Genomic DNA, 72089 nt, shown 5'->3' with positions numbered 1-72089 from the left:
TCTGCTATGAACCACTGCACTCCCCTTTCAGCTGGTGACCCTACTGCCATCATCTCACTGGTTTCAGCTGCATCTAGAAATGGACTGAGCCCTCACTTACTCTATATGGTTTCATTCGTATGGTATTCTATTTAACAGCTTTCTAGGGCCCCCCCTCAAGTACTTTCTTGAGAAGAAGAGTGTAGGGATAGCTCCATGTCCTACAGGGCACAGACAGCACTGTGACTGCTGCTGGGGATCTAGGGGAAGAAAAGCCATCAGCTGCCACAGCAATCCCTGGGAAAAGACCACTGCTCCCCTCTTCTCCACTGGCTGGGAGAGCATCTCCCTCTTGGCATCTCCCCTGTGCCCAACACTAGCCCATGGGCATCCAGGCTGCCACCTACTACCCCCAGAAGCCTGGCAGGAGCTCCCTGGCTCAGGTCAGTGACAGACCCACTGTGCTCCCAAGGGAGGTGACAGGCATAGCCTCCACTTCACACGCTGTAAGGATTTTAATCCCCTCGCTGTAACAGCAAGCAGTGACAAAAGCATGCAACAGAGGCATGAGATGAGGCATGATGAAATAAGCCTCCAGAAAGGCAAAAACCAGGAAACACCTTTTTTCTAGCCCCTGCATAGACAACTTCCTCCTTATCTCTTTATTAGTGGTTTTACAGTTTTTTATACTGCCTTGATGAGACAGAGCTGTTGCCATGTGGTATGGACAGGCTGCAAGAGCAGCTCCCTTGTTGGATTTTTTGGTAGGTATATTGCAATTGGGTCAGTTTCCATGAACAATGAATGTGTGTTCAGAAAAGGGAAAAAAATAAAATATAAGAGAAGATATTATTAGAAGGAGCAAAGCCTCAATGAGTCTCATCACTTCCCCAGCTGCTGCTGTGTCTAATCATTTTCATAGTACATCAGGAAGTGTGAAATCACCGATTAATTTCATGACAGAGGTTTTCATCACAGAAGGTGGGGATGTGAAACCACCTTCTGAATGCAATTGCAGCTGTGGGTTCATTCTCAGCTACCGAGTCTTCCCCCTGACCCCGGGTACCATTGGGGAAGGATGAGACACAGCTGTCCAAAACAGGTCACCATTTTTCTTTGATGAAAACAGGCAGACAAGTGCCAGTCTTTGCCATAGAAATGTCTCAAGGTGCTTGAGATACTGAGATGGGGATGTTTCCTTCACAGATTTCTCAACAGCACAGAGTAAATAAGACACATTCACATTTCCTCTGGCTCTTGCACCTCTCAGCAGCAGGGAGGGCAGAGCTCTGAGCCCAGGTGCTCCAGCTGTGGAGCATTAAGCACCCTGACTCAGCCACCAGGCATTGTCTGAATTGTCTGAGCATTCACTGCTCTTGACTAGGTAAAGGGTCCCCACGTCTTGTAAGACCAATTCAGGAAATGCAAACTCATGAACTTTGGACAGCCAGAGGACCTGCAGATAATCCTTCCTCACCCACATCCACAGCTGCCAATGTGAGATCTCTGTCACCCTCTGCATTCACAAGGGACAAGTGCAACAAGGTCCCAACCAGCTTGGTGCTACTGCAGTGCATGGAGGGTGGTGCAGGGAGCTTCCAGTCCCTGGAGTGGAGTACATGGGATCAAGGCAAATCCTGAACCTATGGAAATCAGCTGGAACTTTTCACTGTGAGAAGTATAGTCCACACCAGTCTATGAAAGCTGCTGAAGAGTCAGGAGAAACAGTGCAGAATGGTGAAGGGCAGAAAGGAAAGTATGCTGCATCCAACTCCTTCCAAGGGGAATTTGCAGAAGCAGAATGAAATCTGTACTCTGATCAGAATGTCATAGCCACCAGTTCCCTCATGGAGCACAACACACCTTTATAATAATAACTGCTTAGTTGATACCTGCTTGTAAAAGGCAAGATGACAGACAAAGTGGTCATTGGTTTGCTCCTGGCCTTGAACTGGGCCGGAAGTTATTACAGTCCCACTAGTACGGCCTGACCATCTCCTTAAGGAGCGGCCCACACGCACGGAGACTCACTGACACAGCCTACATCTCCCTGTATGCTGCAGGTCCTTCTCCTTCACACACCAGCCTGGCACAAGGTCACCATCCTCCCTGGCATTACCCTCTGACAGTTTGTTGTTTAATAAACCTGGAGGGGAAGGGGCACAACCCTGGGGCAGCACCAATGAGCCTGCGTCCCTGGCATGCAATGCTGTTAGCCAGCATGAGTCAAGTGACAGTCCCCCAGGGCACTTGCCTTGGGCCAGGTTAGCACACACTGGTGCAGGTACTGCTTGGTTTTCACCAGCATCCAAACCAGACTGATCAGAACACGGGGACAGAGAGAAACCCTTGAGCCAGGATACAAAACTAAATCAAAGTTTTATGGGCTAGGATGAAAGGGGAAGTATTTCAAAGTCTGCAAGACATTAATTTTCCTTTCTGCTGTGGTTTTTCCTTCCCCCTTGTTTTAATATGATGGATCACTTGATAATGACAGGAGGTCGCTCTGACTGACACGTTCACCCAGGATAAAGGGGAGCAGGAAATTGGATCTGAGGATCTGTGCTGTATTTCTGTGAGTTCCAGAGCCACCAGAAGGAGACCCTTGGTCGGGTTGCTAATGCCATCACATTCCCCAGAGCTGCAGACATGCAGTCCTGGGTTCAATTTCCTGCAATCACTCCTTGTGTCTAGTGCACAGCCAAAGAACAGGACTATAAAGTCTATCTGATTTTAAGATGTACACTCATCAGGCACAAGCTCTGGCTACAGTAGGAAATTGAACTCTTGATGAAAATGGCTTTCACCAGGGAGCCTCCTTGTCTCACACGGCCTTCCCCATTCTGTATTGTCTGGGGCTTAAGGTCACAACTATTGCCTCTTTCACCAAGAGAACTGCTCTAGCATTTGCTTTTCTAGCCTCACTTTTTCTGTCCTCTATGAGGAAAGCTCTTTCAGTGCACTGGGCCCTTTTCCCTCCTGTCCCAGCTGCTCTGGGCCACTGTGGAGGTAATACTGAGCACACCACCTTAGTCACTTTTCCTCTGCTGTCTCCTGCATCCTTCAGGAAAAGCTGGTTTACCTGCTGAAGGGAGTGGACCACAACAGTGGAGGGGAAGATCTTCTAATACAAGAAAAAAAAAAAATCTCCTTTGGATTCAGATTTGGCCTCACAGGAGATATCAGAACACTGGGAATCTGTTCCTGCTATGGGCTTTGCTGGATCCTCAAAGTTCAATCCCCTCTTTAGCTTCCTCAGTTGTTGTGCAGTCAGGAGGACACTTTTCTACAAGGACCACGAGACCTGCAGGTGCAAAGACAGCCATAACATGGCACTGGGCACTAAGTTCTGGATCCTACCCTACTGATACTTTTAAGGAGACAAAGCCTGTGAATCCCAGACTGAGGGAAGGCATTGCTACTGATGCCTGTTTCTGAACTGGATCCAAACAGCTTCATATTCTAGAGGCTTTAAAGTGCAAAGCTGCGTTCACAGCCTTCACTCATCCCTTGCTATGGACAGCTTTTTGTACTTCTAGACTGCAACCTGAACAAAGACAGCTGTAGTAAAATACTCAGGCAAGGTTTTTACTCAAGTACAGCCAGGCAGTCCTAAGCAAAACAACCCAAATATTTCATTAAAACATTGCATTTTTATTTTATGTCTATGGGCTGGGCAAGCATCTGAACACGCATGAGTTTAAATTGCTTCCCAGCTTTGGGTGATCAGCCCTACGTCCCCCAGGAAAGCTACTTTAATTGCCGCACCACCTGGAAAACTACCCAGCAACAATATTCTTTGCCTTGCTGCCCCACCAGGCTGGACTGCACAGACAAGACATTGATGCGGCAACCTGATGTAATCAAAAGCTATAAAAGGCAAAGCAGTAAATCATTTTGGATGCAACAGTCTGTCTGTGCACTTAGCCGTTTTTTATGTTTTCCAAAACATCCAATAAACAAAATTGCATTTAACCATTAACAGCCACACAGCAATATTCCTTGCAAAGCTTGTGCTCTCACAGCGGGTGGTGGTGGGGAAGGAATATGGCTTGGAAGTAGGTCAAGAAGTGTCCAGAATTAGGAATTACTTGACTTTAATTTTTTTCTTTCCAGCAGGTGAGTCATCTGAAACTTCTCACTGTTGAGCACAGCTTTTGGAAAAAGGTGGCCTAAAATGAGAGATACAGCTCTGAGAGAAGCTTGTGCAAAGCTAACTTTGCAGAAGGAAAGGGAATGAAGGGTTAGGTCTGTCTCCTAAACCACAGAACCATCAACCCTAAAGGGCAAGAGCTGCCTGGCCAGATGCAGAAATGCTGCTGCAGCTTTCCACCTTTTCTCCTAGCAGAAGCTGCCATTCCCCAGAGATGCAGGTTCAGGGAAGCTGAGGAAAAGCACACAAGGGCAGCAGCAAAAGAGCCTCTCTCTAGAGGACCAGGAGGCCAGAATCCTCTCCACAGCACAGAAGTGGGTCACAGTCCCCTTCTTGGGACTCAGTATTTCAACAAAACCATAGAAATACAAAGCCACCTGACAGATTTCAGATACTCTAAAGTGCATTTTTGTTCCAGTCCATGAGATGAGCTTTGCTTTTTCTTTGTATCTCAATACTCCAGTTTCCAAATAATGAATCAGTCAAGCTATAAAGAGAGTAAATGAGATCAATAATTCCTATCAACTTTTAAAGTGACTAAGATACAGCTGAGAACCTGGAAAGAACAATACATTAGGCAGGTCCTGAGAAGGAGGGGAAGACAAAGCCTCTTTCTTTACCTACCTGGCCTCAAAAATAAGACAAACTCTGTTGCCTCAGGAGAGGGACAATCATAGCAGCATCTCAGACTTTCCTTTTAAAATTGTGGCCCACCCGACCAGCGTCCTCCCAGCAGATTCATAGCAGAGGAGTGCTATTGAACCAGCCACACCTGCAGGTGGGTGGTTGGTGGCCAAGTGTCCCTCACAGCTGCAGAGCTAGTTTAACTTACCCCAGCTGAAATTTTCCCCATTGGCTGACATTTAACTGCCCTGTTTTTCCCAGGATTTATCAAGAAGTCAGGCACTCAAGGTGACTCATCGCCAGCTAAGCCAGAGCCAGCAAGAGCTGTCACACTGTGCAGTGCTCTGGCTGCCCAGGGGGGCTGTCACTAAAGCAGTGACCGGATCCTCTCCTCCCTTCATAACTTGGGCATCGGCGGCAGCGTGTGCCAGGGCATCACTCGGCTTGCATAAACTCCTCCTGTGCACTAGAAGTGTGGATGATGAGGAGCTTCTCCCTCTGTATTGCAATGGGGCAATGCACCAAAATTCCGTTTCGCCAGGGCACGTAGTGAGCGTTCCAACTGGCTTGCATACAGCTACACCCGGATAAATAGGAAGAAAATCCCTAACCATAATCACCCGTCAAATAGCTTGCTCCTTCCCCCACTCCCTGATTTTCGAAGGGTTTGCAGTCTGTTTAGCCTGAGGATGAAGCTGAGCGGGTGAGCTGGAGGCAGCAGTACTCACAAAGGCTGGGGCCGGAGGTGGCACGGACACCAAAGAGCTGGGCGGGAAGCGGCCCTTCCGCAGCCTGCGCCGGCAGCACAGCCCGGCCTGCCCGCACACCTGCGGCCCCACGGGCCCCTGCTGCTCCCGGGGCCGAGGGCCCGCGGGCAGCTCTCACTAGAGGGCAGCCGGATGCATTTATGGATGGATGCTGCAGAGCCAGCTGGGCCAAAAGGCACCCGGCCCTGCGAGCAACAAACGGGCAGCACACAGGCTGTGCGTGGGACGGTGCCACCGCCACAGCCCACGCGGGCCGGGGAGCAGCCGGGCCGCCGAAGCCCGGGCCCAGTGGGCAAAGGGAGGGCTTTGCATTTGGAATGATGCCGAGGGATCCAGGACAGCTCTGCCTGACATTAATATGTTTGGCACGGCATTAAAAAAGAGGAGCAAATGGAATAGGAGGCCAAAGTAGCAGCCTTGATGTAGGACATGAAAGGAGACATTTGCTATCAGATCAGAGACAAGGAGGCGCCTCTGGAAAAAAAAAAAAAAAACAAACAACAATTTGAATGGCGGCTGAACAGCTGTGTGATGGGCAGGAATTTGGAAAGAACTGTTTCTCATTCAAAGACACACACAAACTTGCCTTTCCTGGCTTATTTCACAGAGGAGTTATGGAGGAAGGAGATGTTGGGTGAAGCATCTGTTCAAACAGTGCTGCTAAAGGCTGTGGAAGACTGAACTGAGTGCATAGGATGAACAATAACAATGAAGCAACACAAAATTTGTCATTGAGATCTCTGTATTAAAAAAAAAAAAAGGTGGAAATTACTCAGTATGGGCAGGTAATCCTCTATATGAATAGTGGAAACTGCATTTTTAGGTTTACTGTGAGAACCAGATTAGTCCAACAGCACTGAACATAGCACTCATTTTGTGGGACAGGAACTTTCCTTCCAATTTAGGCTGTAGCGAGTGCCTGCTCCAAAGACATTCTCAGATACATGGTTTGGTTCTCCTTAGATACTAGACATACTGTAAATGACACCATTTTTAAATTGTTGTTCAAGCTGGTTAGCACTTGAGTACAGAGAATATAAACTGTAAACAGCTTGTTGCTGCAGAAACAAGGATATGTACCAGCCATGATGCAGTCCAAGAATCAAAGAAAAATCTTCATAAAATTACTTCACAAACCACTCAGAATCAGTCCTTTCACTGTGGAAATGATAAGGTTTGAAAGAGCAAAGCAAAGATTTCATTAGCCATAGCCATGTCACCATGGAGAAGGCAGCATCCAAATGCCACTGGGGAATACATTTCTGCAGATAAAGGGAAGTCACCAGCACTGGAGTTGCCTAGGGGAAAGCTCCTAGGGGACATGGGATTTTAAATCTGGAAGCATCTGCATAGACAAGTGACATTTGACAACAAGAACTGGATAGTCAGGTCCCAAATGCTGAGTTATGGGAGCAACCAGTCTGTGGTACAATGCATTCTGAAACACAGCTAGCTTTCAATAACTTAAAGATGTTAAAATTAGTATCTTATACTTTTAACTGATCTACACTATTTCAAGCAGAAGTTTTTGAGCCTGAGGCAGGGATTACTCAATGTGTTTAGACAGCGTGGCTTGTGTAAGAAGGCAGCCTGGAGGAGGTACAACACTTTTCCAAGGTTTTGCAACAATGCCAATATCAGAAGTGAGGACTTCTGACAACCCCTGCTATTTGTTTGCACAGCACATACACAGGAAGATATCTCTGTCAGCTCTGCTCAGGTGGTTGCACATCTTTCTGCCCCTGCAGTGTGGGCAGAAGAAGAGCTGCCCACAGGAACCATGCAATAGCCCTTGCCTAGTAACACATCCTACCTGCACTAATGCCTTGCGGAGCCCAGAGGGGAAGATGGTGGTGCAAGAGGCACCACAAAGCATCAGGTCCAGTCTGGGCAAAGAAGAAAAAAGCAGAGAACAAGCAAATAAAATTAATGGGTTTTAAAACCCAATACGAAACCAACAAACAAACAAAAACAAAGTGCAAGGCAGACCTTTTCTAAGCTGTGGCAAATTGTTCCTGGAAAAGCAGTGCAAATGCTTCGAAGATAAGGAAAAACTACCCCCCAAACTGCCTCTTGTATTTAAAAATCACATAAACACTAGATGGGTTTTCACTCCTTAATCTGCATTCTCCATCTTTACAAATACAGGTCATGCAGATAAAATGAGAAGGGTGAGAGGGGTGACAGTGAAGGACAGTGGTGGGCATCACCAAAGTACACTCCTTTCTTTAGAAGGCAATACAGCTTTCCTCTGACTGTTCTCATGCCATACCCAAAGCTTTCCAAAATCACAGAGGGACTAGGGAACCTCTCCCTCTGAAAAGTACTGCTGGGACACACTAGCATGTAGGAACTGATGGATACAGGGCTTTGCATGTGACTGTTACTGGTTCAGACCCATTCCTACACAGGAGCTCCTTGCTTGCTGCTGGGTTCCCAAGCAAAATGGTCTTCCTGGGCTCATTCTGCAGATGAATGTCTCCAGGAGGAGGCTGTGGTCACACTGCCCAGTCAGTCCTCTTTGTTCTGAGCCTTCAGTGCTGGTTTAACCACAAGGGAGATGCAGCTTGCCCTGCCCCAGTGCTGTCCCCTGGGATGCTGACAGAACTGGGAGAAACCGCTGGCAGGGGAGGTGCACAGGGGCTTGGTCTGAAAAGCTGAGTTTGCTGAACACCACGGAGTCCTTGGCCAGGTGGCAGTTCTGGGACACAACCCTGCCAGCAGCTTGGCTGAGGGCAACCATTGCCGCCAGTTCCTTCCCAACCCACCCACAGATGGAAAGATGCCTCAAATAAAGACTTTGAGTTGGAGGACAGCCAGGATTTGGCCCTGTGCAACATTTAAATAAGCTTCTTCAGCTATATTTGGACCTCTGAAATACTCCCATGGTTTGAGGTGGTTTCCCAGAACAATGAAGTGTTCCTATGGGTCTGTATCCTCTGTCTCTCCTCCTGTCTCCCTAAGACACTGATCACAGCTGGAAACTTCCCAGGCAGAAAAAGACAAGAACACAAGTAACTTGCCTGTGGTTTTAGGGAAATGGAAGCAGGACAGCAAGCCCCAACCCTAAAAATGGTTATCTTTGAGTGCCTAATTCTTAATTATATACTTGAGCAAAGCCTAGAGTAATTTAGTAAGTTAAGCATGTAATTCCACTTTAACTGATGGGTAAGTCCCTAAAGCAAATGCTTATGTGTGCACAGGGCTGCTCCCTAACTCGGCCAAGCCTCACTGGAGAGCCAGAGAGGCCTCACTTGGGTGGCACTGGGGATGCTTTAGCAAGGCACCATACTGATGTGCATACAAATGGATGACAAAGCCATGCCCCAAATTTGTACCATGAGCCCAAGTCACCAAGAGAGCAACTTTGGGTGAAAACAACCCGTTTTTACTGGAAGAAGGGAGGTGGGGGGACAGTTGCAGGCTGAGGAAGGCTATCCAGTCCCATTCATACACTGCAGTGGGCAGCCTTAAAGCCTTCCCAACAACTCCGCACCTCTCCACCTGCTAGCATCACTCCAGCAGTAGCTCCAGGGGCAGCAGAGAGATTGGGGGACCATGGTGCTGCCCAGCCCAGCTCCCTCCACTGGTGCCAGCCTCTCTCATGGCCTGGCTGCTCTCAGGGAGTCTCATATTCTTAGTATGAAGGTTCCATTTCTACCTTCAGTCAAGTCATGAAGCCGCATTTCAAGTGAAAATATACAAGAAAGAGGAGAAAGCCAGCACCGTGGCTTAGTTAATCTTATGGGTAGCTGCCATACAGCAGGAGGAAGTGTAAACATGAGACCAAAGTCCTGGCACACTGCAGAAACAACACACTTTGCTGCCAGTACAGTGGAGAAGAGATTTAATACAATACACAAGGGAAGAAGTGGAGGGAGGAAGGGAGAAGAGATAAGGATTGCCTGACAATTTTGGGCACCTGAAGGAAGCTCTGTGACAACAGGCCCTGTTTAAAGAATTACAGCATTAATTGCACATCCACATTGTTCAGTAAGGAAGGTCACCTGAGCCACAGATGACACCTTCACCAAAGCACAGAGAAGTGCAGTGAATGGATCCCATATGCCTGGGCATATGGCAGCCACGCTCCTCAAACACTTGGTGTCCCTCACACTTCCTTATCTTGCAGGGACAAATACCCAGCACTGAATAGTGTGCTCAAAGCAAGTGCCAACCACTCCTCTAATTCTCACAGCTGGTGCTCCCATTTCCCTGCCAAAGCTGAGCCAGGGGGCAGAGAGTGAACAGCTACAAGAGACCTCTAAGCAACAAGAGACCAGCTACAAGAGACCTCTTGAGCTGCCCGCTAACAGCGCCAAGGAATTTATCTACTCCTGAGGAATGTTGCTCTGGGTAGTGTGAATTGGGTTTCGTCTTCTTACCAATGTATGAGAGCTAGACAAAGATTGGGAATAAGAAGGAATTACTCCCTTTTCCTGGGTGTGTCTAATTACAAATGGAGACACTGACAGACTTTTTCTACCTCCTTAGAAAGTAAGGAACAATTTCATTCAAGAGCAACATCAGTAATTTCTCCAAGGCCAACAGTCAGTTCAAACTAGACAGCACAAATGCTCATTGGCATTTCAAAGGTGAACAGCAAGTAAACATTCATAGCTGAACAGATACCCTGCTCTCTTCTTTGTGTTAGATATGATTTTTTCATAAAAAATAGAATTTTTCATAAAAGAAAATAGAAAAAGTCATTGCTAAGTAGCTTCCATCAAGGCATGTAACATCATCTTGCCAGGGCTGCCAGCCCTCTTGGTAGGAAACTGGGTGAACATCCCAAAGCATGTTTCATGTACTGGGTTGTATTCCAGCTGGATACAGTTTGGAGGGTAGAATCACCTAGGAAGAGATGCGTGACGAGACAACCAGCAGAGATGCATGATAGAGGAACCCACATAAAACTGAGGAGCTGGAAGGGGGAGGAAGCATGCAACAGGGAGGAGATAGGTCTGTCCTGGGCAGCACAAATATCACTCACAGTCAATGTGTGACTCAATCAATCCACCCTGAGCTTGACATTTCTCTTGGTAGAAGATGTCCTCTCCCCACTTTCTCCAGTCTAATGCACTGATGCTTTCATTTCAAAAGGTGACATGATTACAAGGAATGCTAAAAATACACATGGGCTTTCATTCCACTCCCCCATCCTAGTGGAACAAAATTTCCAGCTTTCCTGTTAGCCACAAACAGTGATTTACTCTGAAAGGCATGTGGGGGAACAAGACCTCTGAATTTTTTTTCATCCTCTCCTCCTTTTATGCAACACCATCAACCAAGGCTTAGACTTAGGAGTCCAGTCTAGTTGTTTGGATGACCATTAGTCAGCACTCTCTTAGTCCAGCCAAAGGGGAGAGAACCTTTCTCCTGCCCATCCTTCAGTCTTCCAGCCCTTCAGCATGACTAAAGGGTAGTCTAGCCCAGTAGCATCCAAACTGCCTTTGCTATTGTCCACCTCTGCTACTCTCTGAGGTCCTCACAGCCCCTTCCCTCACCATAAGGCTGAGGATACAGCAGACACACAGAGCCCAGCTCCATCACACATGCAGCAGCCAAACACTCCCCCAGAACACAAGCCTCCCAGTAGCTGGGCACCACAGAAGTCCTGCCAGCTCTCTGACATCCCTAGGAAGCCCAGTCCACAGGCTGGGTAAGTTGTCCTTCCTGAGGGAACAAGGCACACGGATGCATAGATCAGGTGCTCCAAGATTCATTCCAGACCAGAGATTAATGCCCAGTCAGTCTCTCCTGCACACAGCTGAGCAATTAAAACCAAGAGCATGTAAGAAAGCAAAGAGTTAACTACACAAACATTAAACTTCCCTTGCTGCAAATGCTCAATGCACTTACAATTCTTTGGGGGGGAAAACAATTTAAAAATCAGCTTATGGATGATATCAGACTGACTTTTTGCAGAGGAAATCTTCTAAGGGATGGGAAAGAATTTAATAAAATTACAGTTTATTCATATAACATGAGATCACTATAAACTTTATCTAGCTTTAAATGCTTTTATGTTACATCTGAAACATGTAATTTTTTTTGCTGTGGTTTGAAAGACATATCAAAATACGGTAATTCCTGCTTATGCATTAGGTATTCAAAATAGAAGCCTTAATTGCAAGCTGCAAATGCTGCGAATGGCAGGCAAAAAATCTCAACAACAGAGGATCAAAAGGAAAGAATACCCAGTAACACGGTTGTTTTTATCTAAAACCAGGACACATTAGTCTGGTACAGGACCTCAGTTGCTAGAGGGAAAATTTTCCCCTCAAGTGACAGATTCTATGAAATACTTCTGTATTAAGACAATTAAGAAAATACAAACATTTCTACTCAGGATCAGTGTCAGTATCCCACAACTCAGAGACTGATATTGGCTTTTCTTTGTCTTTTCAAAAGAAAATGTCTTTATGTCTCTGATTTGTACAGACAAAAGCACAGGACTATTGAAAGATACTTGTTTAAATACACACTCCAAATTTTTCAAAATGTCATAGAAGAAAAGGGCAACTGAAAGCATTTTTGTTGTCCCCAAATTTTTGATTCTCTTAAAATCAGGCATTTACATTCTCTTACACATGAGAAAAGCTTTTTGAGGTGGACATTTTGTAGCAGCACATAAGCCTTGTATAACAACTTCATGTTGATGACTTCTTTGTGTACAAACCCAGCACGTTACTTTATGTTGCAGTTATTGATCAAAAGATCATTTAAGTAGAGAATTTGTATTAAGGGCTAAGGAATTGCTCCTTTGGGAACACACAGAAGCAAATTCTTTACTGAAGTCAGAAACAAGAATTCTCTCTACAGAAAAATTAAGCAGAGAGAAGATTACCTGCTTCAACTACAGGATATAAGAATTCATTACTTTAAGAGATTATTTTATTTAAAGAATCTCATGTGCTTGAACCAGATGAAACATTTTTTCAGCTCCTATGAAACCAAGTCAAAAGTGAACTGACTACGTAATATATGTGTGTGTGTACATACGTAAATAAAAACTAAGAGAGTTTCAAAAAGCTCCAAAGATATTCTGCGGGGCTGCTGCCACAAGGATGGCACAGCTGCATCCCCGCCCCCTGACCAGCCTGCTTGTCTGAGTGCTGCCAGGAGCAGGCACCGAGCTGCAGCATCTGTGAGACTGGCAGCGGCGCTGCCAGGCCCTTCCTGCACGGCAAATGCATTCCATTTCTACAGAAATGCAGAAATGCAGGGCTCCCCGCCACCGAGCAGCGGGCAGTGCCCTCCCAGCGCACAGGGCACTGCTCTGCCTCCGCCAGAACATGACCCCGTCCTGCCCAAGGCTCTGCACCGAGCCAGCAGTGCAAGGCACCAGTTTTCCCAGCTCAGCTCTCTTTCCTGACACGGAGACATCCCCTGGCCCCGACATCAGGCGGGCAAGCGGCCGCAGGCTAGTGTGACACTTCTCTATTCAGCTTCTAATGGGATAATGAAGTGCGATTTCAGGTAGTAACAGCTCCTACTCCACATCGCAGGCCTGAGGCCATGTACTCACAGAAAAAAGAAGCTATCCTGGGTAAACAGATTTCACTTGGACTGAAAATTTTCAGTGTTTATTCACCGATTTGTTTTGGGAAATCTGTTTCATTGGCTTCCCTGCCATTATGGATTCAAATACTTCTGCTAATTATTTGGAACACAGCTAAGATTTGCCCAGATGCTGCGGTTATTTGGGACTCACCGACTGGTAAGTGAGGTTCTTCCATCAGAGAACTCGTCGGATTACTTACACTGGAGCAAGGCTCACTGCCAAGTACAGAAATGAGGGCTTTCCTATCCCCTAAGGAGAGCCCAAATGCTCCTAGGTCTGCTCAAAGCTCTTCAAAGAGACAGAAAGAGAGACAGATACTGTCTTCAAATTAACTGTGGCTTATTGTTTCTACCTTTCCCTTTTTTAGTAACAAGCCAGTCATAATTATTAATCATGATTACTTTGAGTGAATCTAATTGCAGTGTTCCCTAAAGCATAGCAACACTCCCTCCACACCCAGCCAACCAAAATAGAAAAATCACATCCCAAAAATAGCAGCAAGAGACAGCGAACAAAACCTGGCCTCCAACAATTTGTGTCATTAGACCAGACAGATCTTTGAGACAAAAATTAGCTGAGAGACTAACACTCTGGAAGATACTGCAGCCTTCCTATAAAAGCCAGCCGGAGAGTTTTTGCAGCAGAAATCCCCTACATCCCTCTCTATGCAAAGGGCTGGCTGGCACTGACCCAGAAAGTGGCTTTGGAGGGCACATGGCCAGCCCTCCCTAGGTGAAAGGCAAATTCACAGCATCCTACATGTACCTCCTCTACAAAGGACAGCTGCAGGTGAAGTTTTTAAGTGATCTCTGCTGACACAAAGACTGGAAGATATCCTATAGTTACTGTGTTTGATATAGGAATACTGGAGTGAAATGCCTTTAATTGAGTTACACACAAAGTTCCATTGTATCATTTTATGATCTCTTCTAGAGATAATATATATTATTTCTAGTTCCACAAGTGAGTTGAGGAAAAACACAAAACATAACAAACCACCCAGATCAAGTTAATAGAACTGTGTATAAAAGCCAGGATTAGATAAGGTTTTCAGACACTAAGTCTGGCTGGCAATTACTGTGTCCCTTGTGAATATTTAGCTCTGGATTTAGGAAGTTTACAAACCTAGACAGGTACAAACATATTATCACAGTATTTTAAGGTCTTCCTATATCAGAGATGTTTTTGCCTGGCCCCAGAACCCCATTCATGCAAGGGTGAAAAGCTCTCAAAGGACTTACCTGTGGTTATCTTCCAAAAATGTTGGGGTTATATATCTTCAAAGTATTAAAGCAGTCTTTAAAAAGTAAAGACTCTTCTGTTGCAGATAAATGTTTTTAGTGGCTTTCAACAGAAGGGAATCAAGCTACACTACAATTTCTCCCACTCTAGAGAGCCAAGACCCACCTGCCTTTTGTAACAGAAGTAATTCAGGGCAATGCATTTCAGCTGTACTTGCAAGGCACGTTAAATGAAACATGACTTCTAAAAGCTGCCAGGTCTCTTAAAGAGCAGGAATGATAGCAGCTACAGATGGGTAAAAGTTAGGAGGTCACTGAGCCCAGCCTGCTGCCTGGCCAGGCAGAGCCCCCAAAGGCAGCACAAGCCAAGACTTCAACTGATACCACAACTAATCTTAGCCAAAAGGTCATGAAGTGATGATGGGGAGGGGGCTGAGGACAAAAGGGACTTAGAGCTGCCTCTATGTCCTCTGCAGAGGAGATGCAGGCAAACCTCTCTGGAATAATACTTAGAATTTATCACGTAAGGCAGATGGCATTTGACTGGCTGCTCTTAATACATAATCCTGAAAGGTCTGTTGCAGTTATCCACTGTAATAATAATGCTGTTTTGCATGTTGCCAGACACCTGAAGCAGCATCAATAAAGTAGTCTCACAGGGCCAGTTTGCTGACACACTGTTTGTGCCCTTGCTGTACACAAGGTTATCTTTAATGGCAGAAAGTATTTTTTTATTGCTCCCTGATGACTTAGAGGAGCTGTGGATCCTCTGACCTTATTCCCCACACAACATGAGCTTTGGCTGAAGGATGGTCTAAGCAAAACTTTGCTTTTGAAGTGGAAAGATGTATTTCCTTATTTCATCCAGCAGACAGGACAACATTCAGTCTATAATATAACTTACCCTTGTCCATGCCATGATTTTCCAGATTTTGTCAGAAAAGTAGCTTACATATATTGCCTGTGTACTAGGCAAAGCTGGGATTGCAATTTCTATCTAAAAACCAGTGTGACACACTAAGATATTTATTGATTATTGTAATAAGAATTTAGTGAATCTTTTTTTTTTAAGCTGTCAAGAAATGTATCCAATTTTCAAGAGAAAGAAGAAATATTAAATTTTTCAAAAATGGCAATATCAGAGCTGCCCCAATTTTCAAACTCATTCAGAGCTGGTAATCCTGTTACCAGAGAGTCAAGGGAGACAGGCCAAAAGCACTTGTAGAGGTACACAAGCCTTTGCTGTTTTTGCAAGCACTCATTCCAAAGTTTGGCCTTAACATCCATGAAAGCCAAACAAGGAGACTTCTTGGGATCCAGCTCACCCAAAACAAGACCTACAAAGGCAAAGTGATCAAAACTCATCACTCAAGTGCTTTCCAAGATCAGTGAAGTGGGGAAGCAGCAGAGCACAGATCAACACCTTGGCAGATATCTACCCTGAATGATAATGTAAATGTTTGCACAGACACTTCACTTCTATGAAGCTACTACACATCAGTGGGAAAATGAAGCCTCTTCTGTGCAACCTGGGCAGAGCCAGCTCCTGCTAAGGCAACCATCCATATTTCTCAGAGGTGATCCCTCTAAGTCCCCCACCTTAGCAGGGCATTGATGGTGAAGGGACACTATTCTCCAGAGCACCACTGTATGTGTACAGAGAGGAAAATACATTCTTTGGAGCTGCCTAAATATGTGTGTTTCTATCAACACATATATTTGATATATAATGCAGGCCCTCTAAAAAACAGCTTTATAGTCATATGAAAACCCATAAGAGATGATGGTTTTAAGGTATTATGTATTTTCCAAATCTCAGATCTTCTGTTACACCCTTTATGCAAAGAAAGCAGAGTTGTGAATCCTCCATGGGCAGAAGAAACTCCTCTAAGGACAAAAGAACAAGGCACAGAGACACCTTCATTGACTGCTGCAGCAGTTCCTAGATTACAGCATCTCAAGGCAGAGTGTACAGAACTGACACCAGTTCTCCTCATTTCTTGGCACAACCTGAACACACTGAAAGGGAGATACACAAAGACTGTATGGAGTATGTGGCTGTTAAAGTGGATAGCGCACACCCATGACAGAACTTTTAAGATCATGAGCAGTGTGTGGGAGAAAAATGGACCTGTCAGGTAACACTGCACAACCCCGTGTAGCTTCAAGGGACAAAGACTGCTCAATTTTTAATTTCTGTTGTGAATTATTCATTACAGGGCTAAGAAATCTTCTTGAATAGATGAAAGATAGGAGATAAAGGTCTTCTTCTGCTATTCATATTCCAAATCTCTGCCCAGCCAACTGGGTCTGTCCATACAAAGTACAAGCCTCCATATCCAGCTTTTTCTTGCAAAGTCAGAAACCTCAGCCCACTTAAAAATGGATATGTTCTATGCTGGTCCTAGAAGATACACCAAAATTCAAACATTCAAAGAAATACTTCAGACACTTCAATTTCTGATTATTTAAAATATAGGGGGTTTTACATTAACAAAAACATACTGTGAATATTCCCAGCAGTTTCTCTGCAATGACTTCTCTAAGCCAAGTTGCAAAACACTGTCATAACTCTCCTTTAAATCTTCCCCAAAAACCCGTATCAGGGCTAGGGTGAACTTTTAAAAATTTAATCAAACTGTATTCAAGTTCATCTTGATTTAAGGGATGATGAAAACAAGACCTACAATTTTTGCTATTATTCCAGCATAGCCAATTAAGATGTTTATACTTCTCAGGGAGCCCTCAGCCCAAAAGGCCCGTTATAGGGAATGCATAATCTCAGATTTTTGTGCTGAAAATATGTGTTTATCTTTAATCACATCCTTAATTGCATCTGAGTCAGGATGTTTGCAAGGCAAAGGAGCATCCGTGGTGGTGGGGTGGATAGCCAAATAATGGTAAGACATGAGTCCTGAACTGTATGCACTGTAGACACTTCAAATACACATGAACATGAGTAGGACTGCAGTACTTCCATCTTTGATTGCCAGTTTGTTGCTAGACAGGTAACTTAAAATTACGGAAACCCTGAAGCACGTAAGCAGCAGTGATGTCTTTTTTTACACTGGGAAAAATCCTGGGTTTCTTCTTAATGTATCATGACATATGAGCATCCTGTTTGAATATCTAAAAGTGACATAATTTACCAGAAACTGGAAAAACAAATTTAGGCTGTGGAATTAGCAAAAGCAGGGAGGAGAAAGAACTAGTTTTCAAGGAAACTTCGTCAGTTGGTGTAAAATTTACATTGACATTACCTGGCACAGCAGAATATTGAATGCAATATGGGGTAGGTATTTTCTTACGGTTCACTGAGCAGTGAAGTGCTCTGTTGAATTGCAAGAGTGCCACTTTCTGAATATAGGTGTGCATATCTGGTGAGGAGAAGGTTGGCAGGCACAGCCACGAGGGTGTGCAGTCATATCCTCATCAGTAAAGAGCACCAGCACTCACCAACTAAGAGAGAAAGTGACTGGTGAACCCTGAAAAAAGATATTTTGCAATTTTTTTTAACTCTGGTTGATTGACATTTTGCAATCTGTTCATTGAGAAAGACCTATTTTTGATAGATTTACTCTCACTGAGAACACTTTCTGTGAAAAGTTTTGAAAACTGCTGAAGCATTTTGTGCAGTCAATCTTTTAAGTCAAAACGACATTTTTAAGATCAGTGGTGGTTTTTCATTTCCAGAGTTAAGGTTCTTTTTGAAGAAGAATCAAGAATGGAAAAACATGAAAAAGAAAATAAAACATTGTACTTCATCCAAATAAAAGTATTTCTAAAACCACTGACTTGCAAAATATTATACCTGAGTTTTCATTTGGGCCTGAGTATTTTTTGAGCTCAGACATTTTTCCTGAGACAAAAATAATTTTCCTTTCTATTCTATCCAGAGGGACCAGTCAGAACAAAAATACTGTTTTCTATTACTATTTTTGTCCCTAAGCGTTTTTGCTTTCCATATTTCTTTTTTCTACTTCCCTTCCTTTCCTTTCTTAAAATGCCCTATCTACTAAAAAGCAGAAGAAAATTGAGTGTGGAACTCAAGAATCTTTGCTCTTGCTCTACTCTTTTCCTCTGTTTATTCAGAAAGAGTAAGAAAAGAGCTATATTAAGCTGAAATTTTATTCTGCTGTTTTCTGTTGAACAAAAGATAGTCCACTAAAGCCACTAAATCACAGATAACACTTCTCTGGGCAACATTATTAGGAACTGACAGCTGGAGATAGATGAAGATCTCATCTTTTAAAGAAAAAAAGTACATTTAATTTCCTTTGTACATAAAATAGAGAGCACAGCATTGTGTATCTGAAGATAAAAAGAGATCCCAGTGTATGCTGGGTGCCATCCTTACAGAGATGTAATACTGGTCTCTGTTCTGAGCTTACATTGAGCTTTAAATTCAAATTAATTTAGAAACAACTATTCTTCAATTCATGGTAGACCACGAACTTTAGAAAAAGAAGGTGACATTTTACAGCCAGTTCCACTAGAAAAGAACAGCTCACAGAATGAATTGTTACCTTTTGGGAGGAACACTGGAAGACAGGACAGAATGAGGAGGGAGAACGCATCTGTAAGGCAGAGAGATGGGCTTGCCCCTGGTCCTCAAGGGATCACCCTGGGAGCCACTAGGCCTCCTTAAGGGTGATACCATAATGGATTTGACACTGAGCACACACAATGGAGTTGGTATTGAACATCAAGGATCTCATCAACTACCTTGAAATAGACATGCTAAGAAGCTATGGTCATTTTTTTCCACCAGCTGAGGCACATCATGCCAGGCTCCAAACATGGTGAGTGAAAGGGAATGAATTTCTTCTACAGAGGCATGGCAGTGTATAGCACGCCCTTACTTCTGGGGGACTTTTTTGATGCGGTTTTTTTTTCCTTTCTCAAGGAACCTGTGACTATGACACATATACCATTCACATTTGCAACGTATAAACATATTTCATATGTCCTTTCTGCAGCACTACCCTCTGTTGCTTTGGTTGCATTTGATTTTAACATGTCCCAGGCAGCATGAAATCAGTGAGGGTGAAACTTTGTTTGCCTGTGTTAAGCAAGACAGTTACATGTGTAGTTAAACACATGCTTAACAAGAAACTGTGGTCAGTCCAATTCCAGTGGTATGAAAGACTGCTTTTGGCTCCTGGGGAAGAGTACAAATTTTAAGAAAAACATCTGTATGGAGGTTTTGTTTCTAAGTCTAGAGACTATTTGTGTGTTGGCTGAGTCTGGTTGCAAGCCTTTGTAAGAAATGAAGGCCTAACACTAAGCAATTACCTCCCTTTGATTAAAGGCTTCTACTCAGCTAGTCTAAAATAAGAGTGGAAATTTTTTTGTGAACCTTACGCCACTGAAGGATGAAAGGTGGTTTTCCACTGAAACACTGGCAATAAGCAGCTCTTCTAACCACAAAAGCTTTAAGGAAAATTCTTTGACCATCTTAACATAAAAATAGTTATTCTGCTTTCCTAAGACTTTAAATCATGCCCTTCTTTTCTTCTTCTTTTTTTTTTCAAGTGGACATAGTTTGTAGCAAAGGATAATATTAGACTTTCCCATTTCTTGCAGAAATAAGTGCCTCTGGAAAATACAGAATATAAAATGAAACTTGCCCTGGATTCAAGCTGGAAATGCAAACATAGCAAGTCAGAGCAAATGCAAGATCATCAAGGAGTACAAGGGTCTGTGTAGTTATTTCACAGGCTGAAAACTGTGTTGAGTTTCACCCATACATAGGCAAGCACAGTGAAACACAGTGTCCATGTAAAAAAAACATCCAATGAACACTGACCTTCAAATTTCTCTAAATTGCTGTTCTCAGTGAAGAAATTGATTTCTTCCTCTGGTTTTTGGGACTGGTCCCCAGCTGATGACGGGATAGACTTAAATTGCTTTTCAGAAGTTTCTGCATTCTATATTCTGATCCAAAACTCCCATCATTCATGTCTTACTACACCATGACCTATCTTTTTTGGGTACTGGACCCTTTTTCAAGATCTTGGAAGATCACTATGAGCAAGATTTCTCTCTGCATTCTGATTCTGTAAGTTTTTAACATCCAACTGCTCCTCCAGATGTATCTAGGGACTTCACAATTCAACTGCTGTGCTATTCTGTAGTTTTGAAAGCTTTTTTGCACCACAGCAGCTACAGCTTTTACTAAGGCTCTCCTTCATCTGTTACAGCTAAACTGAGATATTGAGCATTTTGGGTCACCCACACATCTGCACATTCCAAGTACAGTAGGAAAACAACTCTCAATAAGCAGGATCCACAGGGCAGATCTCACACAGAGCTGCAGACAGCTGCCACCAGGAACCATCCAGGCAGATACCCACATATCTGTGGCACTATGCTGATCTCTCCCTGACCCTGGAGAAAGGTGCCCCAGCCTTCTTCCAATTCTAGGTCCTGCTGCTTTTCTTGTTATGGAAGATCCCAAACACCAACCTTGCTACAATTTTTATGAGAGAGATAAACACCTTCTCCTTTACTGTCAGAACAGGGATTTTGAAACTGATTTTTCAGCCCACATACACACAGACACCTAGCCAGGCTTGCTTCTTTTATTTCTAATTTCAGCAACAGTAGATCTGGCTTCTTCAGTCCTCTTTTTAACCTTGGTAATACTGAACACCCCTGACTAAAGCCTTGTTTTCATTCTCCTCAGACCTGTGGATGCCAGTTATCAAAAATGCAAAAATGTCAATCAGTGTCTCAGACTGACAATTGTACTTAGTTAACTCTGACTCCCCTCCACTCACAGACATTTAGAACTATGATTCAGGAGCTGAACAAAGTTGTCTTCAGGAGCCTTAAAGAGAACTAGAAGTGCTCTAGCCGGCTTTCAAAAGGACAGTTCAAATAAGCAGCCAAACTGAGCATGAATTCTGAACTAATTGAAGTTTGCCTCTCCTGCTGCTGTTATGAACTATAATTCTCCACATTTCTGGAGTGCCTTCTACCCTAGGTTGCATGACAACTTAAGAGACTTAATTGGCTCTCAACATGCCTTTCAAAAGTATTATTCCAATTGAATGGCTAAGAAAAGCACAGCATAAAACATCAAGCCATTGTTCAAGTGCATGGCAATAACGATGAATTGCTGGAATAGCCCTTCCCATTTTATGAAAAGTACAGCTTCTGTACCAGCTATTGTTGGTTTGGCATTTTTTATAATTCATAAATGAGTCAACATTAAAAAATTATATTAATATAAGTCATCATTAAAAAACATGGTGGGTTTTTATCTTAGTGGACAACCAATAGATATAGGCTGTCTTCTAAAATGTAAGTTGGAGACAAGGGCAAGTTGCAAAGTCTTCCAACTGCATATCATTTTTTCTCAGAGATGCTAAGATAAATCCATTGCTTTCCAGAGAAGCCACTTCAAAAGTAGTTACACATATGCCCTCAGAAGCAGTTAGTGCCTAAGAAAGGCAGGGGAGACCACACAACCAGCAAACAATCAACTAAGACTCGATCCTAAGTTAGGACATAATAAATTGCTCCAAATAAGTAATTATCTACAACTACATTCCAAACCTGCTGAAAAAAGATGACCATTCCCAAAACAGTCTTTGCAGAATATCACATTACTAAAAATACACAGGATATTTCAGTGAGTGTTCTTGTTCATCAAGAAAATGGATAAGGGCTTCATGTAAGAGAAATATCTTTGCTTCTTCCCGTGGAGAAAGGGGCTGCTTCTCTTCCACATGCTGTTCTTAGAAAGCTGTGTGTTTATTTCAGGAGCAGTGCTGGTCCATATTGTGAGGCACCATGCAAGCCTGGGAGCTGAGCACGCCTCTCCATATGCAAAGCAATGGCAGCTTCCCATCTCCCTCAATCAAAACAGTGAAAAGGAAGATGTGCATCCTCTCAAAAAGGCAGTGAATATGCAGAGTCCACACCAGTGGGGAATGTAAAGATACATTTCCAATGGTCTAGCTCTCACTGTAACAGTAGTGTGATGCAGCCAGAGTCCTAACTGAGAGAACATTGACAGTGTAACCAAAGCTCTGATGTCCTTTGAATGATCAATCTTACAGTCAGTGGAACTGCACCTGAACTTCAATTTAAGCCTTGAAGTTATGCAGTATTAATTACTCCTTATTTGTCATATTTATATTTTATTTGCCTAATGACAAAACAATTCAATTTCCTCCTTGTCTAGGTCTAACACAGCTTAATACCTCTATATTCTGTTGCCATCTTATTGCAAAAGTTCCATACCTTCTTATTGATTTCTCATGGACATCTCCTCGCAGCACTGACTACTTCTTTGCAGCACAGCCAACAAACTCCAACTCTTTTAACAGCACAACCAAAAGACTCCAGCTCTCTCCTCACCCAGCTAAGCCACTCTTTTGTAGCGCTCGTCTTCTTATTGGACACAGCTGTGGCCTATTAAGGGCAGGCCTGCTCCTAATCTTGATTAGTACAGCTGCAACTCCTTAGGTGTGAGACTACCTTCTGCACTATTTTCTTACATTCTATCCCTTCACAGTATTCTAGCTTTTCACTGGTTTCCCTATAGCATTTGTTATTTCCTACTCTTGCATTGATCCTCTTATTCCTCTCCGGGTGGTTTAATTTGTTCATACTTCGATTTAGAAGCAGAGGTATCTATGGCATTGAACAGCGAAACACACAAACGCACAGCTCCAACTTTGTTCCAGATTTCATCCACCACTTTCTGATGGTTTTCACAATGCTTATCAGAAGAAAACTTGCACAAAACATGCCTAAGATATTTCATGTGATGCTTTATGAATTCCTTTATAACTCCCTAAAAATCAGTGTTAATTCTTCTTCCTGAGTGAAAGACTGGGCCTCACCACTGACAGTCTAAAGAAAATGAAGTGCTGAGAGAAGATCTACATGAGGAGGCTACCCTAAAAGTGTCCAAAAGGACATTCAGATTACATTTGACACATCCTGCAGAGGGGAGTAAGGCCACACCTTTATCAAAAGCAGTTCCAAACGGTTTACATATAGGTGTCACTGAGAGTTTTGAAACGAGATTCTGCTGTTAATGTGTGCTCTACTGCTCCATTCCTCTGATGAGGAGTTTCACAAGTCTGTTGCAACTTCTTATCAAAAGCTTCATTTCATTTGAAAACTTGACTAGATGCTTCTTCATTGAGCTTTCTTGGCAGAAGGGTCCTGAATGTTAGCACAATGTCCTCTAACAGCAAAGATTTAGCACACAAAGACAAATATAAAAAGACAAGCATTTCAGAAGAATTGATTGGAACATAAAAAATTTCTATGCACATGCACATGTAAGATGAGCTCTGCCACTATGTAGTGGTTGAAGAAGATTCTGCTGTCATATGTACTCACAGAGAAGCAGCACAGCTCTTTGCAAGGAAGAGTTCTTCCAATTTAAACTGAGAGGTTCCAGAGCAGAGGTCCAGCCTGCATGAAGGTATTGATAAACTAATCACAGAAATTTAACCACAGCTAAACAAATGTTATTTGACCAATTATCAGTTGACACTCAGTACATGCCTTTATGCAGTCCTTGGAAAAGAAACACAAGAGTATTATTTAGCCAAAATTGGACTCATTGTTCTGAACAGCTTATATGCCTGTAGAGTCCCTTCCAAGCTAAAGGGCCTGAAGTCATACAGGGACTCCGTGAAGCAGCACTTATCTGGTCACACACATCTAGATGACAGCACTGTTGTTCTCATTAGGATGACAACTTCTGGTACTGACAAGTGATTCTTGAAATGTTATTCCATGCTGAAGCAGTTTTGAATGTTAGAGACTGAAAAACAGTGGGATATTCTCAGTAGAATAATCAGCTTTTTTTAATTGAAAATTCACATATACAGCCCATGGTACTCTGCACAAATGGATGCAAACAAAGAGCTTCATATAGTACAATGCTTTTTGGACTGATCTCACAGTTACTTATATATACACCAGCTGAATTGTTCAGTGCAAATGTTCCCATGTCTGTTCCTGACACTGGATTAAAAATTAAGACAGTCCAGCCTGAGACTTTTTTTTCCCAGAGGCACCAAAGGCAGCTTTCTCAGTCACTCTGTCTTGAGACGGAGAGCCTCCCGCCGTTGTTTCTGAACCGTCCTGGAATCTTCCCACAGACTGGGTCCTCTGATGTTCTCCCAGTTATCAAAGTTGGATTTTTCCAGCTTCTGCAGACAAACAGAAAAAAAAACAAAAAAAAAAACAGGGTCACCTTGACAGATCCATGATTTAAAGTACATATGATTCCAAATTGATTTTTTTTTTTCACAAGAAACTCAATATCACCATTGGGTTGATGAACTTTAATCTAGTCTGCATGAGAAGCTCAGCAAGAAAGAAAAACCTAGTAGTTATCCATACTTCTATATAAATGACTAAGATAGGCATTACTGAATCTGCTTGTCAGCAGGTAAGTAACATTTAAGGACAGGAAGCACTGCAGCATCTGAGCAAGACTGAAGACACCTTGTATTCACTTTTTCTCCTCTCACCTTGTTTTCCAGATCTGTTCTTCAACTGCAAGTCTGCCAAACACTGAAGTAGTAGGAGTGACAAGTATTGGTATAGCTCAAACAGAAGGATTAGTAATTAGTGAGCTGAAGTATCTTGTCAGCAAATATACAAAGCATGCTGGAAAAGATTAGTTATCTAGCACAAAGAGAGACAGCAACGGTGCAAACCCCTTCAATCCGTGTGGTTTTAACTTGAGAGAGGTATGCAATGCTTTCTGATGACTAGTTTCCCATGGCACCCAGCCACCACAGACAGGCCTCTTACTAAGTCATATATGAGATATGCTACCTGACTGAACTGTCTGGTATTGAAAAACTAGATTTAATTACCTTTCTTTTTTTTGCCTACTCCTATCATCCCCCCGTAGAACTACCAATGACTTACAGGCAACGTAAATGAAGAACAGGTGCCCTTCTGACCTCACCTACCATGAGCTGCAGTCAAAGAACACAAACATCTATTGAATCTCCACAGTCCCATTGGCAGAGGCTTAGCTGTCCCTTCCCAGGACACAGACCTCAAGTCCCACAGGCCAGCAGTGGAACAGCACATTGGACATGGTGGGGAGACTGAGGAGAGGGTCTGCACCACTGCCAGAATCAGCGCTGTCCTAGGTGCTACTGAACAGGGCAACACTGCATTCCAGTAATGAATGATACTTAACTGCAGTAGGACTCAAACCTGACCTGTGATCAAGGCCTCATCTCAGCAAATGCTGTAAAAATACACCAGAAAATACTTCACCCTGCCCTGAGCCTGTGGCCTAATTTGTCTACTATCAATCATTCAAATAAATGGCAAACACCCAGGGACTTGAATAATAGTTGCAGAAAAATTCAACAGCTATAACAGAATAGACCTACTGCTTAGTTCATGTTATGTGAAAGTTTCCTGACACTTCTACAATTGAGGAAATTGAAATTAGGTTAGTCAGATATCAAAAGAAATTAGGCAACACTCTACAGAAGATATATGAGAACACAGGCACAAACATAGCAGACTTTCACAAGGTAAGAGCAACTGAACTTTTTGTTGAGTTGGCATAGGTCTTTCTGAAGAATTGTCTTTACTACTTTATACATCTTATGCTTAGCTGGTACTTCATTTCCCCATGAGGGATCTGAACTGACATGAAAGGAGAGAGAAGGAGGAAAGGTACACATCATCCATCAGTGACTATCTCCTCTGATTGCAAATTCGGAATTTAACATCTGATTCTAATGGAAGCTTCAAGGAAACTACACTTAAAATAACCTTGTACTTTAACTGAAGGGATGCATGCTGATTTAATTCAACACAAAGGTATCACACACCTGTGAGGATCTCAACTATTCCGAAGTTGTTTGTCTCCCAAAGCCTGAGCATTAATCAACTTTTACAATAAGTACAACAAAACTTGTGGTTTTGTGGATAGGCTACATAAAGAAGTCTATCAAAAGACACATGCGTACTGAGGATCTTTACCAAAAAGTTGATACTAATTTGTCCCTGAAACTTCACAGAGACTTTATAGAGAGCAGGTTTGTCAAAAACAGGACACATTTCAAAACTATCATATCCAAACAAATCAGTACCAGAAAATATCTAGGCAGCTTCTAATAGAAACCATAAAGGTACCTAGAAAACACACTGGGATACACTGACAGAATGAAACAACCAAGGGTTACAATGTGCAGTGCAATGAATGGCACTGCCTGAGATGACAAATAAGATCTATTAATCAATCAAGAAATAAAGATTCTAATGCATACATAGGAAGACTATAATTTTTTATTATCATTGTATTCATAGAGATCATTAACATTTTGTGTCATGTATAAAGACTTTGTAGTCTTACTGCAATTCAAGAAGAAAGCACCTTCCTTACTAGCAAGAGTATCTGCAAAAATTTAGTTTATGGGATAGTTATCAGTCATCAGAAGGCAGAATGATTTGACATTCCAACTTTCTGAACTGAAGCTATCCAATTTTGGAATAACAGAGCACAACTGTTGCATGTGGATAAGCAAAAGAAGGAGTGTCACTACTGAAAGGGGATGTGAGAATCTGTTCTGCAATGCTTTCCTACTGAATAGCTATTTTCATATGTATCTGTGCTGGTTCTGGATGGGGTAGAATTTTTTTATAGTAGCAAGTATAGGGATATGTTTTGGATTTGTGCTGAAAATAACGGTGGTAACACAGGGACGTTTTCAGTACAGCTGAGCAGCTCACACAGTGCCAAGGCTGTCTCTGCTTCTCACTCCACCCCACCTCAGTGAGCTGAAGGTGCGCAGGAGGGGACACAGCTGGGGCAGGTGACCCCAACTGACCACAGGGATATCCCACACCAATATGGCACCATGCTCAGCATGTAAAGCTGAGGGAAGAAGGAGGAACAGGGGGACATTCAGAAAGATGGAGTCTGTCTTTCAAAGCAACCTTTAGACGTGATGGAGCCCTGCTCTCCTGGGAATGGCTGAACACTTGCTGCCCATGGGAATTGGTAAATTAATTCCTTGTTTCACTTTGCTTACACCAGCACCTTATGCTTTAGCTATTAAATTTATCTCAATCTATGAGTTTCCTCCCTTTTACCTTACTGAATCTCTCCCCCTTCCCATCATGAGGAGTGCATGAGCAGCTGCGTGGGGCTTGGCTGCTGGGGTTAAACCAAGAGAGTACCTCGCGTACAGCTGAGTAAAACCCTACCCTTTTTGCTTGGTCACTGATATGAAAATTCTTACAACAGAATCATCCCAGAATAAACAGCTACATTAGATGTAGGCTAAAGACATGCACATAGCTACATTGTAAATTCATCTTAGTGATGAGAATACAACCAGATTGACAGTCCTCTTAATTAGGTGGAGCACAAGCTGCAAAGTTACACAGCTCCTTCAGATTGCCTGAGCTGTACAGTGAGAATGCAGGCAAACAGCTAGTTCTGGTCTCACATGAAGCTGAAGTCAATATCTTCCATTTTATCTGGCTAGGTCTTCTTAATTTCTTATTTATTTTTTTAATTTGAGCCACTTGGACATTGCCTACCTAACTTTATGAAGACATCACATCACATGTTAAACTACTTCCAGCTTTTACTAAACTGAAATTCATATGAACTGGAAGGCTAAAACTTGAAATACTTCTTCTCCCAATTCAAATGTACTAAACACTCAATCATTGGAGACTACACTGAAATGTAATCAGATCAGATCAGCAGCACTTTTCCTGCTTGTTTAAATAGCCCAAAGGATATTGAAAATTAGCTGTTTAAAGTAAGATCAGTGTAGTCCATTAAATCTACTGATTCACTCCCTAAATCAGCTAAACTGCCTCTTAAGAGTACAGGACTGACAGAAGCTGTAAATTCAAGGGAAAAATGCAGTTATTCAGACAGGCACAGTGAAAAAGAAAAATATGCTCAACTGTTTGCCTCACTTGACTTTTAAGACTTATCAAATGGCTTGACTAGTGAAAAGGTACCAAAAAGGACATAAAAAGACCTTCACTTCTTAATTGCTGGTTCAAATGCCTGGCTTAAGTACAAGTTATAAGCCTCTGACAGCCTTAAAAAGATAAAATTTAAAAAGAGAGCTTGAATTCTACTCTTGCAGGATAGTCTTCATGCCCCAATACACAAACTGAAGTCTGCTGAAATTCATTTAGACCTATTAGTGTTCAGGCTGAGTAAATTCAAGGTGGCCACTTGCAAAAATGCTTGGCTTTAGTCTCAGTTTCTCACATGTGAAAGGAGGGATAAGAGAATCCTGTTTACTTTACAGCTTGATGAAATAAATTCTGTGATGAACAACACAGAAAGAAATAGCTCTGATATAGAGAGCAAATTATTTCCCATCATTATAGTAAGCAAACCCATTTGCAGACAAAAGATGAGCCAGGGAAAAATATCCTCACGGCTGTAAAGAGGCAGTGAAAGAATTAAACCAATTGAACAGTCTGTTTTTTAAAGGTGTCAAAAAAGCTTGAAGAGACAAAAGGTATATTGAGGAGCTCTATAATGATATATAGATGAAGAGGTACAGAATTACAGCTAACACTGAATCTGCTGTCTTGTGTATAACTGAAAATCTTCATCATCGCACTGATACGGCTTTAGTGGGTTTTTTTATATAACTCTTTCACAGAGCCATCTTTCTGACATCTCATTTTCTTAATATAAACTGGGTGTTACTTTGCCTAGGAAGTGACATAATTTAATATCTGCAATTAGTGATTTAATAATCTGGGATTTAATAGCCCATGATTAGTGATTGAATCCTCAGTTTAAAAGGAAGAGGTTTTTTTCCAATTAGAGAATGTTTAGTTTTTATGATATTAGAAAACAAGCAAGTTAGTAAGCAGCAAAATATGGCCAGAATAAGATTGGTTTTTGTTCATTAAGGGAAGAATTGCAGGGGGTAAGGGGGGACTGGCATGTAAGTATCCAGAGAGCTGCTTCTCCTTTTGGCTTTACTGAAGACTGGCAAAACCCAATAGAAGCTTTTTGCTTAATTCAGTGGGATCCAATAGCATTCATCTATAGCACAATTAATTAACCTATGGTGAACTGGTTTTAAGAGACTCTTTCCCCATGCATTATTTTCCCTTTAATTATGCCAATTCAATGATGTGGGGCTGTGCTCCAACCAGAAATAACAAAATAGTTTAGGAAAATAAATCCATACTGCTTATGAACAAATCCTATAGAGGCACGCTTGAAACACTTGAACTGGCTGAAGGAAACATTGGTTGAAGAGAAAAGTGAAACATCTTTGAGTGACTATTTCACAGAAGATGTGTACTGAGGAACTGCACCACCAGTTTGTCTGTGCAACCTTTTCCATATGTAAAGCATGCAAACAGGACTTGCCTCCACTTCAGAGGTGTCACAGAGTTTAATTAATGTTCACAGAATACTGTCATAGCTTTATGCAAAGGTATTATAGTGATACAAAGTGCTCAGTAAACTAAACTTTATTTCTATCACTCAGTTAAAACTACATGATTACACAACCTTGAATTTTTTAACATAAGAGAAAATAACATGAGACAAACTTCCATCTGGAATTAGGCCTTGCCAAGATTTCATCCTAATTTACAAGAAGTTTTCCTTCTTAAAATTCAGAGTCTCTTAAAAACGACAATAAATCTCAGAGGCTAATCCAGTGCTATTTATGCATTACAGCTGCAGATCACCCAAGCTGGACTTCTCAGTCCAAAGGATGCACAAGCTTTATGACAAAGTCAAAACAATGCATGCATGGGTCATTTACTTTCAGTGTATCTTCTTTTTCTAAGCAAAAACAAAACTCAGAAAGGTCCAACATAAATAATAGCAGGATTAAAGTAGTACAACTTCAAGATCAAACATCCCAAATTCAGCAAATTCCACTTTTAATTAAGCAATTAGGTACATTTAGGATAGTTTTAATTTCTCTCATATAGAAAAGTTTTATGAAGCTATGGTTATTCTGTCCCAGAAAGGGAGGTGCTGCTTACTAAGATTTATCCCTAAATTCACTACTTAGGAGACCTAGCAAAGTCAACAGCATGAAGTAATTTCCCAAATCTGACTCCTTGTTCTTGCTAAGTTTATATCATACTAAACTTTAAAAAGGGACGTCCTAGTTACTGCAGCACAAGTCTCTAAAATATAAGCAGCCAGGGACAGACTTTTGGGATGTTTGCAGCATCTTTTTCAACTAAATAAAGGTGAACTTGACTGAAGGGGATGTGTGATCTTTAACAATGCGGGAGACCAGCAAGTGTAAAAAATGACATTTCTTTTGCTGCTAAGAAGACCATACAGATTTCTACAGCACGTCTCTACCTGCAGCCCAGAAAGCCCTCCTGACACCAATGAAATGGTTGATTTCAAACAACTTCCTAAGACTATGAATACTTGGAAGTGTCGACATTTTTTTACCTTCTGTATATAAAATCTGGCACAGTCTGTCCTTCTAATAAAGATAAAAAGAAACTCTAATAAAAAAAGGATGAGGTGTACCATGATAAAAAATATGAGACCCATGAGTCACACATGGTGTTTTTCCTTCCGAAGAGATATGAAAAACAAGGTTTCTTATGTGAGAGGGAAAAGCTGCAATGAACACCACAGCAAAGGACTAAGAGATTACCACAACAAGAAATGATCGGTTACCACCACGAAACTACTAACAGAAGTGTGTGGGCATAAGAAAAGAAACAACTAGAGAAGGTTCACAACAACAGTGTCAAATTAAACTTAAATCCAGGCCATTAAGAAACTACTTTAAAGTAACCACACTCCTTCAAATCAGCAGTCAACCTCACCAAGCAGTTGACCCTTCTGAATTGGTGGGCTCAGTCTCCTGCCTCTCACATGCTCCCCCCCACCCTGGTGTCAGTTGGTTCAGGTAACATTCACACAGTTAGTGTAGTTTAGGACTTCTGCTTCTCATCTACACCTCCCTGCTGATTTTCCACTCACCTCTCTTCCAGAATTTGCTTATCAATTTATATGCTGAAACAGAATGCTTTTCCCTGTTGAGAAGCTATGATTTGGGCTAAACATTAACAGGGCAATTTCAAATCTTTCAGCCATAAATAATTTTTCAGTAATATCACCGGCTACTGTTTGATTTGTGCTGTTGTGCAATTTCTCATAGGGGAAAAAATCCTCCTGTTTCTTCTCTACAGCTAACATCCCTTTTCTAATTGATGAGGACAATAATAGGAGCATTATTCCCATACTATACTGCCAGTAACAGTAAAGCTACTTCTCAGCAAAACTGCTGAATGTACAGGTCATAAATAATATGTGAATAACTACCTTTCATTCTATTAGAACCAACAGGTCTTCAAATCAAATCAGGAAGACTTCTGTCTTAAAAAGATCAAGGCATCTTTTTAAATTTTTACAGCATGAAGTTTTAGAAGGTAAGGTCTGGGGTCTTTCTAGAGCTGGAAGGTATGTTGGTTTTGAAGTGCATTGTGCTTAAAGACAATTTGTGTTAGAGCTGTAAGATGGCACAGGGGGACACTGGCTCTCCAATGACTTGAGGGGAAGATGCTATAAACAAGATGGATTATTACATATTGACTTACCAACACCATTTTCCTCAGCCTGTGAACTTCTCAGTGATGCCTCCCAGCTATCCCTGGGCAAATACCAAGTTTTACCAGACACACAATGAAGTCAGGTGTTAAACTTGGGGACTGCTTCATTCAATTTTTAGACATTTGATTCTTTAGCTAAGAAGTGTGCAAACTCCATACTCAGCCTCCACCAGAATCTTGCATATAATTTTTCTGTTTGATCAGTAAGCCTGTTAGAACAAGCAGTAGCTAGCAGCACTCATTAACACAATAAATGAAAGAATTCAGCCATGATGTGTGCATACAACTTGCCCTACTCAAACTTTTGGGCTTTTCTGCGACTGAGACAACATACAGTGTTGGCCCTAACATGGTAAGAGGTGGTCAATTCATGTGGCATTAAAAACCAAGAAAACACACATGGAATGCAAGTTGATACTAAGGATCCTATTTTGGAGAGAAGAGACAGGGTGATGAGAAGAGATCATTTGTAACAGTCCCAACCATGTTGGCTGTCTGACTGATAATCACTCACCTTATTTTCCATCTATTAGACATCAGTGTCTTCTTACTGGATAAGGAAAGTGCAAATGAAACACATGAAAGAAACAGCATTCAGTTAAGGAAAAATCCTGTGCTAAGAGATGACCATGAAAGAATTTACTGGACTATTAAACAGAGATGCATTCCAGAAATAACACCAGTAAAAAGTGACACCCTATGACCTTTACTCTGGAGGCTTTTTTCCTGCAAGAGACTTTTCGACCAGAATTCTTCCTGTGCCATACCCATCACCAAATTCCACCTTCATGTGTTTCTCTAGGAAAAACTATGAAGATAGTTTATAGTTTGAACACATTGAACTATGGTACAGAAAACTATTGAGATGTCAAAAAGAAAAGGTCAAAAACTATAGGTTGGCTATGGACTGTACATCTACTTAGAATAAAATTCCTAACACAAACTATCTGAATTAAAATCCTTTCCCAAGGCAGTTTCTATTGATGATAAAATAACAGAACTTTGTACTTCTCTACAAAACACTGTGTTGAAGACTCACAATGAAATAAAAACAGAAAAGAACATGTCACAGGTGAATAAACTGAAATACAAGAAACTCAGCTTGTCCCAGACACACCATGGAGGGCAGTTGGAATCTAATGGCTAGGCTGGACAATGCACCAAGAAAGAAGAGTGCATGGAAGGAACAGAGTGATTAAAGGAAGAAGAAAAGTATCTCAACCTCTTCATTTATATAAACCTATTTATTGTCATGACAGTCACTAAGGAGGGATATTTTCCCAAGATCTCCATCAGCTCTCAAACAGCTCAAGGCATTTAGCCACCACTATCTTCACAGACATTGAAGTAAATCAATTCAGTACACTAATCTGTTAATTCTTGAACAGCAACAAAATCAGTAATCCTCTAGTACTGATAATGCCAGCAACAAGACACTTGCAGATATCAATGACTGGCATCCAGGAATTTCTTTCTAGAGCACTCCTGCTGTCCACACACTTGGATGCAATTACTGTGTTCCTACACTGTCATTCCCTGAAAAAAAGGTTTCATCCATTCTGCTGGCACCATGATCCCTGAAGTTATGTCAAATAAGCAGTAAGTGGCCTGAGTCTTTTTCAGAAGAGCTTATTCAAATTCTTCTTTTAAGACGAATTATATATATTTAAGTAAATATATATATATATATTATATATATATATATTTAAGTAAATATATAGGTTATATTCCCAAAACACCTATCCAAATACCTACTTTTAATTTTTCAACTGTCCTCAATATACATTTTAATATTGCAATTACAAGTCTTTTGCTGTAGTTCTCAGGACAAACAATTAAAAAACTTCTGTCCAGAACCATTGTTGACTTTTTGTGATTTATCAAATTATTAGGAGTGAAACCTTCTCAACATTCATACTCTTTAAGTCAAGAAAGCAGCATTCTCTAGTCTGACCATTTGCAGACCATTTGACTATTATGTCAATTGCAACGAGTTGAAGGAAAACCTTGTAAAGTTTTAGTTTTGATATTTTGAAACACAGAAGACTCATTTTTCTTGCTGTTGTGTTCAAATGATCTTCCCAGCTATTAAGAACAGACCTTACTTCTAATTTTACTATAATTTCTGCAGTAAAAAATATTCAATTCCTATGACCTTCTTCCCATGGAAGTATTTATATGAAAACACCATTCTTCTCAGTCTCTTTCATATTATTTAAATCTTTAACTTTCTTTTAAGGAATTTTTAGAGCCCTAAGTCAGTACAGTCAGCCTGTTCTGCAATCTGTTCTTAAAGCCTTGTTCAAACCCCAGATATCAAAAGGAGAACCAGAATTTCAGTCCCAGCCTCACCAGTGCCACACTCAGAAGTAAAATCACCTGTTCCTACATCTACCATTCCTGTTCATATTCATACACTGAATTAGCTTTCGTGCCACAACATCACACTAGAAGATCAAGTTGAATTATTTATTCACCGACTCCTAAATCTTTTTCAGAGTTGCTGCTTTTCAGAATGCAGTCTACTCTGCATTTTCAGTTTTTGAAATAAATAACTTCAGCTACTCTAAAAGGTACTTGGCACTTTTAATGGGTCCATGTTAGCAAGTTATATGAACAGCTCTCTCTCCCTGCCTTGCCATAGTTTTACTATTGCAATATTTTCGTATCACTTGCACATTAGTAATGATTTCACAATTTCTTTCACATCACTGATAAAAGTACCCAATAGTACCTGAATGTCCCAAATTTCCCAGAACTCTTTTAATAGTATCACCTTCCCGCCTAGTGATGATTCCCAGAGAACCATCATTCCCAGACTGAAATTTTCAGCAGCCACTGAAGTCTTCCAAGACCATTCCTAGAACATAGCTATAAACCATCAGAGTCTAGTAGGTATCTAACATCTTGTTTGATTATTAAGGAATTTGGAAGCCCATCTGATTCAAATACAAAGGACTTTTTTCTCTAAAAAAATACAGATACGTTTTCGAATGTTGCTACTTTGTCAACATGGTTACTCATTATTTTACATCCTCATTATTTTATTCTTGGTTTGCTACAACACCATCCTCTTACCCCTCTCCTTGTCAGATTACTTATCAGACAGCTCTGATGCCCTTAGCATCTTTTATCAGTCTTCCCTGCTTTATGACTAACTCATTTACTGTTTCCATAGCAATCCTTCACGTTTTTATTTATTGGAATATTTTTCCTCTACTTTCAATTGCTATTGATTCCCACTGAATATCACATATTCGATTCAAACTTAAATGATTTTTTTCCACGGCAAAATGTTAGTAAATTCTTAAGGAAGCTTTTATTTGCTAGAAAAACCCCTAACAAGAATTCTATATTTTGGGGTCTGATGTAACTGAGGCCAGATTTTTTAGTGCTCATTAGACCATTAATTTCACAGAAGTACAGAAACCAAGTGCTAGAATAAGGAATGCTATTTTGAGACTGCATTAAACACATGAAGAGGAATGTACTATGACTGTTAAAGAACCACGAGAACGGTTTTCACTCATCATCATAATCAGATTTTTTATCTCCCCTTTTCAAATAAATTTTTGTCCTTTCAAATAAAATACTCAGGCTTTTGTCACAGGTCAAACACTTGACATTTTTTACAGTGTGTTCTACAAGGCCCAGCTCAGCAGCAGAACTACATTCACATTAGTACCAGCATCACTAGTGGACAAAGCTGTGATTTATTAGGCAAAGGGGAGCAGCAGGGTCTAATTGGTCATATGAGGACACAAAAGTGTGTGAGAGGAATGCATAAACAATGGAGAGTATATGCAAAGGTAGCTTGCTCCTCTGGCATGTCCCAAGACACAAGATAAATGCCATTATTAACAGATCTGAGATACAAGAAATGCAGTATGAATTACACATGTAAATTCTTCCTTCCTTAAAATAGTATCCTGACCAGAAACATTCCTTTTATAGTTTGAGAAGATATAATTTAGTAAATGAGAAGGTAAGAAAATGTCTTCATGTTAATTTCCTCACGATAATTTAGGTCTGTGATTATATCTTTTTACATCACCATGACCACCACATCAGAGACGAAATGCAGACTTCAACATGTTTGAAATATTGGAAATGTCCTACTTCTTTAAATATGCCCATAAGGGCATATATGTACGCTTATAGAAGAAATTATGACATTCTAGAAGAATTCAGTATGAATTCAATATGTACACTTCTGTAAGGACAGTAAGATCTTGGGGAGGGCCAAAGGACATTTATCAGGCAACCATGCTTCAAAAGAGCTGGCATGGTATCCTCAGTAACAACTGCAGATATAATGCTAATAATATTGTAAAATAAGGCTTTACATATCAAAACAGCAACTTTTTTTCAACTGCCCTTGATCTCTTATCACACCATATTTAGTAACAGCCACCAGTGTAATCCTTCAATGTGACCTATATATTGAATTAGAAGGTGTTCCTAAGAGCTGTATTTTGGACAAGTCAAAAATAAAGGAGAAAAACGGCCAGCCAAACCCCTCTAGTGTGGAAAAAATGGGGTCCACAGAAAACTACTCCTAAATGTTAGCTGCAGCTGGGTGATTGGTTAGATTTTATCCACCAGAATACAGAGCTAACAGTGACTTAAAATTGTCACACACTCAGCAGCGTGGAGCCTGCAAACTATGTGCAGGACTGCTGGTAGTTTCACAAGTTTCACTGAAGCAAGAAATTAAAGTGTGCTTGCAAGTTGGTGCCCATAATAAAGTATATATTGATATTAGATTTCAAAACAATAATCCAAATCTATTTTCATTATGCAAATCTATTTGTTTTGTTGAACTGATCTGCCTTCTCTAACACCCAAGCACTACTCTGGAAGAATTTCAGTCTGGGAACTCTCTACAGTTTAGATTAAGAAAAAGTAAGATTGCTTCTGTCATTTCTGTCCATCAGAAAAGAGTCTCATTACCTAAGAAGGCTTGTAATATATTGTTATGCCAGATGTATTTTATTAGCATTGATTTATCCATAAAGATAATGGAATTATGGCTATTTAAATATTTTCCTTAACCTATTTACTCATCTTTTGAAGAAAGACTATGGTATATCTGAATACAGATCTGTTGATTTTGAGGTTAGATATTGAGTTTAAGATGTGGTTCTTTTTACTGCTTGTGGTTCTTTTCATTTTTTCTTCCACATAAACAAATCAGAGCAGCCTTACAATATATTGAATGGAAACTGAGAGACAGTAATCCCAGAAGCAATCAGAACGTAATGAATTTGTAAGTTTTGAGTCTCCACTGGAACTTTCCATCTTGTTATTCCCTGCACCAGAAAGCACAATTCTTTATAGCAAGGGGAAGCCCAAAACTATTTGCAATAATGGTAAAAACCAGTAAATATTTTGTGAAATTAGGCCTGTGACAGTATAAAAAGTAAGTTTTATTTTTATTTCAGACAAATCACAAAAGAGTAATAAAATAGTAAAATTTTATTATCAAGATCAGGTACTGCCATTTGGATATCTAAGTATGAGAGCAATGGGTGCAATCAAGATCTTCAAAGGCTTGTGACAGAAATGTGGTATGGGAAGAAAACAAAAATCTGTGTTCAGCATAAAGGCCACAGAGATAGATGAAGTGTTAGTTTGACATTTGATTCAATTAATTTCAAAACATTAAAATAATCTTAAATAGCTTTATCCTTTGTTTCTGGTCACAGGGAGGCTTTTTCCAGTTTTTCTAACATGGCTTTTTGTAGGCCTGAAAATTTATGACTCTGGATACAGAACTGGTTAAAACAGACACTTTAGAACTCAGTAATATTTGAAGAAAATGCAGTGTTGAAGGAAGAGTGAACTATTTTTCTATAAAATTTTCTGAAACCATGTAAAAGGAATGACAGTTGTTTCAAAGACACAGAAGAAATAAGATAAAGTACATAATGCACATTGTTCTGTAATTTGGTCTAAAGATCATCCAAACTCGTGCAGTAGAAGTGCTGACTTACATTCACACACACTCCCTCTAAGGCCAACATCAGCTCTACATTTATAAACTAGGTTAACCACAGAAATAGTGAATTTATTTGTACCACTGTACTTGATGCCTGGAAATCAAAGTAAAGCTGTGTTCAGAAAGAAGCACTACGTGTTCAAAAACCTTTCTTCACATAAATCCTTGTTTTTATTGGACATCAGTGAGTCAAAGGCAGATGGTTGATCTAATTTTAGTTAGGGACAGATACAACCCACCAGCGGCCAGAGTAATCAAGGGTAGCCAAGGTTATGGGCCCCAGGCAACAAATTTATTTTACCTCATATTCAGATTCCAGTGTCACAGGGTTCTGTTTTAATTTTTCTTTCAAAGCTGGATCAACCTGAAAGACAAATAAAAATACAGCAAAAATGTTTGCTTTTAAGAGTATATTTTTAAAGAAATCTTTACCTCAAATAAACTGAATACTGGTACATGCAAACCCTTCTCTCCTCTAAAAGAGTTTATGTGCCATTTGTTCCAATATCAGAACAATGAACACAACACAAGAATTGGGCTGAAAAGAAACCGGTTAACTGCCAAATTATTAAATATTAAAACCACATTTTTCACTATAGCCCAACACTTGCATTACCTTAGATACTTAAATCTGTACCTGTTTAGTTTAAAACTGTTAAACTAAACAAAGCCTAAATAAATGAAACAAGCACAAGAAAGATAAAATTGGGATTGTGGAATATATTATACTCCTGAATGTTCAATTCAGGGAATAGGCATACAATGTTTTCAGGTTTTCAAAGTCTAAGCATGAGTTGCATTTCCAATTTTCTAGTGAACACACAGCTCTTTCCCAGTTTTGATTCTGTACTGACAGTGCTGGTATTTCCTGCCACCTTTCAGAGATGCTTATTGAAAGAACAAATCTAAGAACAGACATGTCAATGAACCACAGCAGACACATTTCATGTTTTAACTTCTTCTGAGCCTGGAAGAAGCGATTTTCATCCCTCCCTTTGCTAAATAATGCCTGTCTCCCACAGGTCTAAGAGCAGAAGCTAAGGGGAAGAAGATAATTAGCATTCTTTACATTTAGAGAAAGCGTTTTACCTTCTTCTTAGACAGCCACATACACAGTGTTCAGACATAGTCTTTAGGCAATATGATTAAAATACCAAATAAATTCACCGTGAGAGAACAATCTAATTTTTAGAGCTTAAAAACCAAAATAAATGTGTAAGGAGACTGGTAATGTGTGTAATTCTATATCCCTTGTACACTACTCCAACTATAACTAATCCAGTGAAGAAAAGTTGTTACTCTTAATTTGCTGCTTCTTGATCTGAACAAAAAGGTCCCAATAACCCTCATCACAACCAAGGTCCAACATCTACAAATAGTTTAGAAAACAAAAAGGAGGGCATACATGTAACAGAATTTGCCCAGCCAATGAGAAGATCCACCTTCAGATTCTCTTCTAACACAAGTTCCTACTTATAAGAGGTACTTCAAATACACATCCACTATGTGAATTGATGGGAATTGCTCTGAAGAATCTCCCTAGGCCATAATATTCCCCTTGATTACAGGCACTGTATGCTAGTTAGCATGCAGCCTGTGAGACCTCAGTTCCTAAGGATGGATGCTCAGACAGGCAAGTCTAACACCATCTGTGCATGGCCAGAGGTTTGATTTCCCTACCTCATCAGCAATCTAGCCATAGAAATACACACATTTGCAACCTCCAGATTCATTACACTTGGGACCTAAGCCAAAATATCTAAAATGGTTAATGTTTGTACCGGATACAGCTCCCACCTTCTTAGCAATTAAAAAAAAAAAATTGTAAAAGATAGTGTCTCTGCACTGGCCCTCTACATCAAATAAAAAATTAAATGCTCCCTCTCTGTCTTGGCATCCAAGGCCTCTGTAGAAGTGCCCCTCATTAAAGATGGATTGTGTTTCTCCTGTGACCATGACCTCCAACAACAGCCATGCTTTATTAGAACAACGAACTCATCCATCATATGTGCAGAAATGCAAAGTCTCTGGGCAGCCAGACAGGCTTTGAAGCTTGCTTTCAGAGAGAGAAGAGTGATCATGGACCTCACTGTATTCAGAACTAAATACAAACACTATTTGTTATGCTTTGTGTTCTCACAATACACATATGGACAAGGGGAAATTAAAGCTCCAGTAAGTAAGGCAGCAACAGTTTTATTTTATCCTACATTTTCTGTCCATTTAACAATAAGGTAAAGTATCATGGTTGAAACATTGTTTTTACTTAATTAAATACAGCCAGAATTTAACTTACAAAGACAGTTCAATATCCTATTATCAAGGTTTATTTTATCAATTTTTAGTGTGTTTGTTTAAAAAGGAAAAGTGAATGATGCTATATGCTATTTTCATTCTGAAAAGGCAGATAAACATCAATATGAGCCACAATCACAGATCATAACCAGAGAACACTTCAAAGGGGGGGTAGAGCCAGGAAAGTGGCCTTGCCAGAGCAGTAGCTCTGTTGTATTACACATCTGCCACAAGACCCAAATACAAACATACATTTTGCTTCCATGATGACTGCTATGCCAACACATACTGCCAAATGAGCTAGAAGTATTCAGCTATGCACTGGCAAATAGATTTTCAGCTAAATTACAGATACAAATCTGCATTAGTAAATATGATGATGACAGCAGACAAAGCGCAAATGCCGTAACAGTCTGACAGTGTCCTCTCCGCCAGTATTTAGGAGGCAGGAAGGAACAGAAAAGATTTTCCTTTACACTAGAGGACTCCTCTTGTTCCACAAAATCTCAGCTACTCCTCTAAGATCCATTTAAATTCAGAGTTTATCTCTAAATGTAGAATCCAAAGATGTGTGCATGTGCAGTTACAGCAGAACTTCACATTAAATTCTTACTGAAAGACTACTGAAATACTTGATGCAAGTATTTAGACAACCTTCATGAGATGCTGTCTGCAAGGCTTTGAAATCAATACTATAACTACAATTTTTAAAGGCTTTACTTATTTTCTTTTTCTAGGGTGTTTTTTTCCTTTTTAGCACTTGCAGTAAAAATGAATAAAACATTCTACATATTTTGCATTATACAGGCTTATCTCATATTACATCAACTGAAAGGGCGAGGGCAAGTGCAATATAGAAAAATCTCAGGAAAGGTTTAAGAATCCAGGTTTCAAATTAGAATTTTGTCCCATTTCACACTCCCACCATTCCTTCAGATTTACCCTTACTTAACTTCAAAAGGTTCCCAAAGAAACAGACTTTAAAAAGATTTTTAACAGCTAAAAGTAATAGAGGTTAAGCACAGAAACATTCTTAGAACTCTTAGTAGGCAGCTACTTGAGGTTGTAATAGAAACTTTTGAAATGAGGCTGATGCTTCTCATTTTAAGGCTGACATTTCAGTTTTTCAATTAGACCTGGACAGCATTTCTAGGTGTTAAAAACAGTGCACCTTGGGGTGCAGACATCATCACACAGCAAAGCAGGAGTAACTGGTGCTTTCAGCCCCTGCCAAACCAGGGACTCCTGCAATGCTCTGTGAAAAACACACACTCATCTCAGTAAAGAGGATTTCTTGTTTGTGACATAAGTATTTTTGGTACATTTATAAACCTAAAAGTGCTGCTACTAAAAAAATTCTCTGCTAACAATTTTGTATTGATACTCATCAACCACAGTTCATTTGGCTCAGAAACAAATAATACTGGTAGAGAGGAACTGAGAAATTTGTGAATGCCACTAACTTTAGCTCCAGGATAAGGATAGCTCTTCCACAAGGGAACCCAAAGAATACCATCACGATCCATTTTGAAGCTGAAAGGCATGGAACACCTCTCCATATGGGGATAGGCTAAGAACACTTGGTTTGCTCATTCTGGAGAAGAGAAGGCTTTGGGGAAACCTGAGTGTGGTCTTCCACTAAGGGGAGCTAACAAGAAAGACAGACAAACTTTTTAATAAAGTGTGTAGCAACAGGACAAGGGCTGACAGTTTTAAAATAAAAGACGGCAGATTTAGATGAGGTATAAGAAATAAGCTTTTCATAATGAGCATGGTGAGACACTGACCCAGGTTGCCCAGAGAGGTGGTGAATGCCCCATGCCTGGGAACATTCAAGGTCAGGCTGGATGGGGCTCTGAGCAATCTGATCTACTTGAAAATCTCCCTGTTCCTTGCAGGACTGCTGTACTAAAAGAGTTTTGAAAGTTTCTTCCAACCCAAATTATTATATAGTTCTGCTAAACACAGGAATACAAAGCAGAATAGCAGTGTCACTCCTGTTGAGCATTCAGAGAGGACTACCAAGTCGACTCACATGCTTATTTTTGGGGTAGCATCCCAACTGTCCACAGAACACATATGCCTGGATCCATAACTCAAACAGCCCATCCTCACAAACAGCCTTTCTCTGCTATAAACATTACTGGTTATTTGTCCATGTACTATTTGTGGCCATGGGCTTTAGAGCAAACCAAGACTTGAATATATTACATCTTCTAAAATGATGGGTTCAGTTACTACACAAGGAAACTGTCAGGTGACAGCCACATCATGAGAAGAGGATTGTGATTTTAACAGGCTCCTCTCACACCAGTCACTGCAGCACACTGTATACTTGTGTCCTGGCAGATACTGACCAAATATTTGCATGCCAAAGTTTTACAGAACTTTCCCTTCAGCAAGTATTTCCAGAAAAACAGTAGAAGATATTTCTACCCTAAAACTAGTTTGTTATTTTTACTAAAAAACAAGTTTCTGTTCCAACCCTGTCCTCCACAAAATACTATCCCACTGAAAAAGATTTCAGCTTTGGAAATGGGAGAAGACAGTGGCCTGAATTTAATGAACATGAATTAGGATTGAGATTTTCACTTTTTCATCTGCCCTTCGCAGCATGAATAGATGGGACACAGTTTTCCTGCAGTATCCACAGTACAGAGAGTCCTCAAAATTACTATTTCTATGAAATTTTTCAATTTGTTCTCCCCACCCATTTTTTAAACTTAAGAGTAAACCATAATCACCAATTCTAGTTCTCCCACAGTGTATCTTCTTTGAAAACATTTATCATATGCCTAACTCCTTTAAATGGAAAATCAGCAATCTTGAGTGGATCAGTCAACTTTAATCTTCCTTGAGAAGACTCCCATAAATTGCTACAGAAATCTGTGTCATAAATATTCTAAGTTGTGGTTTATGAGCAGAGTGAGAAGCAGTAGATGGGAGAGGATAAATCCCAGGACTCAGGAAATGCAGTGTAAACTACAGCCAAGCTGAGTGCTGTTCTACTTAAGAAATTAAAGGAACAAAGCTTGTAGAGGTTGTAAGGTACAACAAGGGTTGTACTTATGCCAAGCTCTTTGGCATACAGTCTTAGGTAACAGAGAAGGGCAAGGCAAAACAAAACATACCATTTTTGTGCAACTTCATTCACAACAATCCTTCAGCTACATTACTTAAATATTTAATACACAAAAAACACTTACATAAGGCTACCTTTTTCCCTGTGAGGGTGGTGAGGCACTGGAACAGGTTGCCAGAGAAACTGTGGATGCCCCATCCCTGTAACTGCAGCCAGGCTGGATGGAGCTTTGAGCAATCTGGTCTAGAGTAAGTTGCCCTTGCCCATGGCAGGGGGCTCAAACCAGGTGATCTGTAAGGTCCCTTCCAACCCAAACTACTCCATGACTCTCTGATTCTGTATTGCATACGATATGATCCAAGAATACTGACTGGATCAGAACACTCACAAACAGTTGGGGAGACAGCTGAGACTAGATGTAAACCCTAGCTTTGTGTCCTTTGACTTTTTCCTATGATCTGCATAGAATACAGACAGCTAAACAAAAAACCCCATTTCATCCAGCCTCTGACAGAAATCGATGCAGACATTTCCAAAGGAGCAATATAAATTGTTGTTACAGCAGAAGTTCCCAGACTTACAGAACATGGGGCACCAGTGATCTCTCAAAATCCAAACCTTGTACTTGCTTCCAGATTGATCAAAAACAGACCTACAATCCCAAACTCTGTACCAGACTTTTTATGTGATAATGTCATGGGAAATGCAATTAAAAGCTAATATGAGGGCCAAACTATCCCATACTTCAACAAACATTTAAGCATATCTAGATTTCTCCCATATAAGGTCAATGAAACTAACAAGGACTCTAGAATTTTCAGTTCTGAACAGGAAGTACTCATCATTTAATCAATTTTGGTATGCTTTCACATCCAGTTTGATTTTCAGTTGCACATTTATTTATATGACTTATACCAAATTAGTGCTGTAAATCTTGGCTCTGAGTATGCTAGCATAAATTTAATTTCACAGCAAAAATCAGTACAAAAAAACGTTCCTTTCGGTATAAAAAAAAAAAGGTGTAAATTTGTGATGCCAGTATTTAGGAAAAAAACCCCACCCTTTTGCCTCTAAATAGAATATACTTGACAGCTAGAAACAATCCAAAATGCAACTTTGGATGCAACTCCAGCAAAGTCAATTTTTTTTGGTCATTTTTTTGAAGATTCCTTCTTAATGGTTATGTACCTACTATGTAAGTCCAGACTGGAAAACTAGTGTAAATATAGTTTATAGAGGGTTTTTTTCCCTTATGGCTTCCTTAGTTATATCCTATCTTTGCACAGAATCAATTCCTTTGTGGTAGCTCTGAAAAACATGAAGGTCACTTAAGTTTCTGTTCAAAGCAAGCGACTTCAAGAGAGAAATTGTGAATTGGCAGCTGAAGGCAGCATGGAAGCAGTCTGTGCTCATCTCCTCTGAATCTTTTCAGTGCTGTACTATCAGACAGAGGAGTATTGGAGAGGGTGTCCTCGTTAGTTCTCTACACCAGCAGGAACACCTGTGTCCAGGTGCTCACTGCTGTTCAATCAGGCTCACCTGTAAAGCCCTCCTGGCTGCAGCTCACTTCAGCCCCAGTGAAACCACAGGCACTGTACAATGCCAAACCGCTACTTTTCACTTGGCGTGTCAGTTCAGAAACACAAAGGAATTCATTTAAAGGGAAAAGTCTATCTCATAGGAGACTAAACCTTCAATAAAAGCACTGAAGCTTCAAGAAAATAACACCAAAAAATGCTCAAAAACCCCAGCTCTCAAGGAACTCCAAAGAATCAACCTTCTCACATAGGAACAGAGATAGTCTGATCCCTCAAACATCATATAAAAACATAACCCAGTTAAAACAAGCACACCAACAGATTAGGAATGCTTTCCCTAATCAGAGTGAAACATCTATAAATATATATGCATTTTTTTTCTTCTCTGTGTAAGTTAGTGCCTAAGCCCTATCTTGAACTATGTGAAAATATACATTAACTTTTTTTTCTCACTGAAAATAAACAAGCATATAAAACAACATCAAAAAGTCTGCCATTTTTAACCCTAAAACTGGTTTGAATTATGTTTTAAAACATCATTTTCATTTACAGTACGTATCTGTTTTTTACAGAAACTTTTTGAGTAATGAAACAAATTTTGACTTTTTAATGTCTTTTTGAACAGAAACAATTTTTAGTGTCAACTCATCAAAATTGTTTTCAGTGCTCTGAAAATGCATTTCTACAAAAAATTACTACCAAATTCTAATAACTCTCATCTTAAAATCTGCATGTGTTGAAGAAATTAACACTTCTTATTCTACAGTTCCCATTGCATTTAAGGGAAAATACTTTCTACACTGACATCTAGTGAAGTTTTATAGTAAGAAAAAAATCATATTCTAATACTTTGTGCTTATAAAAAGCTGTTAATTTACCAAATCATTGTACTTTAAATTACTAGTCTTTCCAACACACTTGTACATCACACACTATTTTGTTTTGAAATATATTTTGCCACTGTTTTTAATAAATAACATGTTTACCTATCAAATGATCAGACATTCTGATGGGTATTTTAGAGAAAGTTACAAGGGTAAAATCTGGTGTAATTAAGTTTAAAACATGAAAAGCAAAGGGTTTTTCTTTTAAGGCCTCAACATACAACATTAACAAAGCAATTCTACTAAAATCAGCGGGAATTATGAATGCAAAATATTTTAAATCCTACATTTTAGATACTAATAAGACAAGTCATCTCTTTTCTCTAAGCAGTATCTGAAAAGTCTGTATTCCTACATCCTCTCTGTAATCAAGTTTGGGCTCTACTTGTTTAGATTGCCATACAGCTGAAGGCTGCAACAGCACTATTTGGCTTCAAGCCTCAAAACACAAAGGAAAAGAAAGGGAAGGTCCATTTAGACAGAAATTGCACTTAAAATGGACACATGCCGGGGAAAAGGTTTTGAACATTTCCTTTGTAAAAATGGTAGTGGATCTAGAGCTCCAGAAAATCCTAGGGACTGGGATCTGCTGACATCATGGCTACTGGCTTCTCAAGATGAGTCTGGAAAGCTAGATGTTTTCTGGTGCTTGAAGGAGGCATTGGGAAAAACAGCTGGATATTTAATTATGTTTTGGCTAAAAACTGCCTGAAGCTAAGTTACACACTTGTAATCACTTCAATTGCAAGGCAAAAATACCAGTAATTAATTTTGGCAATGTGACGGGATTTAAATAAACCAAGCAGAATTCTTGGTAGTATATAAAATATAAATATCTAAAAGCTATCAACAAGCTTTATGTATTGAAATTAGTTCCACTTGCAATGGCATCAGAATGAGCTTCTCCAGTTCCAGTTAATAACCTTCTCTTCATCTGAATCTAAATTTGAGAACAGAACGACCATCAAGTAAAAAATTTAAAAAATGCTTCTGTTTAAAACAAAGAACTCCTAGTACTTGCAATGTATATTGTATTTCATCACAGAGACACTCAATAATGTGAGGTAATATCTTAACTCAAAGTCATCCTACAGCGCTGTAAGCTGTCTTTGGTGACAATAACCACCTGGTCTAGCCAGATCCAATCACTGGAAACCATTCAAAAGTATACATACAGAGTCAGCCTCAGAATGTGGCAACAAAAACCTTACTGAATCCCAGAGTTGACCCTGGTGTTGCCTTTTACAGAGAAATGGTGGTTTATATGCTGAACTGAAAGGATGTCTGAAAAACTGAAACATACATCCCTGTCTGGTATCATAGCAAATTCAGCAGACAGCTCTTCACAGACAACGTAGAGAAATCATCTCAGCTCAAGTAAAATGGATTAGCTTTTGCTGAAATCAATGCAAAAACACGAACCAAACACTCGCAGCTGAACCTCAAAATCTTCAAGAATAACATAGATAAAGAGCTCATTTCCATACAATCCTTCTAGACTGAATTGAGAGAGAAAACATCTGAACATCTGGTACCACCACAATACTGGGTATGAAAAGCTCTTGCTACCCCTTTCATTTTGTGCCACATGGCAGGACTGAAATTACTACCTTGGACAGTTCTGAACCGTGACCAAAAAACGTAACAAGTTCCAAATTCTGCCTGCAAATAGAAACAAAGTCACTGTAAGGGTACCTGTTTAGCCATCAACAATGAGCCAATCTGCCTGACAAAATACACAATTCCAAACCCCTCCCACTAAGCAGGCCATGCCTGAAAGCAAGGTCTGCTTTAATTTAGTAAAATATGCCTGATGATATAAAGGTAACTGACTGACAAAGACTTTTTGTCTCACCTATAAGCAATCCTAAATGTATGCCTTACATTCTCTACAGCACCAAACATTTCAGTGTGTTATTTTCTTAATTTTTGGATGACCTAGGGGCAAGCTCAGTAATGCATTTAGTCTTTGAAAATAAACTAAATCTACTTATACAAGGAAATTAGCCAGTTTATCATTAGACTTAAGACCCAGGCCAACCTGACCTGCTTAAGGAAAAGAAAAAGTAGAAAACAATAATCACCAACATCAATTCCTTGCCATGCTGCGCTTGTGTAATTAGCTTACTGAAACCAATTAAACACAGGAAGATGTAGTTATAAATAAATAAATGCTAAAATGCTAGATGAGAAGACTTGATTATTCTGCCAAGTTCAGTGCCAGATGCTAAAAAGATTCCACATTCCTTGGCTGACAGGTTTAGAAAGAATACTTTTCTCACCCAAAATATTCCACCAAACACCAACTGAAGATATTCTGATTTTGTTCACACTTAAATCAAGCAAGATGTTTTAAAGACAAACTCCTATGGAATCAGATTCTTCAGAATACAGGAATGCCTCAGGCACAAACAACAGATTAAATAAGAGTTCCTCTACCTTCAAGATATCTGTTAGTTTGCCAGAGAAGCTCCAGCAAAAGAGTATCTAGGGCGGGCTTCATCTCTCCTAATGTTATTCATCTATACTTTTGACTTGAAGCATAAAGTCTCTACTTAGGCTCTTCCTCCAGTCATCTGTAGAAGGGCATTCCTTGAGAAACTAAGTCCCACTTAAAGATATATACAAAATCATAAATTGTCTGCACCTTGAAGTTAGGTAGAGGTTTATCTCACCTGTTATTCACTATTCACTGTTGTTCACAAATAAATTTTAACCATATTCATGCACTAAGGAAAGTAATTGTCTCACTGCAATGAGTAATAATAAAATATCAAACTCTCTATTTTTCAATCCATCAAAAGAGGACAACATATTTCTCAAGTATCTACTTTAAAACTGAATGGAACCTATGTTGGGGCATTTCCTCTCAAACCTCCTTTCTGGACTACCTGGATAGCTATCTCAAACTAGGCATTTCACTTAAGACAATGGAAAAATGAGCAAGATGAAACCCTGACATAGTGCACAGTACCACAAACATACATTTAGATTTAGCTGAGTAGGTACTGAAATTTCACTTCCCTATCTTTAATAATACAAAGAACCCATTTAGAGTCTTTTGAGTATTAACAGCAGTAATTTAAATTGACCTTAACATTGGTAGGAGGTGCTTGCACATCAGGAAGCCCAGAGGATGAGTCTTAATCCATCTAAATCCATTTGGAAGAAAATAAAGCAGAAAGCCTGCAGAACACACAAGGTAATTGAGTGCATGTGACAATCTGGGCCGGTAGCAGTAAAGTCCATTAATTGTTACTAGAACACTGTGGGCTTTGCCAGTCTGCTCCAATCACAGTGACTTGCCCTATCCACATTACTCCTTGAAATGAAGTTCATCAAGTTTTGGTCAGATTGAGGATCTTGGGGAACACCAAGGTGTAACAGGATTTCAAACACAGATGCTTATCTACTTAGAATTGCAATACATCTCTCTTGCAGTTTGCAGTCAATAGAAAAGTTTGTGGAAGAAAATTAAAAACACACCTTTTCATCTTGCTACCTATGTCAGTTAAATTCTTTGTATCTTTGGTAGTCTTTCATACAGAGCAAATACTGGTTTTAAACACAGAAGCAGGTCCTCAAATAAGATAAACAAGTTAGCTTCAGTAAACCAGATTCATGCAGTAGCTTGCAGTATGTGCAGTGATGGAGACAATACACTGACATTCCACAAATCTAAGTTAAAAAAACCCATATGATTTGCGCAATTTTAAACACTATAGACATATTCAGAGGTTTAAGTGATTTTGTGAATTTAAGTGAATTTTCACCTCACATGAAACATATTATTTAAAGAAAAAAAATGATGTGACATACAGAAACACAACATTATTTGTAAACCTTACTAACATTACACTAAACACTGAAATTACATTTTATTCTGTAATGCTTCTTTTTTCTGAAACAAACAAACTGAAGAAGCAAACCAAACTTCTCCTGGGGCACAGAAATCCTGTCCAGATGGACTTTATAGGCAAGTTAAATGGAAGCAATAACCAACCAAAATTTCTACTGCACTACTCCAGGACATGCCCATATGTGTAACTCCCACAGACATACCTGAGGCAGTTTACATAAGGACAGCAAGAGGAATGTGCCAGCCAGCAACAAGGCACAGCTTTGTCCAGTCACTTGCAGATGTACTCCCTTTTGGGTGGATGCTGAACCTCATTTAAACACTGTGCTGCTGCAGTTCACCCATCTGGACTCAACAGTGTGAAACTTATTGCAGTACATGTGTGAACAGAGCAATGTTTTGACAGCAACATGAAAGCATTCTAATGGGCAGATACCACCTCTTAACTATACACTTATAACAAGGAGAGAATGCTGGACTGACTTCCTACACTTTTCTCAGGCAAATGTCTGATGTGCTCTTGCTTGACATAAAGTCTAATGGAACCATCAGCACTCTGCTCCTATTTCTTCCTAGCTATTTCACCCTGACCCAGAACACCTGAAGTAATGATCTCACCTGAGGAAATTTTTTAATACTCATATGAATTTAAATAATTCCTTTTATTTGATTTAATTAACTGTCCTATTTCCTGTGTAAAGTGGAGCAGCATTAATTACCTATATTCCACAGACTAAGCAAGTGAAATAGGCAGAGAGGAGGCCTGCGGTGCAGGAGGTAGCTAAAGAAAGAACCTGAACAAGATGGATATAAAATTTCCAGTGAGATCAGTATGTGTTATTTAAATATCACATGCTGCTGACATGGGTCTCCTGACATCCACTCATAAGATTAAAGACACAATGTTAAAGAACAGCACCAGGGACCAAACTAACAACATTCTAAACCTGTAATACTGAGTATAACCAAGCAGACAGACAACGTGCTTCCACCACTATCGAGCCCCACTAGGAGAACTGCTGTAAACCAGAGAAGTCAGAGTGCCTTAAGTGATCATGTTTATGTTCTTTTCTCTTTCATTTTTCAAAGGACAGCAAGGCTTCCAGAATAATCTTCTACGCACCACATGCACTCTTTTTCTCACTTCAAGTCCGGGATTGTAAAATGAAAGCTGAGATCCTCATAGTTAAATAATTTTTTGAACTAGTACCTTAAGGCAAAGCAAGTATACAATAAATGAAGACTCACAATGGCAACACTAACACTCCACAGGTGTCAATAAGCAACACTTCATGGATAGCTACATGCCAGTCAATTGGTCAAAAACACTAGCTAAGAAATGTTAAATGCAATCTTCAGTCTACAAAAAACAGGTTTTACACTCCTAGTGTGCTTACTGAGTATGCTTCCAAACACCACCACTATTCTTTTAATGCCCCTTCTGGGTTTACAGGCTTATTGCTCATAGAGAATAGTGAAAGAATAGGTCAGGAACCTTAATTTTCATCTGAATTTGAACTCCTGGAACACAATGTGTCATACATATTTAAATGTAAACAACAACCAATTTGAGGGTAAAACTCATGGAGGAGAAACTGAAATTCTATCATTTTGACTCTTTACTGCCTCTACATTGTACCTCACTAAGGCAGAAAACATTAGTATTATTTCTTAGCATTCTACTTTCGGGGTGTGCTCACTTTGCACAGGACAAAGAAAAATGAACAAGACCTTCATAGTTTGTAAAGAGATAAGTATACAATACTATTGTACATAACCCACAGCAGGAAACATTTGCAGACTTCAAAGGCTACTTGATGTTTTGTTTCCTAACAAAATGGCATAGATTCCAGCTTTGTTAGAAGTGCTGCACATTACCCTGGAGGACCTCATTCAGTCCTATCCTATCCCAAAAGTCTGAGAACCTGCCCTGCAATGATACTTCTTCAAATGAGTCAATTTGGAGCTTAAAAACTCTCTTACTCTAAAAGGTTTTCTGATGGGAAGAAAGCATAAACTTTTCCAGAGAGTTAATATATCACTTCCTTTCAATTCTCTGCAGTACAGTATGATTAGCCAGCAGTACAGACCACACCCCATGTTCCAAGATTCTTATATCCAAAACTAAATCCGAATCAGCAAGTCTATACAACACCTGGAATGACAACAACAGGTGAATAGTATATAAAAATAATTGATTATTATATAATTGTAAAAAACATTTTCTGTATATTTAACAGAAATTACATTTTCAGTAAAAAAATATAAATTAAATAAACATCTCAATTACATACACAAGAAGAAATACAAAGAAAGAGCCTAGTCTTCCATTTATGAATAAAGGCATCTGGAACAATGCCCATACAAACCTACTAATTTCTTCTCTGTTAATTCCACATGGTTTTCCCATAAGCATACCTGGTTTTCTGTAAGCAATTTTGATTTGCATAAATTCTTCCCAGAAAGTGAACAATTACCTAACCTAATGATTTCTCCATTAATGGACATTTTGGCAACAACAGATAATGGAGAAATCCTCAATTAGTTTCAGGGGAATTCTGAGCAGCATAAACAAGCATTACATCAGTAAGAGCCTCAGCAAGCTTCCTTTAAACACAGGACATTCATTGTGCTGAGGGTATATGACTGATCTAGGTATCCTGAGAAGATAGAAGTGGCTTTTTTTGCTTTTGCAAGAGATGGCCATATCTGAGGTCCTGACATTCCAAGATGAACTAAATGGATGATGAACTATCTACTCTTTACATTCTAATAGCCCCTCTTCAGCTGCAGCTCTAGGCTCTCTCTATCCTCTGCACTGGCTGAGCTGGAGTCCAAGATCCCAAAACACAGCCTAAATGAACAAGAGGACACAATTCCTTTTGCAGCCCCTTCCCAGCCCCACTCCACCTACAGCTGTAGGCTCTGTCTCCCCCCCAGCCCTAATGCTACCCCAGCCCAATGCACCTCAACCACATCATACTCCCTCCCTCAAAGGTCCAAACCACCATTTTCTCTTGGACTTTAATACCTTTATCAGGGAATGTTCTTCAAAAGTCAGTTTGACATCAATAACATAGTCTTTATCACTACTGCAGCTTTTTTCATTAAGGCACAGGAATCCAAAGTGGAAGCTAGCCCCTCAGTCACTGAAACACAGACTACATAGCAGCAGTTCCACTGCAGTGCTGCCTTTGAATATCACTGTTGACTGAGAAGTTGCTTACTAATGTGGTTTCCCTCTAAGCACAGTGTGAAGTTAAGAGTGAAAAAGGAAAAGAACAGGTACTTTTGAAGGCAAAGGATCATACTTTGGCATCTGAAATATATTAGAGTTTTACCACAAAAGGATTGTTTAATTTTTGTCTTTTTAGCAGTTGAATTAGCAAAAATACATTCAGGAATCATGCTTACAAAAGGTGACATACTGGAGTTTGCACATCCTTAAAATATAATCAAAAAAGACAGGCACTTGGCTGTTATGAATACTAGTCTGCTTTAAGATTTGTGCAACCTCCATTTTTTTAGCAGTAAAATGTAAATAATAATCCTACCTTTTCCGACAGTAGGACTACCAAGCTTAATTAATTTAAGTTCTGTGAAAGTTTTCAGAGCTCCTTGTATTAAAACTGTTATTTAATTAAATAATTTTATTTTTCTAAAGGAGAAGCTGTAACAAAAAAATCTTATTTCTTTTATTGCTTATTGCATGTAACTGTCCCCAATGTAATGTAAACCCCCAATAAGAGCACTAGTCGATCTGTTCCTGTTCTGATAAGGATTTACAATACTCCAACTGTGCTGTAAGAGAAAAGCATCAGGATTTTAATTGCACTTTTAAATTACTCATATTAATATTCTTTTCCTGAGTTCCATGTACATTTTAAACTAGATATTTTTATCCATTAAAATACATTCAAGTCTCATTGGCTGTCTTATTTAGCGAATTAGAATGGCTTTCAACTCTGTTTTTATGGACACAGAAACAGAAATTAATGAAAGACATCGCTTTGATTTGTCCGTCTACAAACAAGATGTAGATTACTCTCCCTACAAACAAGCCCAAAGTTGGTGTTGCTAGTTCAGAGCCAATACTGCAGTATTCTTTACACCAATGTAACCTACTTCTGAATAAAACTGCAAGGAAAAGAAAAAGAAAACACAAAAGAGATGCTGCAGACTTGAGTAATACTGGTTAGAGCATAAACCAGAAGGCCTCTTTTGGCTTTTCAGAGTTGAAGAACTACAGGTTGAAGTAGCTTCCACTCAGAGCTTTCATGTACTCCTGACTAATTCAGCAATGCTTCTCCTGATTATAAATGCTGGGAGAAGGAGTCACAGACCTGAATTAGCACAACTATTAACAGTGTTTTTTCCCTGAGCTCCTATCACAGCGCAGATCATGGGGGTCAAATGCAATACACTGAGTATGAATCTGACCCAAACACTACCAGAAACACAACAGGCAAATTCTTGCTGCATTGTGATCCCCATCTGGCTGGAGAAAAACTTAAAAGGTTCCAACTACTCCTAGAAGGCTAGAAATGATAGAAAAAAAAAAGCCACCCAGAAGACAGCACTAGAGAAAACATTTGTAAGATTACTCTCCCAGATCTACAGGTTCTGTCATATACAGTTCTGAGCAGGAGTGGGCCACATGGTGCATGGAAGGCACAGCCAGGTATGCAACAGAGAGAGAACAATGAGGAATGATTAAAGTAATTTACATGGTCCACAAGTGTGTAAGGCAAAACAAAGGGTTTTTTCCTCCTGACTCTCAACAGCTCAGGATCTCATAGATTTCACCACAGTAGAAAGCCACAGTATCCAGAGTCCTGAACAACTTTTTTTTCTATAAAGTTGCATAGTCTTTAAAACAGCTTTGTGCAATCTGCAAGTCAGCACCTCTGAGAAACCAGAGAGACCAGAAAGTCTCTTTGCATTGCAATAGCAGACCTGCATATTACCAGACCAAGGAAAGAAGCCAATACTACTTTCTGCTAAACTGACACACTCCTTTCAGATCATTTCATATGCAATTTGGAACTAGTGTTATACTTGGAGGGGTAAGTAGCACTAGTAAACATGCTATTTCCCTCAGAAAGAAGGGTTCAGGTTCTTTTCAAAAAAGGCTTCTTATATACAGCATATTCTGACACAATGGGTAGAGACTAGCTCCTGTTTCCTTCCCAAGGCTTAAAGAACAGGATGTAGCACCATGTCAAAGGTACCTGCTTGTGTCAGTCAATGCCCAGCCAAGGTCCAGAAACCATCTAACTATAAGCTCACTGCCTAGAATTGTTCAAAAACTGAACCTTTTAAAATATCAGTTTTCTTAGTCTAAATTGGATACAGTACCCTTGTAATAACCTCCTTCTAGACATGCTGCAGTTCCTTCTCAGGATTCAGAATTGCCACTTGCAATCAACCAAATGAATAAAATGTTTCTATTATTTATGTTGATTTTTTCACGGATGGCAAAGAATTCATCATCACGTCAGTCCCTTTATTGTCACCTACTCTGCCTACTGCCTGTGAGACTCAGCTGTAGCTCAGGGCCAAGCAGTGAAAGGCAAATCCCCTACACCAAGTTTGCTTTGTCCTATCAATTCTTTAGAAAGCAGCATGTAGGCATAAGGAAATTAAAAGCAAAGAAAATAATTTAAACTACCTTGCCATGTAGTTTGTGAACATCGTATCTTATCTGAGCAAATTCACGGAGTCCAAAAGATCCTCCAATGAGATACAGCTGAAAACAGAATGAAAACAGACATGTTAGGACTGCTAAGAAAAGAACACTTTGCACACCTACAAAAAATACTGTGCATACTGACCCAATTCATTTATCAAGGGACTCTGCTATTTTTCCAACAGAAACACCAGGAGCTGAAAAAAACAATACTTTAGAAAATAAGTGCAGGTGCCTTCTTCCACTCTCTGAGCCTGGATTTCACACATTTCCTCCTTCACACAAAGACAGTTGCTACATGACTCAGACTTTCCAGGGACTTCCTCTCCTCTTACCCCTTCTTTTCCTTTCCCATGTGGTTTCCTGACATAATGGCAGCAAAGGAACCTTTACCTCACTGCCACAGGTTTTATTCTCATAAATTTTCAAACACTGTGGGGAAGTAACAATGTCACGCTGACTTACTCTGATGTCTGTGGGTAACAGATCTAATTAAGCTTCTGAACAGACCATGAGTGTAGCTATAGTTCAATAACATATTATCACCCAGGGTAAGAAATCACATCCAGAACACCCATCCTTTTATTACTCCTTAGTTATCCTGCAATTTCCTCCATGCCTGTAAAGCTTAAGAATAATAAAGGGAGAAAGGGGAGGATTTCGTACTCACATAAGAAATCATCATATTATTCTTTCTTATGAGAGAGTGCTATCACAAAACTGTGTACGTATTTTTACCATCAGAAATGGATAGACCATCCAAAGATCAAGTATTGTTTAAAAAGAGAAGAGACTTGAAAATTAGCTTAGAAATATAGCTACTTTGTCTAAGAGTCAGGTCCCTTGCTACTGCTCTGACCTCACAGTGTCTGCTGTTCTCTGTTAATACAGATGCATAGGAGGCCAAAAGGCTTCACCTCTAGGGACACATATCTAAGGAAAGTGGAAGCATGAGGAAGTTCTAAGGACCTGAGTGAAGGTAGGTAAGAAAATAATCCAAACAGAACGCACCCCCATCACCCTCTTTCATCATGCAACTTTGCTGTTACAGTCCTTCATTACAGGCTGTAGCTGAACTGCTGTTTTCTACACACTGCTGGCTGATTTCTTACTACATATTAGGTTTGCAGCAATGGCCTGTGTCCAAGAATTGTTATAATTATGCCGTGCAGGTAGTCACAGTGCGTGTTCGTTCCGGGAAGTGGAAGTTCATGTCACTGTGGCCACAAAGAATTAGAAATCAGAAACAAAAACCCGCCTTCTACTCTGATTCATTCTCAGAGCTGCAGGACTGCATTCCTTCTCACCAAGCAGGTAAAATTACTCACAACCACATGAACACTCTCTCCAGGCACACACTTCGATGCTGGTAAGGTACAGACTGGTACCCCAGAACTGATGTACTCTAACCAAAGAAGAAAAAACCCTTCATCAACAGCCAGGAGTTAAAGGTTCCAGAGCCTCTTTCTAGCCCTTTCAAAAAGCCTTAAAATCTAGCTGATAATAAAAAGAGACACACATTTTGCAATAAGAACACCCAGTTGCTAGGCCACAGACCACTAGTGTCAGAAAGCCAATCAGAAAATCATCATATGGTATCAAGTCCAGCAACTAGAAATATGAATGATCAAAAACTGGATAGCATCATACTTGTGCCATAAATGTTTCAAGGGATTAATGATGATCTTGCAGATATTAAATCATCAAAATACTCAGTAGGGAAAAAAAGAGAAGTCTTCCTTGGGTCAGTATTTTGGTAAGAAAAAAATAACAGAAAGCAGAAAATAAAGTGTTCAAAATGGTAAAAAAGAACTTGGACATCATTCAAGATTTATTCAATCAAATCAGAAGATTTGTCAGATGAAGATATGGTAGCACATAATGCTAAAAATCTCAAGGATCAGATTGTAATTGAATTTTAACATGGTTGATGCCTCAACATAAATTTTCATTAGCTGATCTTCTTTAATTCCTAACAAGTATTATGTTAATTTTAATTTTAACTTTAAGTCCTAATAAACACAAATCTGAAATGCTATAGACAAGTTTATGGCGGTTACAAACCAGAGATTATTGCCTTTTTTTTCATATTAGCATGTTGTCAAAGAATGTCTATGGCAAGGCAAAAGCAACTGCACTAGAAATGATTCAGTTATTAAACCAGGCAGAAAGCAGCAATCACATGTGATATCAATTAAAAATTAATCTGCCCAACAATAAACTTGCATGGAGCATATCCTGTTATGAGATGAGATATGGACAACTGGAAGACTTTGGCTTACAAAGCCATGCTGCAGGCTAAAGAGGAAATATTACATTCTTTAGCTTGAAAACTAATGTACACTGCAACTACAAAAAATCAAGTTTTTGCAAGGTTGTTGTATGAAGCAAGTCATGTGCTACTCACTTTGTCTCATCACATCCTATTGCTTGTTTGACAGCAACCAGCCACAACACAGTGCATTTTATATTTGCAGCTACACACAGTAGAGAAGTTGATACACACACCTCTCACACTTCCTGTTTTGGAATTCAGGTTTTGGCCTGACGCTGCAGTTTTACTCACGACACCTTGGTACTATGAGAAAACCCACCTGGTTTCTGATGTACCTTTGCTCTTCATACAGCAGAAGCAGCATAACAAGTTGGCACATTTAGCTTATCAGGCATTACCAGTACAGTTGCCTTTACCTTTCCAGTACTGCAATGCCTGATTTATCTTGCCACGAAACATCAGTTAAGCACCATCAGAGACAAAGCACATTGATGCTGTAAGAAAATACAAATCCTGCTGAAATATTACACAGCGTAATGCTGGAAGGTTAGCACTAAAATGAAATAGTTTTGCAAAATACAGGATACACACTAAGAATATAAATAATATGTTTACAAGCCCACTTGACCAATGTTATAAAGAACCAAAGATGATAACTGCATGATAACCAAAGTCTGATAACTGCAAGACCAGAATCAGTCATATTCAGCACTTATTTAATCAACCAACATCATGTCAAGATAGTCAGCTGACAGCCCTGAGCATGAATTGCATTCATCTATGCAAGCCAGAGCAGCAATTATCTTTTAGAAAACTGTGTTCAAAAGCCAATAAAAGAAGGTATAAATGAATTTATGCAACTGTAATACTATTAAAGGTAGCAAAGGACTCGGTGACTGACAATGCATGGAGTAGAACTACTAGCCTTGGCTTTACCTCTTTCCTTTCTCTTCTGTTTCACCATGAGGGAAGATGCCCTCACTACCTAAATTTCAGTTGGCTGTATTTACAGACAACAGTGAACAAGCAAGAATCACCAGTCAAAATAATTAGAAGCAGGATAAGACTCATAATTTCCAGCATCATTATTGGCTTGTTGGCTTTGCATATTCTGTATGTCTCACATACTTTTCTAATTCCCCAAACTGTAAAACAGAGATAATCTCTGCATTCTTTGCAAAACACTCCTCAGTTAAAAAAGCACTACAATGTACAAATTTGCCCAATCTAACCCAAAAGCAACAGTGAAGTCCAGTATGTTTCATCCACTAGTCCAGGCATAAAAAGAGAGTAGAAGCTATTCAGGATGCAATATAAATATAAGTTAGGTTGGCACCATTCTGATGAAGTCAGGATCAAGTTCACTCTCCTGTTAACTGAAGAGAGAAAAGTAATGTCATGTATAATAAAAATTAATTTTTTTCCTCATTACAATTTTAGAATCATACAGATACTTAATGTACATGATAAAATATTAAGGGACTGGCATCTGAAGGATACTCAAGCTACAAAGTTCATATATACCTGCATTCTTTTATTTTAAGGGAACTATGCATTTTATTTGCTTCACAATGCAGAGAAAAAACATTAGGTAGTGAACATCCTCTATCTCGTTACTTGAATGGTCTCAGCAGGTTGATGAAATGATAGTAATTTCTCATTTTTTCCTTTACACCTGAAGTTTAACTTAGGGAGGCAAAGATCATTAACCATACTAGTTAGCCAGCACTTAACACCAAAGCAAACAGCTTAATAGCACTGCTAGCACAACCCCCATTAAAGATCCCACATTGGATTATTCCTTTATGTTTCAGTGAGTACACAAAAAAAACCCTACAATGTTGTAATGCAATTATGCATGCATGGAAGACTTGCATGTTCCAAAACAAAATGAAAGATAGGATGTGACATAAGAGCACCATCTGTCACATACACTCAGCAACCTCAATAAACATTTTATGTAAAAAAATGACATAAAATTCTCTTTAATAACGTTCTTTTAAAAATTCTATTTGTTCATGTCTCCACTGGGAAGTATGTTATGCAATCAGTTATAGATGGCATCAGACTGATCCCCTGAACCACATCTTAGGATGGGAAATACTTGTATTTGTCACCAGCTACAGTGGGTGGTCATTGAGGGCTCATACCAGCAGAATGTTAAGACTTACAACAGATCCCTTTTTTAGTTTCTTGCATATTCTAAAGCAATCAGCTTCACTTCATTGGGTTAAACAAAATAATAAGAAACTGCTTCTCTGGCAGTACCAGCAAAATGCCATGTTACAGGCATCCCTGTTGTTAGAGAAAGCCATTCCTACTACAGTACCAGTCGTGAAAGACAATTACAGAGTCATAAATCCCTAAATTAACCAAATCACAATGTTTAGTGCTGCCAACACCAATCATGCTGTGCTAGAAGATGTTATGATATGTATACACAGAAGGAACATGGTAATTTTCTAACCTCTTCTTCAAGACTACTGCTACAGAACTCTCCAGCTATTCATTAAAAGCCTCAAAACTAGAGCAGTAGTGAATTATTTTAGTTTGCAGTGATCACACCAAAGAGAGTTTTGGGGGTTCCTTTTTAAAGAACTTTGAGATGTGCAGTGCAAGACCCGTGAAAGATGGCAATTTGGCAGTCCAGAAGACTGAAGTTTCTTTTCTTTTCCCTAAATAAATTAGCAGGGCAAGTTGCCAGTCCCAGAAAAGACCAGACAAGTCATCTTAGCCTGAAGCGCCCCCCTCTGCCAGCTCTAACTCTCAAAAGTTTATTTCCCACAGCCATTCCTGCACTTTGCTCTAACGCTGAAACTGCACAGAAGAGAGAAAAACAGTGCAACATCTTCTCAGAAACTTACTAAATCCTCTCCTCACCCTCAATGGTAGAAAAAGAGGGTCTACCTTTACCTCTGGTCTACAAAAAATGAAAGCAACTTTAGCTTTATGCCAGAGGTCTCCTTTGGGGGAAAACAGAAACCAAACCCATGCATCCAGCAGGAGTTATTTCATTCAAAGGTACACCAAGTAAGCAAATGCTCTGACTTAATGCAGATGCTAGAATCACACACTGTAGAAGGGCTGAACTGCATCCAAAAAGGGATGAAATCCAGCAGTAGATGACCACATGGATACCATGCTGGCCTTCAGCTGGTATAAACTGGAGCCAATTGTTACTGACTGATAAAGCAGAGTGTAGTTTGCACAGCATGTGGAACATGCGCAGAATATTAAATTTGGCCCAAGGTATCAGGTTAATTGGCTCAGTAAGAGAATGTTCAAAGCCACGATTTTAAAGACTGCAAATATGAATTGCTACAGGCCAGAGAACAAAAAAAAAAACCTGTCCATAACCTTTCGATCTTACTATTCAATGTCTTAAGAGAAAATAAAACGTTTGTTATTCTGTTATTCTTATTTTATTATTCACAATTTTGTGTGAAATGTCCAATTCATAATAGGTTTTAAACCAAAGAAAATTCATGTAATAGAAACCAATCTAAGAATAATGCAGAAGACATAGAAACCCATATGTTCCTCAATGTGAACATGAGCAAAAAAGGGCATTTCAGCCACAGCACTGTCATTTTGCATTACACACATTGCTTGGGCTGGTCAGACAGCAAAGGAATTTTCCTCTGCAGCTGCAGCTGTTTGAAATCTAAGTCTGCCCTGGTGGTTGAGCTGCAGTTTCTGAACACCACCTTCATTTTCTCGATAAGCTTCTAAAAAACAAAATTTAATTTCCCTATTAAAATGATCATTTCCACAACTCACAGGTTCAAATCTAGCCAAGGTAACTACAACAAGAAAGTCTTTACATCTTGAGCCAAGCTGGTATTCTTGTGAAGTGTTAGGCCCTGATCAAAACTGCAGTAAACCGAAACCTGCATGAAAGAACATAAAAAGAAACCAGAATAAGTTTTATTTCCCTATTGCTAATCCTGGACAAGGAATGAAGATTAAACATTCTGTAGAATAAACATGAATCTTCACTTTTACCATCACAACCCCTTGAAGAAGTGGGAGACCTAGGGCAGGGCTAAGCACACACGTGCCTGTGAAAACAGGCAAGTCTGGACTTCTTCTGTTCTGAGGCTCAACAGAAAACCTCGGATCCCCCCAAGTGCCAGATGAGTCCGCTCTAACAGCATTAAATGATGCAAATGCACTCTTTATGTTTTGAAATTAAACAGAGGGAAACTCTGAAGTACTAAAGAGTGCCTATTTGTTTGTCACATATATCTGGAAAACTTTAAGGCCTTGATTCAAAAGAACTCAGAAGTTTTAAGACCTAACAGTCAACTGAAAGATGGAAGTCAGCTAATTGAGACTGCACAAACTGGACTCCACAAAAGCCCATTCAGCGTGAACACTCTGGCTTCCACACAAGCACTAACAGTTCCAGGGCTGGTTTTGTCTGGAACAGCTCCACACTGTGGATTCAAACACACACAGATGAACAGGAGATGCAAAGCAGAAGCACAGCCTAGCAAAGCCTCTCATCATAGGCCTAGAGACCCTACATGTATAATACCAGTTACTGAAGCATAAAAGCAACCTTTTGTTAGTCACTGATTGAGAGCAACAACTTTTCAATTCTAAAAACAGTTTTGTATTTATTGCTCCTCTAGGCTGCAAATGTAATACTTTTACAGGCAGTCACAATTTATCGACAAATACTAGAAGTCAGAATTATCTTCTCATGGATGAGTGTTCATTTCTATTCATCTCTCAAAAATGTATTAACATTTAAATCAACTGTTCTGCATATGTCAAAAATTATTATGAAGTCACATGAAGTAATAGATATTAATAAAAGTCCTGCAATTCAGCACTATGAATTGTTCAAGGCAATAATGTGAAAGAGGTTAGCAATAACACTGACATATCTAAAAGTGAAAAATACTGATTGCAGTAATCCTCCTTCAAACAATATCAGAAGATAATGTAATAACATTTTCTACTCATAGACACTGATAAGCAACAGAAAAATCTCAGAATTGTGATTACTCCCAAGAAAAACTGTCTGTATTTCCAGTGTTCCTACCATCTTTTTACAGGCAGATCCTCCAGAATCTGTGGGGGAAAGTGTGCCTTGTATTTAGCATACTCCAGGACCCCAAATTGAACAAGTTTTTTTGAAATTAACTCGAAATGTTGAAGTTAAAGAAATCTATGAAAATTTAACCCATTAACCCTGCAAATTTTCACTTTAAGTAATTCACAGGAGAACAAAATATCATTTCATATATCTGCAAAACATTTCTGGGCATCAGTCCTTGCTCCCAGATGACCCTGACTTCACAGCAGTGAAACTAATTAGTGAAACTAATCCATGGACATGTAATTTCATGTCCTGATGTCTTGAAAATTGTTTTGCTTTTGTTTGTCAAAACAACTGGCTCATTAATGAGATTCTGAGATTCCACTGACCTTCTCTAATGGTGCCTAGAAGCACTGACCACATTGCTGCAGCATTGTTAGGGACTTGTTCTAACCTGACCTTTTTTCCTAGTCCTGTACATGACATGCATTCTTGGCATCCCCTAAAAAAGTGTTTATCAAAGTAAACTTGCACTGTCCAAGGCAGCAGAGTAGATGGCATTGTAGTACAGTCTGTGCTAATAATCACTCGTGGGAATAGATTTTAGAATCATATTTATTCATATTAAATCTTTCACTGCTCCAAGCTACCTGTACCTTCTCCTTTGGCAATACTAGGCACTACATGAAAACACCAAAGATCCAGAAGGAGAAGCAAAGTACTTGTAAGAGCAGTCATTACAGGATGAGGGGAAAAACCCTACAAAACCCCAGGAAAATGAAAGGAAGTCAAAATCTACAGCTGTAGGTATGGAGAATGTTGTAACATAGTGCAAATCTGAAAACCCTCATTGCAATACACACAGTGTGATATACTTATTTTAGGTGTGCAATAAAAATCATCAAATGAACCTCAGACCATATTTTCTTTCTGCTAGAATGTCACTTCAGATATTCAAAACATAATTTTTTCCTTGTAACATACTGACAGAACTGGAACTGCATCTATACGTTCATTTTGCAGCTTGGAGAGTTTGAAAAATTCTTGCCTAGAATCAGGTGGACATACAACCAAAAAGGCAAGTCATGGGAAGTGCTGTGAGCACATGAAACAATGTGGGGGTTTTTACCATGTGTTTTACATTTGTTACTACTTAGCAATTTTGAAATCCAAACTTGTTTCCTTAATGATACAGAGTCCTCATTTAAACCTGTTGGAAAAAAAAAATAACTTCCAGCAGACTTCAAATATTCCAAGTGTATCAGAGAGGTGACCTAACATTTTTGGTGTCCCATAAGGAAGGTCTGGTGCTAGGTGCACCAGCAGCAAGCCAAGGAGCCCTGCTCTCTCAGGATCTTAAGAAGCATCACTGCAGCAATATGACATTGACAGACACATCCCTTTTGCTCAGGTAGAGTAGGTTGTGGAATATAAAGCAGCAGAAACTGAAGCTCCTCTTATAACAGAGTCACAAATGCTGAAGACTTGTAAATTAGGCTTTATGTGATTAGGAAAGAGTTCCCGAATCAAAACAGCAAACAGAGATGTCAATATAGGTGACAAAGATGTTTAAGTTACTACAGAGGTGGCACTGCCCTCTACTGCAACAGCAAATTTCAGATACACCTGTAAGGCTGCTGGAGTTCATCCCAACATCTACACAGATGTTACCATTGTCAGAAATGCTTTGGGACTACTCCCTTGATTGCAGTCAAGCCATTGAGATGAATGAGATATTCCACACCAGGGTACATCACGATCTCCTGCATGCTTACTGTTTGTGCCACACAGAGATACTGTATCTGCAAACTTTACAAACTTATAGAAAAATTCACAAATCAAGGTCTCCCGCAAGTTTAAGTCCTAGCCCCTACAGCTTCGTTGCTGCTCACAAAGAAACACTTTTTTTCAGCTGCTGAGAAAGTACAACTAAAAACTGTGCTTTAACACATCTTACTCTGAAAGCTGTTGCCAGTATGAGGTTTAAAGATCAACCACAAAAATTCCTTCTCCACTGAAATATTCTAGCAGCCCCAAGACCAAATGAACAAATAAAAAACTATCAGAATAATTTACACTAAAAAGTAAGAAACATTTCACAGATATATTTTGGGGAGTGGGGGGTGTAATGAGACACCCATTTTCTTTGAATTAGGATGTTTCATTCTTTGACCTTGGAGCCTTAGCAATTTTTGCACAGGGATTTTTCATTCAAATATGCAGTATAAAAAGGGAAGATATGAAAGCCATTTGATTTTTTTCCTGCCAAAAAAGCAAACATGGTACTGATTAAAAGTTCAGCAGTACTGAAGAACAGTCCTGCATCAGTCTAGAGAGAAGAAAATTATGTACAGAATGTAATAATCTAACAGAAACCTTTGGTTTCAGTATTATTAACAAATTCAGCAGAACCAAAAGGATTGCAAAGGCATGCTCCTTCTGATTCTTTGCCTAGATTCACTGTCATTTTTGCTGTAATTGATCTTTTAGCACAATTCTGTTCCGCTTCAGAGGTGCCTTCAGAGCTCCATAGACAGCTGGGGAACTGACAATTGCATGAATTTTCCTTTTTCTTACTCCATGGGAAGCCTTTGGGCAGCAAATCAGAAACATTCTGAAGTATCCACAAGGGAGAATAATTTTAAGGCAGGGAGACATGAAACCCTAGAAAGAAACAGAATAGAATATTTCTCTATATAATATTGTGTCTGGAGGAAAGAGCTCTGTCGCAACAGGAACAGAATGAAATGAGGCAGTACAAAGTCAAAGAAAACAGTCTTAAAAATTCCTGCTACAACCTATGGAAAATCTTGCAAAAACACTGGGGATGGCTAAAAGTACAACAGACCTGGCCTGGGGTGCTGAAGTCCTGGCTCCAGCCCTGAAGCAGAACTGAGACAAACTATGCCATTGCTGCCAGTTGGATGTTCAAGCTCAGTTAAAAAACCCTCATTATGTATCAGAGTGCTCTTTGCTAAAAACCAGCAGCATTTTCCTAACACAGGATCATCTGTTTTGGGGGTACTTTCCCAAGTGATGAAACACAGTCACCACTCTCAATGTACAGAACTTAGCACTCTTCTAAAATAAACTCCGTCAAATTCCTTCAAGCATTCCTGAAAGGTGGAATGTCAGCTTTACCTTTTCTGTTGCTTTCCTCTAGACTTTACATTTAATCTTCATCACCTCCACATGGCACCGTGGCAGAATGGCACCACAGAGCTAAGAAGTTACTCCAGCTGAGGACTGAGTACACAGGAAGAATCCTGTTTCATGTTTTACTCTACTTTTGACAAGTTCCTCCATCTTGTAATGACATTTCTGTTTTTTCACAATAATACAGCCCACATTATTTCTACAGGACCTACCCTACTTCCAAAGATGATCTCTTACTTTGGCAAGTATGTGATAACTACATTTTATAGTTATCTTTTAATCCTTTTGAGAACTAAAAAGAAAAGAAACATATCTTTGCCCTACTTCTTTGAAATGCAATCCTCACAGGGAAAATAATGTAGAAAGTTTTATCAAAATCAGAATCTTGTATATCAGTTGAATCTCCTCACCTACCACACCAGTTAATCTGATATATTTGTTATTAAAAAGCAGGGGTGATTTTTTTTTTTCTCCACTAGGTCACCACCTCTAAGTATCTATTATTTAATCACATACTATTTTCCCCAGGCCTTCCACAGAGTTAAAATTGTGTGGGAGAATACTAAACTGCCTGATCTTCCCTGATTCTGGAAGAAAAGCAGCAAGCTTCAAATAATTACACAAACAAAAGCAGCGTGAGCTAAAACTAATCCAACCTTTAACATCCAAGCAAGGTGTTATTAAACTGAAGAATATTGTCAGAGCACTCATACATGAAAAATCCAAAACCAAAATAAATTTGGTCTAAGTATGAAAGCAGCACAGCTCTGGACAGCCTCTCAGGTACACCTGCATGCAAGCAGGATACCTGACGAGCTGTAACTCTATGCATGATCACTTCAAGAAAGGTGCTGTAGGCAGAGTTTGTGTGCAACAGCAGGGAGTGGAGCTGCTGATGCAAATGATTTCATGTAGTTATGGTATTATCACACTGTTTTGTTGGTCCGTTTGGTTTAACTGTTTCCATTTCTTACAAATGCCTTCATCAATACTTTGAGAAAAGATACTTCATTATTAACTTTAATGAATGTCCTTACTATAGAACATCAGTAATATCCCTTTAAAAAAATGGCCTTAAACTTTTAACACTGTTAAGTGTCCATGTCCTTCGTTGGTCCACTCCATTTTTTTCAAGGCATGCTGTTGAATATTTGAGGAAGATGGCACTGATTTCTCTCGTAGCTTTATAAAAGTGTTGGAATCATCCTTTGCCTTATTCTTTATCCACCTTGAAATTTGTTTACTTTTTGCAAACCAACTGTATAGATGGATAAGGAGATCTGAATTGCACAAACAGAAACCACACTGGCCTTGGTGCTGCTTTTGTGTTCCTTCCTGAGTTTTTATCCAAAAATGCCTCTGCGTTTTTTCATCTTCCCCCTTATGAACACACGTACTTAGGACAGAGAAGTGCAACCTAATGTGCACTATCTACAGAGGTAGTGTGTGCAAGACAGTCTTATAATTTTGTTTTAATCCCTGACATTACTGATCTCTCCTAAGCTCAACTATAAAAAGTTATGTCTCACTCACCAGTTTGAGCACAGCTGCTACCTATAACCTCAACTCACTTCACTCAAAATCTTTCCACTTATTTAGATATACAAATTATCACACCAACAGCACCACTGCAGTTTAAAATCCAATAAAAAGCTAAAGAAAGTAAGACAAGAAACACAAGTGGTATTTCACAGGAAAAAAAAAAAAAAAAAAAAAAAAAAAAAAACCCAAAACAAACCACCTGCAAAATGCATTTTCCTTAGCTCCGGGTCAGGAATATCTTCAGGAGTATGTTTTATAACCGTGTCCCTGAGCTCCCGCCGCCCCTCTCCGCCCCGCACAGCCGCTGCCGACGAGGGGACGGCAGAGCGCCACCCGCGGCCCCGCCGCGCTCAGCTGCGTCCGGAGCTCCGCCCGCTGCGCCCGGCCCCGCCAGCGGCCTGCCCGCGCTGTGCCGCCCCCGCCGCGCCGCTCACCAGCAGGGGCACCCCGAAGGTCATCGTGCGGCCCCTCCACAGCCGCCGCAGCTTCTCCATGCCCTGCTCCCGCCCCACGGGCCCGGCGCCGCCCTCCCGCCTCCGGCCCGGCCCCGGCGCTTCCGGCGGGACGCGGCTCCGCCGCCAGAGCGGCCCTTCCGCCACAGCAGCCCCGCGCCCGGCGCGCCGGTTCCGCTGCGGCCCGGGCCCGGCGCGGCAGCGCCCGCGGCATCGCTGCGCATCGGCCACGGCTCAGGCCAGCCCCCTTCCCTCCACACATCGCCCCGGCCTCATATCCCCACGCACCGCCTCACGCCTTCCTTCACAGCTCGTTGATGAACACAGTTGAGCAGGCCTAGTCACTAGCTGCATCTTTTCATTCTGTAGCCTGCTTTCTTAAGCGAAGAAGATTGACGACCATAATCATCTGTTTTTCTGCATTGTTATCCCATGTCCCAACCAAAATGAACCAAAAAAAACCTTTTAAAAACAGACGTGTTTACAACGGTGCTAGTGAACAGCCTTACTCTGATATTTAGAGCCAATATCCTTGATACGTGCTAGGAATTAAATGTGCTGTGCCATCCACCCCAGCAGGTGTCAGCTACAGCCGCACGCACGGTGCTGGAGCACTGACCTGGTACAGACAAGAGCACCCATTCCCCAGGCATAGGCTGCAATGTTTTTACATGTTATTGTAGCTAGAGGTTCTGCTCTGTTCTGGTAGCGTGTGGCAATCTCCTGGAGACAGGAGACTGTCAGGTCCTCCTTTACATACTTCTGAATCACCACACAGCCTTTTCATACGCAGCAATGACATTCCAAGTCATTGCTGATGGGATGCAGGGCAGGGACAAAGTGGAACAAGGCACCTGCTGCCTCAACTCAGAGAGTAATTTAAAAACACTTGAAGATGGAACATTGATGATCCCTTCCTTTGGTTTTCTCCATTAATCAAGGAAGTGGTGGAGGTACTTAATAAAGTTTTCTGACCATGTTAATTAGATAGCGCATATATACAAACTAAAATAAGAATAAAATCAAACACATATAGTAAGATAAGCTAATATTATTGCAGTCCAATATCCACTAACTTGTTCTGAGAGCCCTACCAACCTACAGAAAAAGAAACAGAACTGAAGAATAAAAAACAACATAGCAGGAAATTACTATATCCTGAGTACCTCAGTAACACAAAGGCAACACGGGTCTGAATTCAAGATGAGAGATGCAAACTCTCAGCTGGGAGCAGTGAGAGCAAGAGAACAGGTCTGTCAGTGTCCATCCCCATGCTGTGCTGAGCCTGGGATGAGCTCATCACAGAGCACAGGCTCAGTGCTGGAAAACCAGCACACCCAGGGCCTCTGAAAGGACAAGTGTCCCTTCGAAAGGGTTTGAGAAAAATAAGCCTCAAATCACAGACTTATGAAGAGGAAGGCAACTGACTGGAAAGAAATCAGAAAGAATAATGACATGAAATTAAAGAAATTGCTACTATAGATAAAGATATGCTGAGAAAATAGATTATTACTTGCTTGCCTCCTTTTATGCCTTCCCTAGCAACAGTTTGTTTTGTACCTTTAATATTCCAGTGTTAGGCTAACCTCACCTCCAGTCTTAGTGTCCCACCTGAATACTATTAGGTCACTGCTGGAGACACAGCCCACAGCTGCTGATGCCCATGTGCAGGATTGGTGCCATCTCATCCCAGCTTTTAAAAGGACACAAAAGTCCTGGCTGTAAGAAGAAGGGTTAAGAGTTTGTTCCACTGCTACGGGGTGCTCTTGTTAAGATTCATACATTGTTCTTCTGTTTTCATTGATAACTGCTGTTGGTATTTAAAATTTTCCACATGGTGTTATGCAGAGAAAGCAGCAAGAGAAAGTAAATGTGTAACTAAATACAAATATGATATAATTATGTAATAACAACAATTTTGTAATAATTGGAAGGATAATAAAAATGCCTAAGACAAACATTCTGTGCCAGAGATGAACAGTAAATTAGGATTTTAAAATGTCTTAATGTTTCATAATCTAAAATGCTGCTAAATTACAGAGGTAAAGCCATCATCAATATACAATTTATTTCCACAGTGTCACTTTGTTCTTTTCATTGTTGGTTGATCAGTCACCTTGAACAAAAAGGGGTAAGGAGAAACAGTTTTGAAGACTGGAATATATTCTGGGTTTGATTTACAGCAGAGGTTTGATGCCTCCTTGATGTGACCCATACTGTCATAAACAGATAGACAAACATAAAAGTGGGTAAACAAACATTTGGGGTTTTTATGACATTCACAGCTTGCCCCAAATGTTGTTCCCAATATTTCAAGCACATATTTATGTTCTCAAGTAGGCTAAATGTGGTTTTCTTGTCCAGGTTTTCATCTACTTAATCATTTTTTACTTTGTGAAGTACTGTGAGAGGGCTTTCTGTGTGAAATATGCCTCTGGAGCCCATCTCCTAGATGTATACATGATGCTTCATCTGAAGGTGCAGAGCAGAAACACAGGTGTGATAACTGGATGGCTTTTTTCACAGCAAAGGGAACGAGGTGTTTCTGACTGCAGTTGCCCTGGCCTAGACAAATAGTCTGGGAAAGCCTCTTCTCACTTTCCCCCTGAGAAGGACCTTTAAAATTCATTGCACATAACGTGCTGCTGGCTGTTGGCAGAATCCCTGGGAACTTCAGACAAATGAAGCTTGCAATGCTGCAATGGTTTAGGCTGCAATGACCACGACTGCAGGGGAATACAGAGTGAAACAGTACATTGTGCAATACGGTTTCTGGGCAGTGGCACAGAGATCATGATGGAAATACTACTAAACATCCCTGGACAAGCCATACGAATCAAGATTGGTATTGGACTGGTTACCAGGAGCTGCAGAATTGCTCACAATGCAGCATTGGCTGTGGGTAGCCAAGGTTAACAAGGAACATGACTTTAGTTCAGTAGACATCTTGCAGCAGTTTGTACAGAGGATGAAAATGAGATACATGTTGTAAAGGTTTTGTTGCCTAAACACGCATCACTTCGAGAGGCAATGGAGTGAGGCCATCCTGTGAGTTACATTTCCATCCAATAGATCTCTCCAGAGCCTCCTGCTTCACTAAGGGCATGCACATATAACAAATCATTAAATGTTGTCTGTGCAGACATGATGTACATCATAGCTGAGACCTTCAGCCCTGAAAGGACACACTCCTGTATACCTGAGCTAAAGAAATAGCTGGTTGGATTTAGCATGCATTTGTCACCAAAAAAAGGAAACAACCAACATCTTAAAGGCTTGTAGTTCCCTCTGGGTCTGGGATGGAAGTCCTGACTTTGTAGTAGCTGTTGAGAATCTATTTCTAAAATGGCAACTCCCTCTCAACAGACTGCCTGTTCCTTTTTCATCCTCCTTTGTGTAGCCAAGAGAAGTTGCAAGGGAGGGAGGGGACCTGGATTTCCCCTTTCATTCTTTCCTACACCTTCTGACTAGAATTCCTACTGAGGTAATTGAGTGGAAGAGTTAGTGTACTTGTCCTTTCCTCATTCTGTGCTTTCTCATCAGCTGTCAGAATTAGCATAAATACATCCAAGGACCAGGTTCTTGTGGAGCCAGCTTGGAGAGGCCAGTGAGCCAGCTCTGCCCATTTTTCATTCCACTGAAGTAGTGCACACAGCGGAAGGCATTGTGGTGGCCCATGCATTGGAAGGGTCATTTGTGCTTTCCAGATGTGGCCCCAAGTTTCCCCCTCCACCTCCAAAAAGGGAAGTGAAAGGAACAGGTTGACATGCTTTGGGTTCACCATTTGTTTTTTACCTTCTTGGGTTGGCTTGTAAATAGGCCAGGGAAGAATGGCTCTGAAGCCACGTTTTATGGGAGGAAAATCTGAAGGAAATACTGACCTTCCAAACAGATTCATTCTCCTCTTCCTTGAGCTCAGGAAGGCCATTTCCCCAAATACAGCCAGCAAATGTCAGCTAGGAGAGAGGTTTCCTAGGGAATCTGGGGGAAAAAAGGAAACTGGGAACACTGCCTAGAATTAGGAAAACTGAGAGAGGTCTGTGCCAAAAAGCACCAATATGGTCAAGTAACCTCTGCATCTACTTAGTAGCTGCCTCTAATCACCACAGCCCTGTGCTTTTTTTGACCCCAAAGAAAAGCCACAGTAACACATTCATTTTCTAGGTTCTTATTATTTTCAAGAGCAAGACAATCATTTAAGCTCTTAAATCTGAGTACTGAAAACAGGTGGTTGTAGAACAGGAGCACCTTTCATTTGTCCTTCACATGAGTTAGAAACCTGATAATTACAAAAGGGATGGATCTGAGTGGAGTTTGTTGCT

At 40.1% G+C, this 72089-nt stretch overlaps 1 protein-coding gene across 4 annotated transcripts; it reads right to left on the bottom strand.

Annotated features, from left to right (window-relative positions):
• Window positions 1–24145: 24145 nt before the first annotated feature.
• Window positions 24146–68173, bottom strand: LOC132074597 (cytochrome c oxidase assembly protein COX16 homolog, mitochondrial). Of its 4 annotated transcripts, none has more exons than XM_059474497.1 (4): window positions 68056–68173; window positions 55275–55352; window positions 38247–38309; window positions 24146–24518 (listed from the first exon to the last, which is right to left on the bottom strand). In XM_059474497.1, exons 1-4 carry the CDS (start codon window positions 68119–68121, stop codon window positions 24402–24404), a joined length of 324 nt encoding a protein of 107 aa, XP_059330480.1. In that variant the 5' UTR covers window positions 68122–68173; the 3' UTR covers window positions 24146–24401. The 4 variants fall into 4 exon arrangements, with proteins under 4 accessions (XP_059330480.1, XP_059330481.1, XP_059330479.1 ...); XM_059474498.1 differs by lacking the exon at window positions 68056–68173 and adding an exon at window positions 67750–67851; XM_059474496.1 differs by lacking the exon at window positions 68056–68173 and adding an exon at window positions 65195–65269.
• Between the last annotated feature and the right edge of the window lie 3916 nt (window positions 68174–72089).

The sequence above is a fragment of the Ammospiza nelsoni genome, chromosome 6, assembly GCF_027579445.1.
Source record: "Ammospiza nelsoni isolate bAmmNel1 chromosome 6, bAmmNel1.pri, whole genome shotgun sequence".
Classification (NCBI taxonomy): Eukaryota; Metazoa; Chordata; class Aves; order Passeriformes; family Passerellidae; genus Ammospiza; species Ammospiza nelsoni.
This window is presented reverse-complemented; position numbering and strand designations above follow the sequence as displayed.

What these genes read in the sequence shown, in the direction of transcription:
- LOC132074597 (XM_059474497.1), bottom strand. Translation starts at nt 68,121, where the DNA reads ATGCAGCTAGTGACTAGGCCTGCTCAACTGTGTTCATCAACGAGCTGT. An exon ending in TTCACAAACTACATGGCAAG is followed by an intron (nt 38,310 to 55,274) that starts GTAGTTTAAATT and finishes TTTGTCTTTCAG; the next exon opens with GTTGATCCAGCTTTGAAAGA. An exon ending in CACTGGAATCTGAATATGAG is followed by an intron (nt 24,519 to 38,246) that starts GTAAAATAAATT and finishes GTTTGTCTGCAG; the next exon opens with AAGCTGGAAAAATCCAACTT.